We start from the raw sequence: 60948 nt of genomic DNA, 5'->3' as shown, positions 1-60948 counted from the left end.
GAGCAACTCACAGATTTTATTTCACAACACCCCGGTAGAAAAGCATTACCCCCTTCCCTTTTTTTTAACAAATGCTGAACAGAACCACAGGGCAGATTAAGTGATTTACCCAGGGAATCGATGGCTGAAGTAGGACCTAAACCCAGGTTTACTGAATCTTAGTCCAATGCCCTATCCATTAGATGATTTGTCTTACTCTAAAATACACACAAGTGAGTACTCTCTCCCATTCCCCCCACTTTCATTTGTGTTTCGCATTGTGTTGAGGGTGCTTACCTTCCAAACACAGGGATAAGCATTTTATGAGGTTAAATCTGAGGGTGTAAGCCTCTCCAAATGCAGGTGAGCTGGCAAATAATTTTTTCTGTTTCAGTGCAGCATAGATTCATGAGATGTCTCCCAAGCCATAAACATCCCGAGAAGCAGCAGTCCTGCAGTCTTACTCCAGTGCATGAGGGGCAACTGGAGGCAGGGCACTACCCAGCAGACAATGATGAGCAGAACAAGAGTCTTGTCCGTTGCGGGCACAACCTGTCTCTCCCCTATTTGACAGAGATTCCTCACAATGTCTCCCCTTGATCGAAAACTCAACAGGCTGGTTCCCATCAGACTTATTCTGTACAGATGGGGGAATGTGTGCACATGGCATTGATAGTGCCCAGTCCCCTGGGGCCACGGTTTACATTAGGGAGTTATGGATATAGTGTTTGATTTTTATAAGGCAAAATTTAGCAACCTACCTCACAATATTTCCCCCCCCCATGTTTACACAGAGCAGCTGGAGAACTTTTCTTCCCAACAAACACCCCATGCCAGCATGGTCCAGAGGTCAGAAAAAAAAGATCAGTCTCTTCAGCCACTCTGGTGAGGCATGAAAGCCCAACGACAGCACCAGTCAGTGCCACAGGCAGCAGCAGCTGGTGCAGTGAGGGCGCCGGGCGGGCCTCTTGGGGACTGCATAGCAACATCTCCCTCCCCCTTCCCGCTCTCCCCATCTCCCTTCCTTCCCCTCACCCCTAGTCCCGCTCTTCCCTCCACCCCTCCTTCATTTCTTCCCACTTTTCCCCCTTCTCAACTTTCCCGCTATTTTCTGCTACTACGCATGCGCCCCAAACCAGCTCTCCCAGGAGCGTTCTCTGTTACGCATGCGTCATGTGGTCGCGCCAAGATCGGGCGTTCTCTCTCTGCCATATGGGTATCGCCGTGTGTAAGCCTCTGCGATGGCGCATGCGCATTGGTGACACAGCGCAGGGGATGGCGCGTATTTTTCCTCAACGCATGCGCAGTTATTGTCCAGCGGCGGAGGGTACGGGTGGAAGGAGAGAGGTGGGCAAGCGGTCCGTGGCGCTTGCGCAACCTAGGGTAGGCGGAGTGAGTCGGTTGCAGCGTTCCTGCTTTCGGCGCTTGCGCACTGAACGGCCACAGGGGCCCAGGCGACGGAGCGAAGATGGCGGCGGTGGTACAGAATGTGGTGAAGCTGTGAGTGGTTCCCCCTCTCCCCCATTTTCCTGCCCCCCCCCCCTCCCGAGCGCTCAGCGGAGCAGTCCGGGCCCCGGCTGGGCTCCCTCCCCTCGGGAGAATCTAAGTGACCGGACCGGCGGTGGCGCGGAGGACTCCTGCAATGGGGCTTTCATTGTTAGGCGCAAAGTTTCTCAGCCGGCTCCTCAGGCGGAGTGGGGATCCTGGCGCGCGAGGGGAGCGGGGCGGAGTATGGGCCCCTTGCGGCCCCTGGGGGTGGGAACGGGGGGAGGAGACCACCCTCACAGGTTGGCCTCCGTAGGGTCCCTGCGGGGTGTGAAGGGGGGGAGCAAAGCCCCCACTTCTAGTATGGGGGGGGAGGGAGGATTATCCTCCTCAGAACACCACCACCGAGAACAGCAGGGAGACATTTCCTGTCCAGTCCCCCCTCCCCCGCCCAGTTCCACTGGGGGATGGGGAAGAAGACATCCATTTATGTAGCTGCCATGAGGAACAGGGTCCTCCACAAGGCTCAGGCTAGACTAGGGGTTGAAGCTTCTCTTTCCAGGGGATCCATATGGGAGCACAAGCTACTGCTCGCTACGGGTGCAGAGCGCTGGAAAGGCTACAGTTCCGTTGACCTTCTAAACCAGCAGTCCTGCCCCCCATCTTTCCTAAATGTTAAAGAATAAGAGAAGGTACGAGAGGGGTGTCTGCAAGACTGCCCTAAGGGTAAGGGCTACAGCTTCCTAACCTCACCAAGGTGTGAAAAGGGCCAGCTCACCTCATAGTCTTGATAAAAGTGGTGTGAAGGAGCAAAAGTGCTGTTTTAAAAACTGGACTTGAAAAATCATGGTGATTCAGCCAGCCAGAATGCAGGGTTTAAATTGAGGAGGGTTTTGTGGTAGGTAGGATAAGGATGGTAGGCCTTGACAGAAGTGGTGGTTGTGTGTAATTGTGATGACATTGCTTATAACTTCTTGAGGTTATAAGCTTACAGTCTGCTTTGATTCTTCAGTAATTCATAATAATGGCTGTCATGTGGCAGACTGTGGTCAGGAAGCAGTATTTGGGGTTAAGTCCAGGTGTGTGATATGATTTCCATGTTTCTGATTAAGTTCCTCTTTCCTTTCCTCTCTGGACATTGTCAAACCTTTGCTGTCTCTAAAGAAACTTGAGAAGAGCAAAAAAAAAGTTCTCTGGAACACACTAAGCAGCAGGTATTCTTAAAAATTCTTTGGGGAAAGGACAGTCTTAACAACTAGAACATCACTTTCTCTTTCTGCAAATCACGCTATTTGAGCCTCGGGCAGAGAGAGAGAAGGGTGGTCTTGGAGTCAAGGCACTGCAATGGACCTCAGGTACCTGAGGGTAAATTCCTGCCTTAGCCATTTGTTTCTCACATATCCCTGGGTAGGTTATTTAATATGCCCTGTGCTTCAGTTCCCCATCTGTAAAAAGCAGATTGTATTTCCCTGTCTCTTATGGGGGTTGTGAGGATAAAATCCATTAATAATTGTGAGGTGCACAGGTACACAGTAATTAGGGGCCGTATAGGTACCTAGATCTCTCTAAAGGTACACTACCAGGTGTGCAGGTATTGTAGAGTAGTAGCCCAAAATATAGACTCTCTTTTTTTATATAGTGTTTTTCATCACTAGACTCAAAGCACTTTACAAAGGAGGTTAGTATCAGTATCCCCAGCACCAAATGCTACACTGCACCAAAATGTTACTACAGTGTAACTGGATTATTACTGTAGAGTATTGTAGTAACATGCTTTTAAATAAGGGATGACTGAGCCAAACATCCTCCTAACCCTCCCCATTCTTTTGATCTGTGTGTGACTTTTTTGTATGTTTTCTGGTCTTAGTTCAGTCTAAAAGGAAGCAAAATATAAGTATCAAGTTATCCACTTGTCACATGAGCATGGAATTTAATTATTTTTAGTGAAAAGGGCAGTTGGGGTTTTTAATTTTTTTTAAACATAAAATGTAAATCGGGGTTGGCAGCCTTTCAGGAGTGGTGTGCTGAGTTTTCCTTTATTTACTCTAATTTAAGGTTTCGCATGCCAGTAACACATTTTAATGTTTTTAGAAGGTCTCTTTCTATAAGTCTATAATATATAACTAAACTATTGTTGTTTGTAAAGTAAATAAAGTTTTTAAAATGTTTAAGAAGCTTCATTTAAAATTAAATTAAAATGCAGAGCCCCCCGGACCGGTGGCCAGGACCTGGGCAGTGTGAGTGCCACTGCAAATCAGCTCATGTGCTGCCTTTCGCACAAGTGCCATAGGTTGCCTACCCCTGATGTAAATGAACAGCTGTTTTTAAAAACTAATGATGGATGTTTAATTACCACTGTGTATGTGAGCTAAAACTGTTTTTAAAGTAGATTTTTTTAATCATGGTTGGTATAGATTAGGTAAAATCTGAGAATGCGGACCCAGTGTGCTAGGCAGTGTATGTATGCTCTGCCCTGAACGCTTTATGATCCAAATAGATGAGACAAAGGATGGGACAGGAAACAGAAGGGGGAACTAGGTTGCTCAAGGTCACGGAGCTAGGAAAAGAACTTGGGTCTCCTGGGTCCCAGCCCAGTTCCTTATTCACTGGACCATACTGCATCTCCAGTAGCATTTTAATACCATTTTAGAAAACAGGTTTATAGACTTAAGTTCAGATCCCATTGTCAGTCATGCCAGAGTAAATCTTGAGTAACTCTATCAAAGTCTGCAGTGTTGTATTTACTTGTGTATAACTGAAAGCAGAATATGTTCCTATGTCCTTTAGAAAAATGGTCTTTCTCAGTGGTTCCTTTTCTTTTTGTGGATACAGACTAACACGGCTGCTACTCTGAAACCTCTCGTTACAGTGTGTTTGGTAACACCCATTGTTTCATGTTCTCTGTGTATATAAATCTCCCCACTGTATTTTCTACTGAATGCATCCGATGAAGTGAGCTGTAGCTCACGAAAGCTTATGCTCGAATAAATTTGTTAGTCTCTAAAGTGCCACAAGTACTCCTTTTCTTTTTTCAGTGGTTTCTGAATTCTTTCATGCCGTGATCACCTTTTGGCTCACATCTGTTAACATGGCCCGCAGGGGCAATGGTGCCAATTCAGATATTACTTTTTGGGGCTAGAGCAGATTTTTCAGCCCTGCTTCCCCTTCTTACATCCAGCCCTGGTCCACCCCTAGGTCTCAGGGGGGGAGTTACCATCGCAGACCAAAGTGCATGGATTGGGCACACCCGCCCCAGCGAGGATGGCAGCTCAGGCTCCTCCCCATCCCTCCTCTGCACCACAGCTCCCTGTCAGCCTGCGGGTGGTGATGTCTCATTTCAGTGCTGCCAGCCCTTGGATTTTGCTGCCAGTGGCAGGGACCAACCTCTACATAGCCAGCTCTGTGCACCTATGCTCTCTACCTTGCAATGGGACCATGAACAGTCTCCCTGTCTCCCCCTGCCCTACTTAAATGGCAGCCCTGTCTACCCCTCCTTGTTAACTTGAGGCTTCCAATGGCACTAGGAGGAGCTGCCATGAGGTCCAGCAGGAGGGCCCAGCAGGCAGTGCAGGACCCAGGACCAGCCAAGCTCCCTTCAGATCCCCACTGCCTTCCCTCACCCTGCTATTTACCCTTCTCTTCACTGGCTTGATGTTTCAAGACACCTCTTCCCCTCCCTCCCTCGGGGGTCATAACTCACAGTTTGGAAAAGGAGTCTATACTGAGCAAGGAAATCATGTTGAACCTGTGTCAGCTCATTGTTAAAAGTGGATGCAGCCAATAGGCTTTTATTTTTCTCTAGTATGGGCTGAACCACTGGGAAGGGTTTAGGTTGGATATAGGCTGCTGAGCAAATTTCTGGTCTGCTTTTTTAGTATAGAAGCAAAGACACAGAGTCTGTTCTTTTTTCCCTCCTTGGATCAAGATATTTTTGCATATGCAGGACGTATCCAGAAATGCATGAAATTTTTAAAAATATTTTGCTTTATTTGACATTTTCAGTCTATTTAAGCTGTGTTTGAATGCACAGCAATGGCGTATCAATACAATCAGCTTGTGCATTAAGCTCAGACATTAGTTTTTAATTGTATCTTAGAAATGTGCATTATTAGATTGAACTGTATAAAAGTATTTATGACTTTAATAAAAAGCTAGGTTATGTATTTTAAAAAGAGAATATCCAGTCCAGCCATTTGTTTGTGGAAAAGTTTTGACTCTTCCATTAAGATCTCTTTCCTGATGATGTCACTTTTTTTTTTTACCCCCTGCTTTTGATTTCTCCACTTCCTGATTTTTGGGCCACTCTACAGTACAAACCATGTTAGCTGCTAAGGGGAATCCTATTCTGTTTCCGAACACCTTTAGGAAAATTTTCCATCCTGAGAACTGCTATAATATTTAATGCTTACGTAGTGCCTTTAATCCAAGAGACTAAGGGCATGTCTACATTTGCCATTTAAAGTGGAAAAAGTCCCTTTTCTGCTCAAAAATTGTGGGAGCGTCTACACTTGCCAATGACTTTTTTGCGGCAAAACTCAAAAGTTTCACCGCAAAAAGTAAACCACCTCCATGAGAGGCGTACAGCTCTTACCGGTGATGCTTTTGCGGTGATGTGCAGGTGAAGACATGTTCTTCCTGTTTACAGAACTTTTAGTCTCCGGAGCATATCCCACAGTGCCTAGGTGACCACTCTGGCCAGCAGCTCTGCTGCTCTGATGCCAGGTAAACAGACATCCACCCCTCCCCCTGTAAAGCCCCGGGAACTTTGAAACTTCCCTTCCTGTTTTCTTGGCAAGTGCACACTTATCATCTGGCCAAGTGATAATGGCTGCTCTAGGGGCCAAAGATCCCCAGCTTGGAGCAATGCTGAGCTACTGGCGCTGATCAGTGTTTGGGGAGAGGAGGCTGTGCAGAGGCCCAGGATGTCCCGTGATCACCCCCCACCCTCCTTTTCCCACAAGACCTAGCTGTCAAAACGGAGAGAGCTGCACTGTGGATTAGCTGTCCTCAGTGCACTGTTCTTATGGGGGAAGTGCTGCAGATGTAAACACTCTCTGACGCCTGTGGAAGTAAGTGAGTACACAAACTAGTGCTTTTCTTTTACCGGTTCACTATCACTAGTGAAACTGACAGCATAAAACCTCTGCAAGTGTAGACATAGCCTAAAAGCCTACAAGGGAGGGTAGTTGGTAGAATTATCCCTGTTTTGAAAATGAAGCACAGAGCTATTAAGAGCACTCTGTATGAGTAGCTGAACTGGGAATAGAGTCCAGGTCTTTTAACTCAGGGTCCAGGAGGGCTCTCTCCGGAGGTCTGGACAGCTTCTATAGACTGAAGTGGAGAAGAGACTTGTTTTGTCAATAGCATCATTTACTGATCAGTTATCAGAGCAAAAGATAGTTTCATGCACTGATCGGGGAACTGTCTTAGCAAGCAGTTGAGAGTTTCATCTGTAGTATGGATATAGCTTATGCTCCTGTCTACCCTACAAATTTAGCTGTATAGGGAGATATGTCCAAATCTGTATCGTAGTTGGGGACATGGCTAAAGCATAATGATATGCAGTCTGCTGCAACACAGAACTATGCTTTAACTGTGTTGGTTGACAACAGTACTGTAAGCACGACCTCCCTACTTCAATGAATTTTAAAAAAAGTGTGACTTGTGCCACATACTACTTTGTGGCGTTGAACTTGCTAAGATTAGTGCTAACCTGACAGTCAGAAACCCATAGGGACACTGGCTCTCTTAGTTAGTTCTGAGGACCATTTTATCCCTCACATAATCTTGTTTGGCTGTCAAATCTTTCTGTCCTGTGCATAAGCAGAAAGGACCGTGGATGAAACAGAATTTTTGATGTGCAGGTGCATCTGAAATGGATATTATCTTATTTTTGGGAAGTTTTTCCCCCTAGTTAAAGGGGTTGTTCTCCTTTAGCTTACATCAGTTTTCCTCCTTATAACTCCACTGACTTCAATGGACTTAATCTTGTTCTTCACTGGTGTTGGATCAAAACCAGGATTGATATATTTAAATCTCAGCTTCCCCATCCCAAGTGTATGCCTTTGTTCTGCATTATGTCCAGCAAGATATTTTGCATGCAATGTTATGTGCAAATTCTCATGTGTTGCCTGAAAGACAAAAGCTCCCATGTGTCATGTCTTGTTGTTCATCCCGTTAAACTAGTAGCTTCCTTGCCATGTGTGTAATTACTGAGTTATGTTATGGAGCCAGCCTGGGTGCCTTTCCTCTCTGATTCATGTTCTCTGCTTTGATGAGGTCATTTCAGCCAGTGTAGAAGTGTCAGAATCTATCTATATGTGTGTGTAAACAAAGGGCTGTTGTGCTTATGTATTTATCAATTTTTTTCTTTCCTTTCCTTTCCTCTCCTGGCATCGGAGACATAAAATTCTCTCTTCTTTAGCAAGCTGAAGTCACCAGATTCTCTGCTTTCCCTCTCCCTGCTACTTTGTGGCAAGATTTTAACATTGAAATTACTATAATTATGGCTCATTCAATTAAGTGAGTCTTTAGTGCTGCTGTAGCAAAAAAAAAAAAAAAGAAAAAGAAAAGAAAGGAAAAAAAAAAAAAGCCAAAACCTTGAAGGGGGGAAAAAGTAGATTTAATCAGTCTTGTATTCTTCCTGTCGGTTCGTGACTTCCCCCTGTTTTTGCTAACTTGATTACCAAGCAGAATTGGATTTTTTTTTCCTCTATTGGATCTATATATTGAAAATGTGCTTCAGTATAGCGTAACAATATAAAAAGACTCTAAGTAGAGGGACCATCAAATCAGTGATTTACTCAGAGGGTAAGGACATGAGCATAGCATGTAGGTAGGTCACCTGAATTTTGAGTGTGGGGATGGAAATATAGCTCTTGGCATCACTCCAAAATGTTACTCCATAATTTTGTGACAAATCTATGTCCATGATACCTTTATTGTTGTCTGTGTGTGGCAAACTTGAGATCATCCTGTCTTCACAGGAGCAGGAAGGGAGAACTCAAAGCCTCCTTCCAAGATGCATGCCTCCAGCACTTGATCTAAATGAGAATCTCTGTTAGCACTGCAGGGTCTGTCACATATTTAAGGACTTCTGAATCTGTTCAGTGGTTCACATGCATTACAAATTTTTTATTAGTTTATGCAGTGCTTCCAGAGTATCCCAAAAATGCAAGGATCACTCCACTCATCAGTTAAAATCCAGCTACTTCTTGGTTGTGTAATGGCAGCCCCACTGCACAACAACTTAGGGCAGAAAGTGAAGGAGTCGTATATCCAATTTAAACTGCACAGTATACCAGAGTTATAATTTGCTTAAGTGCTGATTGTTTCCTTTACTCAGTTCCAGTTAGGATACCCACCTTTTTAACACTTAGAAGCCAGAAATTTGGTACAAAATTTAATTGAAAACCCAAATATAAATCAAGGTGATGGTCTCGTATGAAACAGTGAATTATTTATGGAGAATTGTAGCTTGGAACCCATCTGTTTTAAGACCTTTGTACATAGTGCATCATTCTGTGATATTTCATGAAATGATATTTAGGGTAAAAGATTGGTTGCTCAGGGAGTTGGCAGTTGGGTAATAGAGCCTTTCAACTCTTCCATTTGACGGCAGCCAGGGTTAACAATGCCTTAAAAAAAAATAAAGCCTGTAGATTCCCTAGCCAGTTCTCAGCAGGACAGATGTCACTGATTCGCTCCCTTGCTAGTACTCTTGGCAGAAATGCCAAGGATTGAAAGAGCCATGGAGACTTATCTCCGTCCCCAGAGTTGAGCAGCGGTGATTGGCTTTGAGCAGCTTCCATTGCTCATACTCCTGGTGAACAGGGCTTCAGATTCAAGGGGTGTCAACCTGGTCCCTTGTTCTCTGCTCTGTGTCCCTATCTGGTTCCCTCATTATGTACCTTTTGACCTTTATCTCCATTCCTGCTTTTTTTTACTTGTCCCCTGTATTCAGTCAATTTCTAGGTCCCATGGTACTTCCCTCGTCTAGAGGATGGGTCTTTTGTTCTTGGTGGGTTCTGTCCACTGTTCCTGAGGATTCAAATAGGCTGGTCTGGTGTTCTCTTCTCAGCATCCCTCTAGATCCCTCGTTTTGACCCTGTGACCTGCCTTTCATACTTTGTACCCTGTAATCAAGTAAGTGCTGGGCTCTGCAGCATGTCCCTCATCTGAGGGGGTGGGCCTCTTAATTAATCATGTTTGTTTATGGTAGTGTCTAAGGAGCAACCAAGAATGGAACCCTGTTGTGCTAGGCACTGCACAAACATAGAATACTATTTGCAGGTACTGGGACAAATGAGTCTAGACCTGCCCAAAATTAAAAGCCCCTCCCCCCCCATCTAAGGGGGAGGAATCACTAGGCCGAGGCCACAGGTGAGTGCATGGGACTGCGAAGGAGACAACAGGAATGGAAGTGAGGTCAAATGTTAAAAATCAGGGAACCAGAGGGGGACAGCAAGCAGAGAAGCCCAAACAGTGCCTGCTGCTCCTCAAAGGTGTCTAAGGAGGTAGTATACAGTCCCCAGGGGAACTGCACCCAGAGTCAATACAGAGTAGCAGACAGTTCCTGACCTGAAGAGCTTACAATCTAAATAGATCAGATAGGCGGGGAAGGGATGTCAGCAAACAGCATGTTCCACAATTTTTGTTAGGTGAGTTTAATTTTGGGGAGGTCATCTAAATGAAAAGTGAAGGGAGAAGGGACTGAGGGGAACAGGGCAGGTGTGGAGTGAAGCTGAGACAAAGAGAGTGGGCAGGGAAGGAGAGGGTTGGAGCCAACAGTTGACTCTGGCCACCATCCTGGGATTTAAATAGTCTGGTAACTTTCACCAGCATTAAATCCAAACTACTGGGATTTAGAATGCTATGCAACTTGACAACTAATAACAATAATATTAAATAAAATAAAAAAACCATTACAAATTGCTCTGATACAAATTACTGGGAAGCCTCTGTGGTTCCTGCAGAACATTATTCAGTGTAAACAGCTTGAGAAAAATATGCCAAAAGCTTTCGGAGAACAGTCTGAAATCCTTACTTTGGAAGGATTGTTGTGTATCACACTTGGAGTAATTCCAGATACCTCCGAGGAAGCTGGGTTCTTGTAGGGATCTGATCTGTATGGGTCATTGGTCCGCTCCCTAATGTTAATTCTAGTAAAAGTCTGATTGGGCTTGTCTACATAGTGGTGATAGAATGTCTGATGGTGCAAAGTCCCGAGGTAGGTGTTCCTAAATAGTTATCTGGGAAGTCCTGCAGTAGGGATATAAATCGCCAAGAGCAAAATATATCACAATGGTTTATGTCAGTGGTCCCGAGTGCTTGGCTCCAGCCGTTCTATTGTCTTCAGACTTGGCTACAGATCTTTTACAAAGGTCTAGCTCCAGTGTTTATGTTGGTACATCCTATCCTGCCAGAGCATCAGGAGAGTTTTAAAAACAGGTGTGTAGAAAGTGCCAGGAAAGGCAAGCAGCAACGGCAGCTAGTAAGAGAATCCTAATAACTAATACACGGTGTCTGTTTCCTCATCCCACAGCCTTGGAGAGCAATATTACAAAGATGCAATGGAGCAGTGCCACAACTACAACGCCAGGCTGTGCGCTGAGAGGAGCGTCCGGCTGCCTTTCCTAGACTCACAGACCGGAGTGGCACAGAGCAACTGCTACATATGGATGGAGAAGCGTCACAGAGGCCCAGGTAGGGCCTTTTCTGCTGTTATGGTACAATAGCGTATCCCCAAAGCCAGCACCAGACTTCCCCTCTGCCTCAGCTTACCCACTCTTGTGTAAACTAGCAGGCCAGCTCACCAGCCAGTGTGTCAGTGAAGCTCTCCCCAAAGTCTCAGTATTTAACTTCCTTTTCCCAGGGATGCATTAATTTTTCAAACAGATTTCAACATCAGTCAAGACAGGCCTGGCCCCTCCTAGGGCATCTGCTGCTGCCTGCACAGCAGGTATCTCTAGCCAAGTCTTTCCTCTACCTTGTGTGGCAAACATGCCTTCCAGGTCCTTTCCCTGACCCGTGGTCTCTTTCAGTTCTCCTAATTAAGAGAACTGCTTGTTTCTTTTTTCAGAGTGGTAGCCATGTTAGTTTGCATCAGCAAAAACAATGAGGAGTCCTTGTGACACCTTAGAGACTAACAAATTTATTTGGGCATAAGCTTTCATGGGCTAAAACACACTTTATCAGATGCATGGAGTGGAAAATACAGTAGAGAGGTATAAATACACAGCCCATGAAAAAAATGGGAGTTGCCTTACCAAGTTGGGGGTCAGTGCTAACGAGCCAATTCAGTTAAGGTGGAAGTGGAGTATTCTCAACAGTTGAGAAGAAGGGGTGAATATCAAGGGAGGAAAAATCACTTTTATAGTGCTAATGAGGCCAGCGTAATCAAGGTGGCCCATTTCAAACAGTTGACAAGAAGGTTTGAGTATCAGCAGAGGGAAATTAGTTTTTGTTGTCACCCATCCAATCCCAGTCTTTATTCAGGCCTAATTTGATGGTGTCCAGTTTGCAAATTAATTCCAGGTCTGCAGTTCCTCTTTGGAGTCTGTTTTTGAAGTTTTTTTTTGTTGAAGAATTGCCACTTTTAAGTCTGTTGTTGAGTGTCCAGGGAGACTGAAGTGTTCTCCTACTGGTTTTTGAATGTTATAATTCTTGATGTCTGATTTGTGTCCATTTATTCTTTTGTGTAGAGACTGTCTGGTTTGGCCAATGTGCATGGCAGAGGGGCATTGCTGGCACATGATGGCATATATCACATTGGTAGATGTGCAGGTGAACGAGCCCGATGGTGTGGCTGATGGTGGTTAGGGCCTAAGATGGTGTCCTATCTGAAAAGTCACAGGTGGGGGCTAAGACGAAATCCCTTAAAGGGCCAATTCACCCTGTGGTACATGGGCATAACGCTTGCTGTACTTTATAAGTGTTCAGGTGAGGAAGGAGTGGGGAGGCTCTTTGGTTTTAGTTAATGATGGAGAAGCTGTTTGCCTCAAAGTAACAGGAGTACATTTCTTTTACAGTTCACTTATCTTTCCTCAGCTGCTTTTGCACCTATCTTCCATCATGCACAGTGCTGAAGACCTACCTGTTTATTGTCTTGCATGAATAAGTTCAGCGACCTTTTGTATTCAATGGAGTGTAGTGGTTAGAGCCAGGAAACTGGTAGTCAGGACTCCTGGATTCTAGTCACAACTCTGGAAGCCAGTTGGGTCTAGTTATTATAGCAAGGTGAGTGGGAATTAGGACATCTGGGTTCCCTTCCTGTCTCTGAGTAGAGAGTGTGACTTAATAAACCGTGGCAACTGAAAACTGGGGCTGCTGGTTTCTGTGCCTGACTCTGGTACTAACCTGCTATGAACTTGAGAAAATATTCAGGTTCTCGGTGTCCTGGGATCAGAACTGTAACTTGTGATCTCATCAATACATGTGGGATCAGTGTGACCTAGTGGCTAGAATATTGGATTGGAACTCGGGAGACGTGGGTTCTGTTCCTGGCTCAGCCGCTGGCTTGTTGGGTGATCTTGGGTAAGTCATGTCCATTCTGTTCCCATCTCTAAAATGGGTATAGTGATACTGACCTCCTTTGTAAATTGTGGTGTTATTTTATACAGCTCTTTGACAATACAAACTTTGTTTAAGTCATGAGGAATATTATGTTGGAACATTTAGTCTTAGAACCTAACTCTGTATTAGGAAACGCAGAGAAAGCCCTGACATCCCCTAACCTGCAAAAAGAAATGTGTGTGATGGCGTTTATATGATGCTACTACCTGTGGACCACAATCAAGAATCAGAGCCGCACTGTGCTAGTACCTGTGTGGACAAGCTGCAAAGATAGCTCCTGCTCCAGAGAGCATACAGTCTCGGTATCACAGGACAAAACCGACAAAATGGGGTGAAAAAATAATACTTCGATTGGAAGCTTTTTGTGGCAGGAACCAGTGTTTTGTTCTACCCTGTACAGCACCTAGCACCATGGGGTCCTGGTCCATGACTGGGGCTCCTAGATGCTACTGCAATTCCAGTAATAATGTGAACAGAGGTAGCAGATATCTTAGCTGGCCTAAGCAATGCTGGACAGCAGTGTTTTGTAGGCATCTCACAGCCTTCTTCAATGTGTGTGGGACGAATGTGTGGGATTGCAGCTTTGAAGGTTCCCTTGACCATGGCTTTAAGAAACAGAAATTTGGTTGCAAACATGCAGCTGCTGGTAGAAGCTTCCCCTCAGCCCTTTCATTCAGGAGTTCATCTTACCATACTCTGTATGTCATTATGCATTGATATAGACTGAATCTCTCCTACAATGGGGAATGGAATGCTGCCTCTTGGCAGCAAACTTTTGCTCCCAACATTTATCCCATTTTACAGAGAGGCAGTGTGATCCAGAGGGTAGGGCATGAGAATGGGAGTCTGGAAACATGAGATCTATTCCTGGCTTTGCCAGTGACCTACAGGGTGACCATGAGCCAAGTCACTTTGCCTCTCTGTACCTCAATTTCCTCTTTCCACCCTGTATCTGTTTAGATTGTAAACTCTGTGGTGGTAAAAAAAAAAAAATAAAGAAAGAAAAGAAAAGAAAAGAAAAAATAAAAGGAGTACTTGTGGCACTTCAGAGACTAACAAATTTATTTGAGCATAAGCTTTCGTGAGTTACAGCTCACTTCATCGGATGCATTCAGTGGAAAATACAGTGGGAAGATTTATATACACAGAGAACATGAAACAATGGGTGTTACCATATACACTGTAATAAGAGGGATCAGGTAAGGTGAGCTATTACCAGTGGGGGGGGGGAACCTTTTGTAGTGATAATCAAGGTGGGCCATTTCCAGCAGTTGACAAGAATGTGTGAGGAACAGGGGAGGGGAATAAACATGGGGAAATAGTTTTACTTTGTGTAATGACCCATCCGATCCCAGTCTTTATTTAAGCCTAAGTTAATTGTATCCAGTTTGCAAATTAATTCCAATTCAGCAGTCTCTCGTTGGAGTCTGTTTTTGAAGGTTTTTTTTGTTGAAGAATTGCCACTTTTAGGTCTTTAATCGAGTGACCAAAGAGATTGAAGTGTTCTCTGACTGGTTTTTGAATGTTATAATTCTTGACGTCTGATTTGTGTCCATTTATTCTTTTACGTAGAGACTGTCCAGTTTGGCCAACATACATGGCAGAGGGGCGTTGCTGGCACATGATGGCATATATCACATTGGAAGATGTGTAGGTGAGCCTCTAATAGTGTGGCTGATGTGATTAGGCTCTATGATGGTGTCCCCTGAATAGATATGGGGACACAGTTGGCAACGAGCTTTGTTGCAAGGATAGGATCCTGGGTTAGCGGTTCTGTTGTGTGGTGTGTGGTTGCTGGTGAGTATTTGCTTCAGGTTGGGGGCCTGTCTCCCAAGATCTGTGAGAGTGATGGGTCGTCCTTCAGGATAGGTTGTAGGTCCTTGATGATGCATTGGAGAGGTTTTAGTTGGGGGCTGAAGGTGATGGCTAGTGGCGTTCTGTTATTTTCTTTGTTGGGCCTGTCCTGTAGTAGGTGACTTCTGGGTACTCTTCTGGCTCTGTCAGTCTGTTTCTTCACTTCGGCAGGTGGATATTGTAGTTGTAAGAATGCTTGATATAGATCTTGTAGGTGTTTGTCTCTGTCTGAGGGGTTGGAGCAAATGCGGTTGTATCGTAGAGCTTGGCTGTAGACAATGGATCATGTGGTGTGGTCTGGATGAAAGCTGGAGGCATGTAGGTAGGCACAGCGGTCAGTAGGTTTCCGGTATAGGGTGGTGTTTATGTGACCATCGCTTATTAGCACCGTAGTGTCCAGGAAGTGGATCTCGTGTGTGGACTGGTCCAGGCTGAGGTTGATGGTGGGATGGAAATTGTTGAAATCATGGTGGAATTCCTCAAAGGCTCCTTTTCCATGGGTCCAGATGATGAAGATGTCATCAATGTAGCTCAAGTAGAGTACGGGCATTAGGGGACGAGATCTCTCTCTCACAGATCTGGGGAGACAGGCCGGTCCTTGCTTACAGACAACCCCCCAAACCTGAAGCAAATACTCACCAGCAACCACACACCACACAGCAGAACCGCTAACCCAGGAACCTATCCTTGCAACAAAGCTCGTTGCCAACTGTGTCCACATATCTATTCAGGGGACACCATCATAGGGCCTAATCACATCAGCCACACTATCAGAGGCTCATTCACCTACACATCTACCAATGTGATATATGCCATCATGTGCCAGCAATGCCCTTCTGCCATGTACGTTGGCCAAACTGGACAGTCTCTATGTAAAAGAATAAATGGACACAAATCAGATGTCAAGAATTATAACATTCAAAAACCAGTCGGAGAACACTTCAATCTCTTTGGTCACTCGATTACAGACCTAAAAGTGGCAATTCTTCAACAAAAAAACTTCAGAAACAGACTCCAACAAGAGACTGCTGAATTGGAATTAATTTGCAAACTGGATACAATTAACTTAGGCTTTAATAAAGATTGGGAGCGGATGGGTCATTACACAAAGTAAAACTATTTCCCCATGTTTATTCCCCTCCTCTCCCGCCCGTCCCCCCACTGTTCCTCACACGTTCTTGTCAACTGCTGGAAATGGCCCATCTTGATTATCACTACAAAAGGCATCTCCTGCTGGTAATAGCTCACCTTACCTGATCACTCTTGTTACAGTGTGTATGGTAATACCCATTGTTTCATGTTCTCTGTGTATATAAATCTTCTCACTGTATTTTCCACTGAATGCATCCGATGAAGTGACCTGTAGCTCACAAAAGCTTATGCTCAAATAAATTTGTTAGTCTCTAAGGTGCCACAAGTACTCCTTTTCTTTTTGCGGATACAGACTAACACAGCTGCTACTCTGAAATCTGTGTGGTAGGAACTCTCTTGCTATATGATTGTGCCAAACACAGTGGGTCCTTGATCTTGGTTGGGGCCTCTTGGTGCTACTGTAATACTAATAATAACTTAGGGTCTTATCCTGAGGGGTGCTGGGGTTAGCCACAGTCACCATTGATTTCCAAAGGCAGTGCCTGTATTCATCGCTTTGTGGCATCAATTTGTCAGAGAATATCAGATTTCAGGCTTTCTTTTGTGTTTTAAAGGTTTAGCCTCTGGTCAGCTCTACTCCTACCCAGCTCGCCGTTGGCGGAAAAAACGCCGTGCTCACCCGCCGGAGGATCCAAGGCTTTCCTTCCCTTCCATCAAACCAGGTGACCCTTCCCCTCCCTCTGATCTCTGTTCGCAATGCAGTTATTAGGCTCTTCTCGTGAGCTATTTCACCTCAGGTTATTGCCTGTGATATTAGGGGAGTGGTCTCGATGACCCAGGAGGTCCCTTCCAGTTCTGAGTTTATATATTCTTCTCTCGGGTTGACGATGCAGCCTCACCCATGTCACGTCCATACTGTGCATAGAGCATGGTCAGAAATAACCTCTTGGCACTACTGAGCTCCATAAATGCCACAGTTACACCAGCTGGGGTAGAAATCCTCCATTGTTGGCATTGTATGGGTTGTGGCATTCGTGGCTGAGCTCAACGTAGCGAGAACTTGAGCAGTCAACTGCTAGCTCTACTCATCTGAGCTGCTCCTGTGGGCTGCTGATTTGGGACCAGTGCAGGAGCAGGGAGGGAATGTATGTTTGAAGAAGCTGCCTGTTGCTTTACCCCACATGGACACCTTTTCAGTGGGGAATTGGAGTAGATCAGTGTTCTGCAGCTTTCCCCAGTTTTTTACCCCATGGGTCTCTAGACCAGTGTGGGAAGCACCAAGGTAGGATAAACATAGGAGAGATCCACTGTCCTTTGGGATCTAAGCCAACTACTAAGCATCTGGTCTTGGGGAAAATACCCCTCCCTCATAAATGTTGTTGCATAATTGTGTATTTTGGAAGGAGTACATCTTCCTTAAAAGGAGTACTTGTGGCACCTTCGAGACTAACAAATTTATTTGAGCATCCAATGAAGTGAGCGGTAGCTCACGAAAGCTTATGCTCAAATAAATTTGTTAGTCTCTAAGGTGCCACAAGTACTCCTCTTCTTTTTGTGGATACAGACTACATGGCTGCTACTCTGAAACCTGTACATCTTCCTTAGGAACACCTGTTGATGGCCAGTATTGGAGAGATGATACTAGTCTAGATGGGCTCATTGGTCTTATCTAGCATTGTGGGATAGGGGGTGGGGTACCAGGCTAGATGGGTCCATTGGTTTGATTCAGCATTACAGGGAGTGGAAGGGTAGCAGGCTAGACTGACCCATTGTTCTGATCCAGTGCAGTTGGATGGTGGAGATCCTAGAGTAAGTGGTTCTGGGCATGGCAGGTAGATCGTGGTACTGGACTAGAAGAACTGTAATGATATTTTCAGAGTGCCAGTGCAGTTCAGGGTCCCATCTGTGCTACAGAATCAAGTGTATTGCAGAACTCATTTGCAACATTCCTGATACCTGACATTATAACTCTGTCCCACAGTGTAGACAGGTCCTAATTACATCTCCAAATTGTGCTAATGCCTTGGATGTGTTTTCTCCCTTGCACACAATTAGTTGATTTGGTGGTATAATTGTGACCTAGTAGCATGGAGAACCTACTTCTGTTTTTTTTAGCTTTTGGGTATAATTTTCTTTCCCCTTTCTACAGATACTGATCAGACCTTAAAGAAAGAGGGGCTGATCTCCCAGGATGGCAGCAGTCTGGAGGCTCTCCTGAGGACTGACCCCCTGGAGAAACGCAGCCTGCCAGACCCGCGCAATGATGACGACAGCCTCAGCGAGTTCCCTGTCACCAACAGCCGTGCGCGGAAGGTACGGCAGAGAGAGGGCATTCTCCCCTATGTTGCAAGAGGGAGCTTCATGGTAAAACACAAATGTCTCACTGTTAAAGACAAACACAGCACACTTTTTTTCTTTCTCTTTCTTCTGTCTTGTTAGGCCCCTCTCTGACTGCTGTTTTGTGGTTAGGGTGTATGTCTGTCTGTCTTTCAGTGGGGGATGAAGACCTGGATCTACGGAGGGACCACTGAGCACTCAAAATTTTGAACCCCTGGTGGGAGCCTGCCATTGGGTGTGGGGAGCAGGAGGTAGCAGTGGCAGAGCAGGAAGCCAGGAGTGCAGTGAACTATTGGATTTGTTTTCTGGTGGTAGAAAAAGAAAAACTGTTTCATTTTATCCAGGCCCCATTTTGGCTTAATAGAGAGGATGCATGTGTAGCGCACTGGACGGGGACTTGGGAGACCTGGGTTCTGTTCCTTGGTCTGCCACTGACTCTGCTATATTAGAGCTAGCTACTAGTATTACTATGAATTTATTGCTGCTGTTTCCCTGACTACCAGTGGAGGAGGGAAGTATTATAAGAGCATTGTGAACTAGTGAGTAGAGCACTGATCTGGGGTTCGGGAGGACTGGGTTCTGTTCCTGACTCTGAAACTGGCCTGCTGGGCAGCCTTGGGATCTGCTGATAAGCACTAAAGAAGCACGAGGTGGTGGTGTAATAATTTAGCTGTGTTATTTTGCATTGGCCCAAAGTTTTAGCTTGCAGGTTCTCAGCCACTAGCAGCTGAAAAGAAAAGTGGGATAAGGAAGGAGCTGACATCAATTAAGCACACGATCATGATCAATATCGTGGACCGTACTATGCTCTGACTTTCACCCTGGCCCCACTGCCTTTTGCCTCCTAAACAACAAAGGTTCAGTACAGGGAACCCTGCAGTGATTTTTGCTATGCTTTGGGATGTCTGCAGAGAAATAAATGTTCCCAGGAAATGGGAACAAGCAAGGAAATAACAAAGCACCCTCTAAAAAAAATACCTGTTTCAAAAATTTCCATTGTTTCCAATCAGGGCATTTGTGTAATCTGCAGCAAGAGTGGAGCTGTAATTTTAAGAGATCTGCAAAAGGAGAATAAGGACTGTGCTCATGTGGTTTGGTTTTTTGTTTTTCCCTGTGTTATGATGGAAAGGGATCCCTGAAAGTGATTATTTTTTTACATTACAGATTTGGGTGTTTGTATGTATTTACAGGGCCTTCATTATCATAGTATCGGTTTGCCCCAAAGAGCTTCATACTTAGGTAAACAGCAGCTCTGCTCTTCCTTGTTGGATACAAATACTCCAGCTGACGGTTTAAATTCCTTCTAAGATGTGCGGCTGCGCAGCTGCCTATTAAGCCCTGTGCAGGGGCTCAGGGCTGTGGTGGGGAGAGGCGACCCCAGCTGGGAGCTGCCGCAGCGGGGAGGGGGCTGGGGGAGTACTCTCTCCCCACCGTAGCCCCTGGGCAGCCTGCACCCAAAACCTCTCATCCTGGGCCCCACCCCAGAGCCTGCACCCCAATCCTCTGCCCCAGTTCTGAGCCCCCTTCCATAACCTGAACCCTCATCCCTGGCCCCACCACATGAATTTTTTTTATGTGCACCAGTATGAAGGTGATGTGTCACACATCACCTCCATATTGGTGCACCTAACTATTCATTCTGCACATGGATATAAAAAATTAGAGGAGACACTGCTAATAGGGCTGCTGTCTACTTCATGATGTTACCATTTTTTATCACTGATAAAGAGCATGTTAAAAAGTAATTAGGGCTTTTAGTGATGTGTTGCCCAGGATGAAGTAGTTGGAAACCACTTTCCATTCCACCCCTGTTTTCCCTTTTATTCCTTTTGGAGCCCAGGTTGGTGATTTTTGTTGTTTTGTGTTTGTTGTCTCAAGCAGAAGCCCTGTGACTGTGGTCGCTACTTTACTTCACACCTATGGGCACAAGTTCAATCTGCAACTGATTGCCGCAATCCTGACTAATGTGGCTGTGGTGCAACAGTAATTAATCCCACCTTTGTGGTAGCATGAGGATGTTCATTTGGTGCTTAAGTTGTTTCATCCTTGCAGCCTTATTTTATGGGGAGCCATGTGTACTTGGTTTTATATTTGTAGATACTTGTGCAGCCAGACTTGTTCGTTTCTTTTTAAGTGAGTTTTTTGGCTTGGAACTGGTGCACCTTGTGTGAATTCTTCAGCGGATAATACTTTGCCTTGATCCAAGTTTATGGAAGCCCTTTACGAGAACAAGCCCTCACTATACCCATATAAGTATAGGTAAGAGGTGGCTATGTTATAATAATAATAATATCTAGCTCTTGCAAAGCACCATGTTCACTCCTGGGCTCATGACAACTCACTGCTGTACCCTCAGTCGGGTGCAGAAGACAAAAGGGTTTTATTTAACAATCGCCCCCTTCAGGCAGGGCATTATTTGCACTAGTCTTACTCGGTACCCAGAAGCAAGACAGGTAGCAAATCAAAACTGTAGTCCTGTGTCAAGCCTACCTTTCTTCAGGGAGGTTCTGGCAGGCAGCCATCTCTAGTCAGCTCCTCGCCAGACTTCTCTTACAGAGTGAGAGTTTGGAGGTCTTTTCTCCATCCTATCCAGCTCACAACAGAGCTGGGCTTTTCCCATTTTCCATTAACCCCTCCGTCTGAGCCTGACACCTGTTGCAGATATAGCAGAGGGGGCTGACTGAGCCTGCAGCAGCACATTAACCTTTTCCTGGCAATGTGGGATTTATGTGCCTCATTGCAAGCACCTGCCATCAGTAGATCACAAAATGGGGTACTTTCATCCACCCCTCACATGCAGCCATCTCTGTTATGGAATGCAGTGGCTGTTTACAAAAGTTTAGAGCAGGAGCAAAGAGCACTGTATCCAAATGAAACAGCAAGGGGATTAAGGGAGACAGAATGGAATTACCCTAGTTGGGATTTAGCCAGGATATAACCATTATTGTTATAAAAGTTCCATGGGACCTGTAATGCCTCATAAGCAATGGGAATTTTATTTTCCTTGTCACCTGAAAAATGGTAGCTCTGTGCCTCCTAGTATTCTGGAGGGCTTGGGATCAGTAGCTCTAATGTGGAGGAATGCCGTCTGCTGAGTTGCCCACACAGTTCCTTTCATACAGCACTGCCCTGGTATCTTACTGAGGCACTGGGGTCAGCACTGACTTGAAGGAGGGCCCTCTACTGAGTTGCCCTCACTACTCATTGTAGCACTTTGTGCTCACTGATGTGTCCCTCCCTGTTGTATCAAATATAGTGTTTCTCTGCTTTGGAGCTCTACTATTCAGATATTGCCCTTGCTGATGTGATCTGATGTGCGTTCCTTCACAGCGTAAGATGGCCAGCATACAAGAACCTTGGGGTTGGTCCTTCTGTTTGCCTCCGCAAAAAGGAAGTATTGGGTTCAAACCTTCCATTGTAGTCTGGGTTGATTGATTCCACAGCTGTGGCGTGATGGTGGGGTGTATGAGCTGGTGCCATGCTTTGAATTACATTACACCAAAGTTCCTTTCTTCCCAATCTCTGCATCATCCCTCACCTCTTCAGGAGATGAGGCTACTAAGCCCTGTGTACTAGCCCATGCTCTCACTCACTGTATAACATGTTAAAAATAACAAAAGTAATACCTAGTTCTTCGTAGCATGTTTCATCAGTAGTATTTTACGGAGGAAGCAAGTGCTATTATCCCCATTTTACAGGTAGGGAAACTGGGGCACAGAGTTGAGGGGACTTGCCCAAGATCACCCAGCAGGTCGGGGCAGAGCTGAGAATAGAACCCTAAGTCCTTGTCCAGTGCTCTATCCATTAGGTGGCTCTGACCAGAGTCCAGGGCTGCTTGTGAGCTGTAGCAGCATGTGTAAGGCTCCTCTGTTTAGCTTGTGCAATCACTGCAATGCTGTGTTTAATTCTGCTGTTGTGGAAAGTTAATATCCTGGGAATCCTAGAGTCTCCCTCTGTAAAACATCAAATATTATCTTTTGTTAAAGATTTCTCCCCTTCCCCACCCCAACTGAAAATTAACTTTGGATTCTAGGAACTTTTTTCCCATAAGGAGGGTGGAATTTGCTGTGAAATGTAAATGAGGCCCTCAAAGCCACAGGGGGCTCTGCTCTTCGTCATCTCCTATTGAACTGCTGAATCTATATTAAATGCATTGGCCAACCTCCAGGAACGCCTCACATACCAGGGCCCTACAAGCCTAGTAAGGATTGGAGCTGAATGGAGAAAATGTCTTCAGCGTGCATTTTGTTTTTATCCTTTACCCCATTGTCAGACTAATTTTTGTGGAAGGAGGGTTGGGGGTGGGAATTTTCCAGCTGAAAATTTTGCAAATTTACATGTGTAAAAACTGCTTTCACCTCTGCCTGGGTATTTTCTTTTGCATCATTGTCTTGGTCATTCCTTTGTGATCCAGTGAGAGAGGGGATGGTTTAGTGCATTGAATATCAGGTTGGCAATAACTTACTTGGTTCCGTAAGGATGCAATGCATTGCCATAAATGTTCCAGTTTCATGGGTCTCGGTTACCAGGGCAAATTGTAATGGTTACTACTAGTTATTATTTCGGTTGCTGTTGGCCAACTAAAAGCTTGGCCCCACTGCTATGCACTGAACAAACATACAGAAAGAGACAGTTCTTGCACTGAAGAGCTTAAACAGAGGCATCAAAAGGGGATGGGGCTTGGCCAAAGTCACACAGTAGGTCAGTGAAATAAGACCACAGATCTCCTGATTCCAGTGCTCTATCTGCTACGCTGCACTGCAGAGCAACTATGTTAAACAGCCTTAGAGGAAGACTTGCTTGAAGTACATGTTAAAATCCCAGGAGGGTTGGCTCTGTTCTTTGTCCTTCTTGGGCAGATAAATTGAGTTGTATACAGTTCATTGTGTGGCTCTTTCCATAAGAGTTGAGGTCTTTGGCCAAATTCCAGTTCTCCCTCCTGGATTCCCAAATGCACTTTCAGGCAGATGCATTCTTACTTTTGTCCTAAACTGTTGGGGTTGGTTAGTGTAAATTAGGAGTAACTCCAGATGAAATTGGTAGGCTGGTGTGAAACTGATGTCACAGTAAACCAAGGCAACTGCATTCCAGACTCCTTTGTGGTCTGGCTTAGGGCATCTCCATTCAGGTCTTGGAGCAGGAACCTTTCTTGGAGTAGGAACCTGCATTCCTCTCCCTTCTTTCTGGAGATTTAAGCTACAATTTCCTCCTCAAACTCACTGTGATCACCATAGCAAGATGGAGTTTAGTTCAGCTCTTGCTGTCCTGCTCATTCCCAGGGACAATGACAGAGTTTAGTGACCAGCCATCCTTCATAAAGGAAGGTATTTATTCAGAACCAAAAACACTACAGAGAAAACATATCTTGAAAACCATAAATATCTTGCACCCATGCTGTTTTACCAGGTGGTGTTCATCTTCCACCTGAGACCCTGTAAGGTTTCAAGGTCCCTCAAACCTTTTGTCTGGGTTTGTTCCTCTTGGGTCCAGGAGCTGACATGAAACTATAATCAAAGTGACACCCCCCCCAAAAAAAGAAAAAAGCATGCTGTCCGTCCATTCTGTACATTTCTCAGTTCTCTGCTGGTTCTCAGGAACCTGTCAAAAACAGTCTCCGCAGTTTCCCCCCATGCTATGGGGATCTTTAGAGAGTTGCAGTAATTATCCCTTAATGTTGTTAGTTTCTGATAGTTCATTTATGCTAAGTGACTTCCCCTGAGTCACTGTACTGCTTGTCTTGTTTCAGGAGAAAAGTTTAACCCCTTCAAACTTAGTAGGCAATTATATAACGTGAGAAGGGAAATTGAGTCATACATTCTTTGATAAAAATAAATCAGAAGTTTCCCGGTTCTCCACAATCAGAATCTGCGTTCCATCGCAGAGACAGCTGCAACTTAGCGTTGTGTGAAGCAATCCCCCTCCATGCTCCATATAGGGACAAAAGGTGCTAAAGAAATGTATTATCACGGGAACTTCAGTGTAAACAATGTTTTTCTTTCTAGGCTTTTATACAGCACTCTTTACGATGGTGTCTGTGTTATATATCCTTTGCATGGGACTGATTTTTTTTTTTCTTGTATCACAGCAGCATCTGGAGGCCTCATCAGGGCCCTATTCTCCCAGGTGTTGTGCACATATTGTGTTAGGTAATGGGACAATCTCTATTTGAAAAGTTCTGTATAGACAAGACAGGCAAAGTGTTGGGTTGAAAGTGAGAAAGCATTATCCCCATTTTACTGGTAGGGAACTGAGGCACCAAAAGATTAAAGCTCCAATCTAATCAGTGCCTAACTTTAAAACCGTGAGTAGTCTCATTTAATTTGTCATGTAAATAGTGCCTAGGAGCCCGTTGTGCCTGGGCCCTGTACAAACATAGAGCAAAGAAATGTCCCCTGCCCCAATGAACTTAACGTCTGAGTGTAAGACCAGAGAACACGGGTGGACACAACAAACGGAGTAGGGAGCACAAGCAAACAATGAGACCATGATGGGCAGTGGTCACAGTAATCCATAATTAGCCACCATTACTTATACTCTGTTTGTTACAATTAAGTACTTTGGGGATAGCAAAATCTGCTACACATTGTATCATCCCTACTTCCTCCATCCAAGCATGCATTAAAGGAGAAGGCAATCACTTTTGTGTCTCTTCCTCTAATGGTGAGAATAGAGAATCTGCTCCATAGTAATTAATTTTTCTCTCTTACTCCCCTAGCAGGGCATTTTTATAGGGCCTTTTCCAGTAGCTCCCAGTTTGGAATGAGCAGTGTTCCTTGGCACTGCAGTTCTCTCATCACTGAGTCTGTTCTGCAATAAGCTTCTTGGCTATGATGTTTTATGTGCCCCTGGATTAAATTCCTGCACTTTAAAAAAAAAAAAAAATCACTACTCGGTACTTAATGTGTGGCTAACTTTAAAAGTTTCATGCAGAATTGGGGACTGAGAGACTCATCCAAGGTCCATAGTGGATCCAGGAGCTGAGGGCCAGGTCTTCTGAATCACAGCCTGGTTCTGTAACCACAAGACCAGCCTTCTCTTTGGTGTGATTGGGAGTAAAATGTACCTGAAAATTCCCACCCCCTCATATATGCCACTTACTCCTCCCTGTGTGTTTGTAGCTTCTGGTGGACATCCCTCAGCCAGGTTCTAACGTCACTGTCCATTCTCCATTTCTTTCTTTCCCAAACCATGCCAAGTTTTTTTTCCCCCCTACAATAAACCCTCTCCCCTCTACAGCGGATCCTTGAACCTGATGACTTCCTGGATGATCTGGATGATGAAGACTATGAAGAGGATACACCAAAGCGACGAGGCAAGGGCAAAGCCAAGGTAATGCCAGCTGGATGAGTTATGGTGTTGTGGGTCTCGATGGGCCCAGCCTAGTGACTGTGCTGAGTCTGCCCTATGAATTTCTCCTGAAGTCTGATATACCAATGCTCGCTGTAAAGGTCACCATTAATGTTTGTGATCATGTTGTAAACCATTTTCAATACTATGTATATCCACACCCAACACGGTTACAGAACACGTTGCCACAATGTTAAGAAATAGGGCTGGGATTTCCAAAGAAGCCTAGGGGAACTCAGCTGAATTTCAGTGGGATTTGGGTACCTGGCTCCCTGTTTGAAAACCCTAGGCTGGTTGCCCAGCCCTTCCCAAACCTCCCACTGTCTCACTACGACTGGTGCTAGCAATGCCAAGAGCCTGGATTAGACAACATCATGTGCATTTTTGCCATCATGTCATCAGATAGGGTCTAGATCAATGGTTCTCAAACTTTTGTATTGGTGACCCCTTTCACATAGCAAGCCTCTGAGTGTGACCCCTTTATAAATTAAAAACACTTTTTAATATATTTAACACCATTATAAATGCTGGAGACAAAGCAGGGTTTGGGGTGGAGGCTGACAGCTTGTGACCCCCTGGGGGGTCCCGACCTCCAGTTTGAGAACCCCTGATCTAGATGATGCAGCAGTTGAAATGTCCATTGGAGTTGCACTGATGAAGGTGGGACATACATACTACAGTCTCACAGTAGACCAGTCAGGAGAGCGCTGAAACAATTGCTCAAATGCTGTTGCAATGTTGTCTGGAAAGAATTTTAATGAGAACTCACCTGTGGGTTATATGTTCTGGGTGATTACTACTGCTGGTTCACTTCTTTTTCAGTTCCATAGACTTTATGGCTAGAAGCAACCATTAGATCATCTAGTCTGACCTCCTATATAGTACAGGCTATTTAATTTCAGCCAGCCAATCACTCCTGCAGTGGCCACATTGACTTCAGTTAAGCCAAAGCATTTTAGTCCTCAGGAAACTAAACTGTTGTGTGCTTCAGGAGAGAGGGAGGTGCCACCAATGCTTAATGGTAGGGAATTAATTAGGTGAGACATGTCCAGATGATCCTGGTAGATGATCCATACCTCATGCTGCAGAGGAAGATGAAAACCTCCTGAAGTCCCTTCCAGTCTGTCCTGGGGGAATATGCCTTCCCAACCCCAAATCTGGTGATCAGTTAGACCCTGAACATTTGGAAAAGGCACATCAGCCAGGTGTGAAAGACACAGGATCCTCTGAACCATCTCAGAGTGCCAGTCCACCCCAATGGGTGTCCTCCAGTGGCTGATCTCAGAGAAAGATGGAAGAAAACCAAAATAGATAATAATTGAGTATCGGAGGGAAAAAAAATTCCTTCCTAACCCATGCAGGGCTGAAGCCCTGAAGCATGAGTTTAGAGAATAGTCATTATTATATTATCACAGTCTCTGTCTCATGTTCAGAAAATGGGAAAATCTCTCAAGGGATAGTCAGACTCTGGTAGCTGGGCTGGATCAACTGGGTAAATAACCACGTCTTAGTTCACTTTAATGTGGTTCTTTGAATTTCCTGAGAAAATCTGATTGTTTTAATCTGTGACCCACTTTGTGTTGGTCTCCAAGTCCAGTTCTTGCCTGGCATGTGATCTACTTGAATGTATAAATAGGGAGTAGTGAGTAGGAGGGAGGTGATTGATAGCTGGTGAACATGCATGGAGAGACTTAGGGTATGTCTATGCTACAATTAAACACCTGTGGCTGGCCCAAGTCAGCTGACTCAGACTTGTGGGGCTCAGGTGGTGGGGCTGTAAAATTCCAGTGTAGACATTAAAGCTTGGGCTGGAGCTCTGGCTCTGGGACATACTCTTAGGAGGGTAGGCATACTGAGTGTAGACATTCCCTAAAAGGTCTGTGTAGCTTATCAAAAAGGAGATTTGAAAAGTGAATTGATTTAGGGTGTATATGTCCTTTACAGGGAGAAAATCCCAGTTTACTAAAGGGGTCTTTAACCTAGTGGAGAAAGGCAGAACAAGAACCAATGGCTAGATGTTAAAGCCAGACAAATTCATATTAGAAATAAGGCACACGTTTTTCACAGTGAGAGTGGTTAGCCGTTGAACAAACTCTCAGGGGAAGTGGGGAATTCTCCATCTCTTGGTGTCTGCAAATCCAGACTGGATACTTTTTTGGAAGAAGCTTTAGTGAAACCCATGAATTGAGCCCAGTAACTTGTGTAATTGGCCAGAATTCTCCAGTCTGAGTTACACAGGTCAAATTAGATGATCTAATGGTCCATTCTGGCCTTAAAATCTATAAATTATCTTAGGCAAAGACCACTAAGGGGCGCTATTTGATTGCTTATTTTGTTAGCTTAACTACAGGCATGCAGGAGCCCCTTTGACTAGTCCCTTATGGACTGTCAGCTAGTTTGGTGGCATAAGAATGACTAAATTCTAGAAGCAAATGTCTTGGCGATGGCACTTTACTGATATGTTTTCTGGTTCCCAGGGTAAAGGTGTCAGTGGTGCTCGGAAGAAGCTGGATGCAGCCATATTAGAAGATAGAGATAAACCTTATGCCTGCGACAGTGAGTATGAAAAGCGCTTGTCTCCCTGTAGTCTGTACTCTGGGACCAACCTGTCTCCAATGTATTTGCTTTTGGAGTGAGCTTTTGAAGGGAGTAGTGTTCCAGGATCCATTGTGGGCAGGATGTGATTTTTGCAGGGGTGTGATAGTCATTCAAAATGAAGGTGGATCTGAGAATATTTAGAGGACTTGTAAGTTCCCCCTTCTTTGTTTTTACTGGAGCCATAGTCCTAATCCAGATCTGTCATTTCTGCTGGGTGCGGAGAATCCACAGTTTGTTTGTTTTTTTTCCTGGAAGGACATATGCAATATCTGGCATTGGGGGTAGGTTCTCCTACTCCAGCAGAATGTTCACTAAGCAAGGAGGCCATTGCAGATGTCTGGACTGCATGAAACGGCTGGTCACTCCGCTTGCATTCTTGCAACACTTTAGCCTGCACCACAGGTGTGAGCGGCATTTCTGGCAGCAGTGCCAACATGTTACTTTTTTGTTCGGCTGCAAGGAGCTGTCAGAGCTCCATATTAATGTCCAGCCAGGGTCTCTGAATCTAATGGTGAGAATTGCCTCTTGATTGTATGGGTATGGGTAGTGGGGAGAATGAACACGGAGGTCTCATTCCCACTAACCAGGGTTCCTGTCTTTGATTTCTAGGTTCAGTCTGTTTTATGGGCCTGGAAAAGCCCTACCCACCCTTCCCTATGCTATTCAATACATGACTCAGCTATCTGTTTGCTGCAGGGTTTGTGGAATCCAATTACTTTGTCCTCTCCCTCTTCTCAGACCTCATAGTTCAGCTGGAGGGCAGGGATCAATTCTGTCCTACTGGAGATATAGTCGCTGCTCTGCTGATTGTTGTCCTAAAGACCTTTTGGTCCATGCTCTGGCCACGAAACATGGTTTTCATGCCACATTTGTGGTGTGGGAGAGCTAATTTTAGCTCTAATGGGATTCAATTTCAGTAATTAATTTTATTGGCAACAGAAAGGCATACTAGCCCTGCCGGGAATGAATACATCAAGCGCGTGTCTAGGGCAAGTAAATGGGATTTCTATGACGTCCCTGTTGTGTGTGACTCCGTTTCTGATTTGGTAGCAGCCACTACGTCCCCCAAGAACTCGTCCCATGCTGCCCCTTGCAGAGTTCTATGCTGTTATTTCCTTCCTAGCTGTCAGTGGGAATGCCACTGGAAAAGCTTAAGCAACCCAAGGGAGCGGCTATTCCTGCAGTTCTGAACTTTAAATTGGCAAAAGAATGTACAAAATCCTGAGTTTTTGCAGTTACTTCTCTCTCTCCTTCCTACTGTCCTGGTAGAATTGTCACCAGTTTTTTAAGAAAATTAAGCAGTATTTTTTCCTATTTTCTCCTTTTAAAATCACTCTGCTCTCTGTTGCTTGCCATGTGTGTGACCTATGGTGTGTTCACCTTTTTTCTCATTATTCTCTTTCTGTATTTCAGATAGTTACAAACAAAAGCATACCTTGAAACCTCCCGACCGAGGTAGTCCATTCTCTCTGTCTGCTTTTTTTATTTCCTCCTGACTTTGTTCTCCTGGAATGTTAGTTTTAAAACTCTTTGGAGTGGGGTCTCAATCCAGAGCACCAAGAAAAATCAAACCAAACCGCCACCACAGTTGGCACAGATTGGCTCTCCTGTTGCCTTAGAGGCCATGGATTAATGGGCCATGGAGACTGAGCTTCCCCTTTCACTTTGGCCAGGGTTTTCAAACGTGACTGGTAATCTTGGGTTGCCCAACCTGAGCGTCCTTATTAAAGGGACCTGATTTTCAGAACATTACACTAAGGAGGACCTCCTGGTTCATTGAGTCCAGTCCCTGCTATCTCAGGCAGCTCTGTCATGTTAGCCTGATCATAAACTTATCAAGTTCCCTTGTCAGACTAGTTGTTTTTCAGAGGTTGGGCCCACGCACTTGCTTAAAATCAGGCCCCTCAAAGATGTCTCAAACAGGGTATTCAAAATTGCTAGTTGCTTTTGAAAATCTTCCTTCTTGCCCACAGTGCGGGGAGAAATTTGCCCAGCTGTTCCTGGTGCTGTGGATGCAAAGAGGCCTCACTGTCTTGGGATGTCAATCTGGCCCTTTTCGCCAGCAGTAAATTCATGTGATAAATCAAACCCACTCTGGAATGGCTGAGGCATGACTCTTTTTCTTCAAGGAATGCCAAAGTATATTGCTACTGGAATAGGCACTGTGCTTTTACTCTGTCAGAACCCGGCCATGTCAGACTCTGGATGAGGGTCAAAGGTTATCAACTGCCATTGAGATTTTGTCTCAAATATATGTACTTAAAAAAAAGCATGATTTCTCTCCCTCTGTGATGGTGCTGGCTAGGCCTCCTCTGAAACATAAGGACCATCTTTATACTAGGGGTTCTGGGTTATCACAGGCGATGCCTTTTGAGAAATGGAGATGTTATGGGTCCCTTAAAACTGCAAGATGTTTGAATGAATGACATCATGTGGGGTGTTGACCATTGTCCTCAAAATTCTGAAGGGGGTGGGATGGCTTGAACTGGTCCCTGTTGGCTGCTGTAGCAATGCCTCCTGGCCTGGCAAGGACACCAGTGACACATGCCCAGCTGGTAAATGATGGTGTAATGAGAGTCAAATTGGTTTTTACTTATGCTGCCATTCCGCCTCTTAGCTTAGACTTATGGTGGCTTTTTTGACTCACTGGGCTCCTGTGCCTCCTAGCTAATATGCTACCCCGTCTCGCTTAAGCTGCACCTGCATGGCTCTGCCAAATGCTTCCCTTTTCTTCCACAGCCGGGATTAGATATTAATGCAACACCAGGTCCAAAAGGCTCCTGGGCAAGCCAGTGCGTTGGCTGGGGCTCTGGAATTTGCAGTCTCTGTTAAATATTTGATGAGCAAAGTTATGGGTCTGCAATTTTCTGTAACAGTGCATACTTCAGTGACCTCATTAAACTCCTCACATGGGGCCTGATCACCCATCATTTGTTACGTGGCATCTGTAGTGAAGAGAAATTCAGCGTATGGGCTCTCCTACCCTCCCCCAGCCACTCTGCTGCCTCTGTTCTCTGTGGTGCAACAGTATTGTCTGGTTACAGCCAGGGCTTGAGAGTCAGAACCCTCAGGGCTCTAGTCCTACCTCCAGGAGGGGTGAGTGGTGGTCTAATGGGTTGGAGTGGGGAGGGGAGGAGAGGAGGAGTCAGGCTTCCTAGCTCCAGGAGGGGAGTGGGATATAGTGGTTAGAACAAAGTGGGGGTGGAAGTAAGAACTCCTGAGTTCTGCTTCAGACTCTGACGTCGGAGACTCTGCATGATCTTTGCAAGGGTCTTAATTTCTGTTATCTATAAAGTGGTGGATAAATATCCCCCTTTGTCAAGTGCATTGGGGTCTTTGAATGAAATATGCAGAATAAAGAATAGACATTTTAATTCTCATTGACATGACTATTAAATACTTATAATGTGGTATTGCCTAGACTAGAGGCCAGCCATCAAGAAGCTAACCATAACCCTGGCTTTCCCAATGACTGCTCAGAGTCCAATTTCATTCCATCTAAGCCAGTGTGTGCAAGATCCCTGCCACGGCAGAAGTATCCAGAGAACAGTGCTGCTGGAGGAGCTAGCCAGGCCTGGTTTGTACTTGTGTTTACACAGAGCTAAGAGAGCAATAATTCCCTTTGGCAAATGGGCATTTCAATCGCTATGTAAATTGACGGTGGCTTAAAGTGGTTTTAGAGGGATTTGCCTTTTTTCCCCTTTCTTTGCTAGATCCAGGTCTTTAGTTAAATAACGAAGAGGCTTGGTCTTTCTCTTGTCCCCAGCTTTGCTTTTCCGGGCAAATCTTGGCAAGCTCCAATTAATCCATCCTTCTCCAAGACCCAGTTTAAGCTTCATCGCTTTCCCTTAGTGCTCCCTGCCTCTCTCCTCCTTGTTATCCAGCCAGGACTCCATTCCCACCCACTAGTAAGCGTGGGTAATAGGGATTTTAAGTAAAGTTATCCAAAGCAACTAAGTGACTTAGGAGCCTAAGGCATGGCCCACACTGAAAAGTATTTCTGGCCTACCTATGTCAATTAGAAGTGACCCGTAACCAACAAGCTGTGCCGGTAAAATCTTTAGTGTAGACATACTATACCAGCAAAAAAAATCCTAGCTTATTTCGTTCGAGGACTTAGTATAAGTTATACTGTCAAAAGAACTCTTTTTTTTTTTTTTTGATGGTATAGGTTGCATCTCCACTAAAGCCCATGTCCACGCTGGGGGTGCTTTATTGTTCCCCCCTCCCCAGTTTTGTTTCAAGCAGAATGTAATAGATATAATGGACACATGCTGTCTCAGAGTGGGGCTAGAATACCAAACCCCTTACCACTAGTTCGAATCCAGTCTGGGTCATTGTGACTGAAAGCAGTCCTCATCTGACTGTGGTTGGGAGGCCGGCATATGAAACGAGTTGGGTGGGTTTCAGTCTATATACTACACTGACAAATCACTCCTAGCATGGACAGCGCTATCCCAGCACAGTAAAACCAACACGCACACCCAGATTCCCCCTGAACAAAACAAGCTGTATCAGTAAAAGTACGGCTTTGCTGGTTTGATGATACTAGGGACTTCTGCCAGCATGGCTTTATCGGTCAGCGATCTCCCCTCTTTGTATCGCTGACTGACATAGCTATTATGCAGGTCAAAATCCCTAGTGTAGACATGGCCTAGGGAGGGGTTACTGATGAAGCTCTATTGATAGAGCTGCTCTGACAAACCCTTTATAGTGGGAACAGTGCCTGGTTCAAATAAGCCCTGGTTCAAAAGTGACTTAGGGAAGCCAAGTCTCATTGAAGCTCAGTGGGATTTAGGCTCTTCTAAGAACTCTTCTGAACATTTTGCTTACTGCCCTTCTGCCTCAGCTGCTTGGTGGCATCGATAAGTGGGATTTGGGGGTTTTGTCTCACTGGGTTAAGTGGGATAAAACAAGACGGCCAAGTTAGGGATCTTTGCATGCAAGGGTAGATCCTCTACGGTGGCCCAGCTTCCACCGCCAAAGCAAATGAGAGCAAGCTAGGGGGAATGCTTGGCATGATCACTGAGGAACCATGTGCCAGCTGGGGATGGCAGCAGCACATTGTGCTCCAGCCACTCCTGAGAGGGAGACACGCACACCACCCCTATGCTGGGAACTGCAAAGAGGGAGGCATAAGAGCCAGCTCTGGCTACTGAGGGTTTCCCAAGCTGTAGTCTTGTAGGAGGTTCCCACTCCAGTGGCACAAAGGGAGTGGATTGCAACAGAAAAACTGCCGTGTCTGTCCCAGCCCCCATCCCCAGTTCTGTTTTAAGCAAGATGTAATTGCTATAACGGGTACCAGGTGGCTCAGGATGTGGGGTAGAATACAAGCCCCTCACTTCCAGCTCACCAGTTCGAATACAGCCTAGGCTGTTGGTGATGACCAAAAGCAGCTACCATCTGACTGCTGATTGTTCGCTAGTACATGAAATGAGTCAGGTTGGCCTCAGGCCAGTTCCCAGTGGCGCCAGCTCTCAGAAGCCTTCTGTTGACGCTGAGAGGCCAGTGGATATGCCATGAAGACTTGACATCTCAGTCTGCCACCCCACAGTGGTCCCTTCACAGTAGGACTTGTCCTGGCTGTCTTGTGGCCAGAGGGTGTGGGAGAAACTTGTGCTGATGCTGCCTGCGCTGTACCTGTTCCGTGGGCTTTGGTCTCTGAGGCTGCCATTCTGGTACCAAACAATATCAGGGGTAAATGGTAAGAAAGGAATGTAGACTGGGGAAGTGGCTCCCAATTCCAGGGGCATTATGCTCTCTACTTCCAGCCCTGCAAGGGAGGTTGGTTTATTGCATAGAAAACAGGCCTTTTCTCTACGCCCTGTGGCTGTAAAGCAGCTGCCTTTTAGGGACAGCAAAGCAGGCAGAGGCAACAGAAGTGTGTGTGGGGATAATGTGGTGGTTGCTTTCCGAGAGTCTGTGTGGGATGCCTTCAGCTTGGTTCCAGTGTCTCTTGATCCGAGAAACGATGCATCCAAGGAGACACCACCTTTAGGAGGCTCAGGCCTGAATTTCAGAGTTAGGCAGGTTTAAACCCAAGAGAAGATGGGGAATTTCCTTCTGTGTTTCATGGCTTGGCTTGTTCTGGACAAAGCTTTCTCATCCCCATGAAGATTTACTGGGCAAGGAGGAGAGGTAGGGGGAAAGTAGAAGGATTTATGGCTTACAGTCAGCAAAGGTAGAAATGCCCATGGCTTCTCGGGGTCTGGCCAAACTATGAGTCTGCTGGCTCATGAAGCAGCCTCCTGAAGCCATGCTGGCTGTTCTACACTGTTAACTGCTGTGTCTTCAGGAGAAGGGTGGGTTGGGAAGGGCTGTCTCAGAGATCTGGGGGGTTGCACATGAGCAGGGATGTTTGTGGCTCGGGTGCCTGCCAGGAGCACAGACCCATCCCCATTTTCTTTTGCAGTCTGTGGGAAGCGTTACAAGAACCGCCCTGGGCTCAGTTACCACTATGCTCACTCCCATCTGGCCGAGGAGGAGGGGGAGGATAAGGAAGATTCGCAGCCCCCGACGCCCGTCTCTCAGAGATCTGAGGAGCAGAAGTGTAAGACCATTAGCCCCTGACTTGACCCCATCTCCTGTGTTTCCTGGCTCTTCTGTAGCCTTAGGGCCAGAAGGTAGTGGTGAGGGAACCAAGACTATGACTGGGACTCCTGTGGTCTATCTCCACCTCTAGGAGGGAAGCGGGGGGTCTAGAAGGCTAGAACAAGAGGGGCTCAGTCAGGACTCCTTGGTTCTGTCCCTGGCTCTAGGAGCATAGTGTGTTAGAGAAGGGAGCTGAGACACGTGGGATCCGTGGGAACCAATGTAATCTAGGTTGGAGGAATTAGCAGAGTGGTTAGATTAGCCAAACCACAACTCAAGATTCCTGGATTCTTTTTCTACCTCTGCCCCAACTAGCTGTGTGTTAGGTGAAACGCTTCCCCTCTCTGTGTCTGTCTACCTTTGCATAACACAGGTAAAAGAACAGTTACCTTTGTTACATGCAGATTTGTGAGGCTTTGTGTTTGTAAAGTGCTTTGAGATCCGCAAATGAAAGGTACTGCAGAGACAAAATTTATATTCGCTTTTTACCTGTGGATATCTGCGGAGTTGTAGGCTCTAGCAACAACGAGCGAAACCAGCGGCGAAAGCTAATATGTGAAAGTGGCTTGCACGCTCTTGGACAAGAGATGCACACTGCTGCATGGAAGGGACTCCTGTCCAGGAGTGTGCGAGCTGTTTGCGCACAGTAGCATGACCAGGGACAGCTGTTGGTGATCCTTGTGCCTGCCCCAGTGGGTAGGGCTGGGGGCAGTACAGCCACACCAGAGGAGCTGCCAGGCTGGGTGCTGGCTCCTGTGAGTGGCGGCCCATCATGCTGCTGCTTTTGCTGTTGCTGTTCCTGGCCTGGTCGCTAGCCATGGCCCAGCTGGTCTCACTCATTGTCACTAGAGCCCTTCATCTCCATGGGTATCTGCTTTATATCCATAGATATACAATTTGTATCCATGCAGGGATCTAGAAGTGGGTACATCTGCTACGCTGTGACCTCCTCTCTGCTGCATCTGAAAGCTTATGTGGGCCAAAGTCCCTACAGGAATCTCGTTGAATGTTCGCCTTCTAGGTGTCATTGCTCACTCTAAATAACCTTTTCTCTGGTGGGGTGGGGTTGGCTCTTCTCCATACAGCCAAGAAAGGTCCTGATGGCTTGGCTTTGCCCAACAATTACTGTGACTTCTGCCTGGGAGACTCAAAAATCAATAAGAAGACTGGGCACCCGGAGGAGCTGGTGTCATGTTCGGACTGCGGACGATCAGGTACTTTGATTTGCAATACCTGCATTCAAGAGGCTGGATGCCCATGGTCCAGCATGAGGTGTTGCTGCTGCTTCACTTCACTGAGTTGGGGTTGTTCTTTATGCTGGATGCCCCCTTATTTGTCCCATGGGGTGGCTGCAGTGATGCATGATGGGAAGCTGATGTCTCTCTTCCCAGAGCCAGGAGCATTTCTGCTCTTTTATTTAGGGCCAGTGCAATCTTTTAGCTACCTGGTTTCTTTTGTCCCACCTAAGACAGCTGAAGGAGGAGCCGGGGGACTATGAGTCAGTGCTCCTAGGTTATGTTCCCAGCTTTGGAGGGGGAGAGGGTTAGAGCAAGAAGAGGCCTGGGATTCAGGACCTCTAGATTCCATATCCAGCTGTAGAATGAGAATGGTCTTTAGTGGTTAGAGCAGTGGGAGACTGGAAGTCAGGACTCCTGGGTTAAACTATTGGCTCTGCCACTGACTGTCTGTGTGACCATGAGCATGTCACTTCTCCGCTCCGTGCTTCAGCATCCCCATCTGTCTGTTTCTTTACCCTGCTCTCCTGTTAGCTGGAGAGCCTTCTCCTCTGTTGCTGTCTGGAGCAGCGTCTCTCTTGTTTCTACTTCATTCCTTGTCTAGCACTGCTCCTTCTCTGTTTCCCCCTCTCTGGGGGCAAGAGCTGTCACCATTGCAGTTGCTGCTATTTGGAAATAACCTGTATATATCTTCCTGCCTCCTTATGTTTCATGCTTCATTTCCATTTCTTTTGCTTCTCTGAACTCTTGCCACTTGTCCAGGCCTGACATGTCTAACATCCATGTGTGGCTTTATTTCATCCCCCTTGGCAGGGCACCCTTCTTGCCTCCAGTTCACTCCGGTTATGATGGCTGCAGTGAAGACGTACCGTTGGCAGTGCATCGAGTGTAAATGCTGCAACATCTGTGGCACCTCGGAGAACGATGTGAGTACCCTTCGGTGCTGGCGAGATCGATCCTGGCAGAGCAAGCTTGACACTTTGGGCATCCACAGCTGCAAACAGGGGCTTAAAGAGGGGACCAGCAAGCCCTGAGGGGTACATGCCATTTGTGTCCAGAAATTATCTCCCCAAGTATTGTCTGCCTACATCTCGCCATGCTGCACAGCGAGAGCAGCAGCTTGCACAGTTTTGGCAGAGACAGGAGAATAATCTTTGGAATGAAGTTTACTGTGGGAGTTTAAATTCTGAATGGAGACTACCTGGGAGGTGGGATTATGGATAATGTCCAAGGTAGGCTCTCGGGGAGTGTGTGTTCCAGGTTGGAGTAATGCAGCTTGAGACCGCAGGTGTACCATCACATCGCCCTCTCCCCCAGGTCAGGGGACCTGTTCTACTCCAATTGGGCAATGTGGCTTCCTCACTAGTTTTGGTGGTTGCTTCTCCCATTACCTAAGGATCTCTGCAGATACAGGCAGGCTGTATTGGTTACACATGAGGCAGCTCTGCTCTCAGAGCCATTAATCGGCTCCCCACAGACTCAGGCAGGCATCGCTACGTTAGTCACCTGTGGAGAAGCTCCATCCTTTCAGAGCTAATGTCTCAGGCTCTCTGCAGACTCAGGCAGACGTCTCTGCATCACATTCAGGTCACGCTATCAGAATTTGTTTTGCAGTCCCAAAGGGTAGAAAATCAAAACCTAAAATCCTGACCTTTTAACATGAATCTAAGAGCCAGGACCCTAGGCATGTGAGCATAGGCGCCGACTTCCCCTCTTTCCCCTGGGTGCTTGACCCGCTCCCTGCCCCCACTCCACCCCTTCCATGAAGCCCCGCCCCTGCCATGCCTCTGCCAACCCTTCCCCAAAGTCCCCGCTGCAACTCTGCCCCCTCCCTGCCCCTATTCCAACTCCTTCCCCAAATCCCTGCCCCGCCTCTTCCCTGCCTCCTCCCCTGAGTGCACCACGTTCTTGCTCCTCCCTCTCCCTCCCGGAGCATGCTAATGCCGCCAAACAGCTGTTTGGAAGCGTCTGGGTGGGAAATGCTGGGAGGTAGGTGGAGGAGTGGGGACGCGGCACTCTCAGGGGTGGGGGGGGGAGGAGGAGGAGGAGGGGCGGAGGGAAGGGAGCTTAGCTCTGCACCCACTAATTTTTCCCATGGGTGCTCCAGCCCCGGTGCATCTGCGGAGTCAGCACCTATGCTTTGATCCAGCCCTGCAGGTGTTACACGGACCTCTTCAGTGGCTGTTTCACATAGGAATCTGCTACTGCTATCAGCTAATGGAGTTACTTCTGTGGCTCAGGTGGTACAGGCTTATGCTTTTAGTGTCAAATGTGGCAGGTCTAATCTTTGGTGAAGACCCTGAGGGATTGGTTAGACTTGCATGTCACTAAAGCGCCCTCTGTTGTTCTTTGTGGGATGGCAGAATCATGCTGTGATTTGTAAATAGAGCCCTTTTGTGAAGCTGTGTTGAATCATCCGAATTTTCCTTTATTTTCCTCCCCCCTCTGCTTAGGACCAGCTGCTCTTCTGTGACGATTGTGATCGTGGGTATCACATGTACTGTCTAACTCCGCCCATGTCAGAGCCACCCGAAGGTAAATGTAGTGCTCCTTGGCCCACTCTTGTTTCTCTTTAGAATTCTGATTTTGGTTCTAAGCACTAGTGATCGATAGCATTGGGCATGATGCGAGCAGGAAGTGTGCAACTTTCTCCCACATATTTCTGAATCCCGTATAACATCCCCTACTATTCTGGGCCTGGCTAGCTCTGCCAAGGTCCCTCAGACTTGCTGCGCAGCCTCGCTTGCTATTTCAGCTCTGAGCTCCCTGACGCAGGTAGCTCTGCTGATCCCCTATGATCCTAACCCACGGATCCCTCTGCTGACTAAGTTATTCCTTCCCCCGCCTAGTGCCCCACAGTTCTAATTTGCAGCAGCACCCCCTCTTACTTATTCCAGTCCTGGGTGCCTCTTAAACTGACAAATGTGCTAAGTGGTTTGTGTAGGATCTTGTGCTGAAGGGAACACTGCGCTAAGTGTAGGGTTCGGTTGGGACTCTACTTATTCGTATTGTGGGTATCCCCTAGGAGGCCCAGTCATGGGACAGAACCCCATTATGCTAGGTGCTGCACAAATACTCCAAGTTCCCCATAACTTTCCTTGGCTTTCTTAGAGTCAGATTCCAAGACCAGAAGGGACCACTGTGATCCAACTAGTCTGACCTTGTGTATGTCACTGGCCGTGGGACTATCCTGAATTAGTTGATGTTTGAGTTGGAGCAGATCTGCTAGAAAAACATCCAATATTGAGTTTTAAAAGGGGGGATTTGTATACAAGGGCCAACAAATTCAGCCTTGGAGGAAACAGGTGCAACTCCCATTGAAACTGATCAGAGATGTTTCTGCTTACATCAGAATCTGTGAAATTTTTTGGTCTGTCGCATGCACGAGGTCAGATTAGATGAGGTCTGTGGACCTCCCTCCCTCAGCCTGCTGTCAAAATAGTCAGATACACCTTCTCCGGGCAGTGCCCGCTCCAGTAGATTCTCCTGGTACTAAATCATCACTGTCTCTATGCCAACTGGGATGTGGTAGGAATGTCATTAGGCATCCTGAGGAAGGAAGTATGGGGACAGCATCCTGCCAAGTGTGGAAACATTTCTGCATTGGTAGCAAAATCAAGAGTACAGTGGCAGAGTCCAGATTTTCCACCAGCCCCACCTTTCCTTGCACAGTGCACTGATTCATGGTTTCAAAGCAAACTGGTTACAGTTGAGCAGCCAGAAGCAATCTCCGGTCTAGATTCACCCATGTTAATTTTAAATTGCCTTTTAATTCTCTCACTTAATGTTATCTAGATGGAGGAATATCTGAAGACCTTGGGGGCTTTGTTTCCTAGCATACTGGGAGCACATAGTCTTGGATTAACACCTGCTAGGATATGTTTAGGGCCCTCCCAAATTCATGACTATGAAAAATGCATCACATACTGTGAAATCTGGTCTTTTGTGTGCTTTCCCCCTATACAATACTTATTTTACGAGGGAGACCAGCATTTCTCAAATTGGGGGTCCTGACCCAAGAGGAAGTTGCAGGAGGGTCACAAGGTTATTTTAGGGGGGTCGTGGTATTGCCACCCTCATTTCTGTGCTGCCTTCAGAGCTGGGTGGCCAGAGAGTGGCGGCTGTTAGTCGGGAGCCCAGCTCTGAAGGCAGTGCCCTGCCAGCAGTAGCACAGAAGTAAGAGTGGCAACACCATACCATGCCACCCTCATTTCTGCATTGCCTTCAGAGCTGGACAGCCGGAGAGTGGTGGCTGCTGACTAAGGGCCTAGTTCTGCAGGCAGCAGCGCAAAAGTAAGGTGGCAATACCATACCATACATCCCTACTTCTGCGCTGTTGCTGGTGGTGGCTCTGCCTACAGAGTTACGCTCTCAGCCAGCAGCCACCACTCTCCAGCTGCCCAGTTCTGAAGGCAGCACCGCCAGCAGCAGAACAGAAGTAAGGGTAGCAATATCATAACCCCTCCCACCCTCCACCCACCCCCAGTAGTCCCTAGGATGCCCCAACCAAGATCTGGGCCTTGTTACTGTATGTGCACTATTGGTAATATTATGGTAGCACCTTGGGGGCTCAGCCAAGATTGTTGTTAGTATGGTGGTAGAGGTTGAGGGCTCGAGAGATTGGGACCTGTTATCGCATATGCATTATTATTAGTAGTTTGTTAATATCTAGAGGCCCCAACCAAGATCCTGGAATAAACTACTGGCGTGAGGCACCGGTAGAACTGTTCCCATACTAGGGGGTTGTGCGGCTTTAGCTATAATATTTTCAGACTGGTATAGTTTAAAGCAGTATGAACACTGTGTGGACAAACCCATAGTGAGGCAGCTCCTGACCCAAAGCACTTGCATTCTAAATAAACAATGGCTGGGAGAGGAAATAGTTGTACAGAGAGGGGAAGTGACTTGCCCAAGGTCACACAGTAGGTCAGTGGCAGAGCTGGAAATAGACCCCAGTTTGGCACCCTAGATAGCATTGCCTGTTAGAGCAATGTTAGAACAACAGATTATTGTCCTGTTAAACAGCTGCTGTGTTCCACCCTGGAGCTGGCCACATTTCAGCAGCAGGCAAATTGCCCCCTCAGACATATGCAGTTCACTAAGCATTCTGGGAAAGCCTAGTTACTGAGTTTTCACCTCTTCTTGCAGGGAGCTGGAGCTGTCACTTGTGTCTGGATTTGCTGAAGGAGAAAGCGTCAATCTATCAGAACCAGAACTCCTCTTGATTCGGTTTTGGGTTGGAGGGCAAAGCGTGGCTCAGTAGAGTAACCTCCAGTCACTCATTACATACAGGGCTCTGTTACTTTTTCTGTCCCCTCCCCCGCCCCCTTTTTTTTTTTAATGGTTTAACCTTTCCCGTGTTTTTTTGGGTTCCTTTTTGTTGAATTTCTCTCCTTCCCAAAGCAGATTGGACTCTGCCTGTTACCAGAAGATCCATCCTGGCCTGGGGTTAGAAGTGGATCCACTTCCCCCACCATATCAGGTGAAGTCTTGTACGCAAGGCTGTCCCTTGGTGGTGGTTGCGTTTCTGCCTCTGTCTAAGCACTGCTTCAAACATACATAGCATGAACCAATGCTTGACCCTCACTGAAGGCAAAACCAATCCTAGCACGCAGATGAGACACAACAAACAGGAATCTCCTCTCTGTATAGGAGGGAGAATCGCCTTATTCATCCTGGTGAAAGGTGTCTCTTGGACTCTCCAGTGCAGGAACTGCAGAAAGAAGCGCCATAGGAGAAAAGGGGTCTTACATCCTCATTTAAATGACACCTATTCCTGAGTCTGCTTTGCCATTCAGCACTACCGAGTTAGCAGCCATCTCCAGGGCTCCCGTCATCCACGCTCTTATGCTACAAATCTGTCTGAGAAAAATCAGCCTGTCAGGTAAAGGGAAATGGCTCCAGACATTCTTCGTGTCCCAAATCCTCCTTCTCCTCCTCCGCTTACTCTAATTAGTGGGTTTAAGTCCACACACTTCTCCTAGTATAGACAGGAAGCAGTGGTTGTCCCTGGTTGATAGTAGGGTATCGATCACTGATCGCCTCCTCCTTCCACGAGTTGAAAGTGGTTTGACTGGTATAGGTGACTGGACCACACTGTTTTCAACACTGCCTGCTAGAGAATTGATTCCAGCACTGGTAGAAAGGGATCCAATGTGTGGGTGAGGGTGTGGTATCCCTTGTTTGTCAGATAATATCAACTATGGATCAATATCCCAGTGTAGAGAAGGCCTTTGATTTCCACCTGAGTCAAACCAGTTTAAATATGAAGTGACTCCATTGTCTCTTGGTTTATGCTTGTCTGACTGAGATCAGAGTCAAACCCATAGACCCTACAGTACCTCAGCTTGATGGTGTTTTTATACCTGTCCTGTAAAACTACACTCAGCATCCCATAGTTCCAGGTTCTAATGGTCACACAGGGTTTAAACTTTCACCAGGTTATTTTGGAAAAGGTCTGCTTCGGCCTCTTTTACAGACTCAATCCTTGAGAGGAGAAAGGGATGGTCCTTAGGATTCTTCACTGCTGCCTTAACATAGTCCAAATGCGTAAGTTGGCCCTTCCCATGTACATCCTCTGCACTCAAGCATTTTAATGGAGTTTTGCCTATTATGTTTTTAACCTACAAAGCCTGCCGTCCTGGCTTTTGGTGATGGTTTAGCTTTTCATATCATTAGGATAATGAAACTACAGTTGGAGCTTTTGTCCCGGACTCCTGAGTCCCATCCCGAAGCTGTATGGTCGCCATCCCTGCAAGAGGCTTGAGTCCTCCCGTGTTGTAGCAATGGCAGCACCATGCCTCCTGATAGGAGGAGGATGGTTTGGGACTGTGGGTTCAGAACAAGCAGAGACCACTGGTGTTTCCATGGAACAAAGTGCAGATGGACTAGTCTTTTGATTTGCAGATCCCTTTGTCGCTCCAGTTAATGTGCCTATGCAAGGGAGCTGCATGCCCAAGACTTGGGAGTGCCTGTTCCAGCCGGTCAATGGGTATGAATGCATGCCAGCAGGGACTCATCGCCCCATGCCATGGTGTGTTGTTAAAGGCTGAGCTGGCTCATTTCAGGACCTTGCTCTGCTCGACGATGGAGGAAAAGAAGCCAGTTTCTTCTCCCAGCTTGCTGCTGGGCTCTCCCTCTCTTGGAAAATAAGGATCCCTCTCCCTCCCTCCTTGCTATTTTTGTTTCCGCGCTGCAGGAATCTCATTGTATCATGTGACTTGGAACCCACTGGTGACCTTTTGAAGCCCTCCAGGCATCGCTGTTTTCAGTAGCAGGGGTCAAGGTGCATGGGATGATTTTTGTTGTACAGCCCTAGTATAGGATGAAGCATCTTTGGAAGGGTGACACAAAAGGGTTGTGTTGAATAATGTGCCTGTTTTTTCTAAATCGACTTCAAACCTACCTCCAAAATCCCTTTTTACGTTCTTCCTTGCTCACTAGAAATGCATTTAAAAAAAAACACTTCACCTGTACAAAAGGGGCTGGATGGCTCAGGGGATGGTGAATGGGAGGACTTTTGTTCACCACTAGGTCACTGGTTCAAATCTAGCCCAAGCTGGTAGCAATCAGAAGCCATTACCAGCCACTGGTGATTTGGTGGCCTGTATGAAATGAGTTTTGTGGGTCTCAATCCAGTGTAACACACACATGCCAGGATCAAGGAGGCCATGTAGACTGGACATTGTGGCACAATGAGGATGTTTGCCATGCTGTCCCTTACGTGGCTAAAAGTAGATGGTCAGTCCAGACCCGTTCTGAGCACTACTTCAGATGGAAATATTAAATAAAAGACCCCACTCCCTCCATACTTGCACAACAGTGACATGTCTGCATTTGTTTGAAATCCTGTATCCACTCAGCAGTGGCTGTGGTTGGAAGCCACCTGAAAAGGGAAGCATAGCTTTGCCCACTTCATTACCTTATCCACTCTTATGAACGACTGAAGCTGAAGTGGGTGGGGATTCAATGCAGGCAGAGGCAGAAATCCTTTTTGCCTCTGATTCCATCCAGAGCCTCCTAATAAATGGGGCTCAGTCACTGAGCAAATCTTCCTTGCTTGGCTAACTGGGGAGCTGTTGCCCAAACTGAAATTGGCCGTCCCCAGCAGCTCTCGCCAGCACTGCAGGGTCCTGAGTGTCTTGTCTTGGACAGACCACAATCCCCTGCAAAGTATCACATGTGTGTCTTATCCTGCCCACCCCAAAAAAACACCAAAATGGCTTGTTAAACCCCTCTCTCTTGTCACTTTGGGGTGGGTTACTTTTCTTAAATTTGTGTGTAGCTCTCCTTGCAATGGGAATTCAGCGCTCAGGTCAGATGTGTTCCAGATACATTGGTTTCCCATAAGGAGGCTCTTTAGGTTTGGGATGGGGAATATTATATAGCTCATTTCTGTGCTTTCACCTTGTAGTGTTTTTCAGGGTGTGTGATGCGGGGGGGGGGGGAGGTGTCAGCTTGATTTCCTCTATTCTTTATGATGCTGCTTCCCCTGCCCCCTCTTGGAGGAGAAATGTCAAACAGTTCTGAGTAGGGAAAGCCACCTGCTGCTGAGTTAGTTTTCTTCTTTGACTGACTTTCACAGCTTTTCCCTCTGAGTTAGCAAGCTGCCTCCCTCACTCCCACATACATGCACGCACATTCACACATGCATTAACAGCCAATTATGTATTGAGAATAGTGGACTTTTGTGTTTTTCCATTTCAGTAACCTAATTAAATCGCAAAGTCTCAGAAGCATATTTTGGGTTTGGGTTTTTTTAATTTACAGAGTAAAAAACAAATGGGAATTTTTTGCTGCTGTTAAGATTCCCTTTTTTCCCCCTTTCCTCCCCACTTTAATTGGAGCCAAGGTGTGTAATTTTTTTAAGGTACTGTATTAAAAAAACATTAGTAAATAAACATTTTTACACGGATCTCTCATTTTAAGCTGCCTTATTTGTTACTGATACAGATGCTGTGAGATTAGATGCTGGGGGTGCTTCTGAGTTTACTGTGCAGTTCTCCAGGGAAAGCTGTTCAGGTAAAAGTGTTGTGTATTCCATCTTTCTGTTTTCCACATCCCTTTGTTAGGTCCTGATTCAGCAAGGTTCTTAAACTGGTCTAACGTCTAGGCAGGAGAATGGTCAAAGGAGATCACTTTCATAGATTTTAAGGCCAGAAGGTCCTATTACATCATCTACTTTAACCTGCATAGCACAAGCTAGAGAACTTCACTCAGTGACTCTTGTGGTGATTCCAGTGACTTGTGCTTGGCTAAAACATCTTCCAGAAAGGCCTCCAGTCTTGGTTTAAAGATGTCGAGACGGAGAATCCACAACTTCCTTTGCGAGTTTGTTCCAGTGGATAATCATCCTTAATAGTGCTTTATTTCTAAGTTCAATTTAACATAAGGACAAAAGGGAGCATTGTGATTATCTAGTCTGACCTCCTGTATAACACAGGGCAAAGGACTGCCCTGCATTAACTCCTCCCTTAACTAGAACCTGGCTTTAACTTCTAATGTTTAATGTTGTGCCTTGCTCTGCTAGTTTAAGGAGCCATTTAGTACCTGGTATTTTCTCCACATGAAAATACTTAGACACCATAATCAAGTCACCTCTGTCTCCTTTTTTTAGAAGCTAACCAGAATGAGCACTTTAACTCTCCCAGCATAAGACATTTTTTCCATCCCTCGAATTGTTTTGGGGCTCTTCTCTGCAACCTCTCCAATTTGCCATCATGCTTAGATATCTACCTTGCTGAATCTGGGCCATCCAGCGTATTAGAAAAAGCTTTCTTCCCCTTTAAAAGTAATGAATGCTCTAGATTGGAGTCTGAAGCTATTATTTGTATTGCAGTATCACACAGAAGCCCTAGTTATAGACTAGGGGCAGCTTGTGCTAGGTGCAGGGCAGGTGCAAGGAGGTTTCACACCCTAGGCAAAAATTCCACCTTGTGCCACCCCCTCTCCCCCACACCCGAGGCGCCTCCCCTGCAGCAGCTCCCTGCTGCAGCCCCCCCTGCGGCAGCTCCCCGCCACCCCCTCCCTCCCTCCCTCCCCTCGACCCAGGCAGATCCCCGCCCCAGTTCACCTCTGCTCCACCTCCTCCCTGAGCACACCGCCGCTTCTCCCGCCTCCCAGGCTTGCGGCGCCAATCAGCTGTTTGGCACGCAACCCTGGGAGGGAGAGAAGCAGAACGGGGCGGTGCTCAGGGGAGGCGGTGGTGCAGAGGTGAGCTGGGGCGGGGAGCCGTTCCCCTGTGTGTGCCCCCCCAACATTACTTGCTGCAGGCGGCCCTCCCCGCGCCTTCCTGCCCCAACTTACCTCCGCTCCACCGCCGCCCCCGACCACTTGGTGCCTTAGGTGACTACCTAGTTAGCCTAGTGGTTGCACCGGCCCTGGCTAGGTGCTATACAAGTGCAGAACAAAGAGATGGTATCTGCCCCCAAAGAGTTTGCATTCTAAATAAGCAAAGGAAGGATGATGGTTTCCCATTTTACGCATTGGAAACTCAAGCCCAGAGAGAAGTATTTTCCCAGGGTGTCACAAGGAGTCAGTGGCAGAACTAGGACTTGAATCCAAATGTTCTGAGTGCCAGGCCAGTATCTCAATTCAACTCCAGTGCTGGAGCAGAATTGATGCAGAAGGGAGAGGCATGTACAGGCTGTGCAAGCTTTCTACTTTCAGCTATCCAGTGCTATTTTATAATTCATTGGTCCCACATGAGATATGGGGACATCAACGCATCCATCAAACACACCCTGAAGACACTGATAGCACTAAATCGGATGCATCATTGGGATGAATTGTCATTAGGCTGCCAGATCCTTAAACATGTGCCTATTGTACTTCATGAAGCTCTGGTTACAGCACAATATCATATGGACACAAAGGGACAGTGAAAGACTTTAAGGTGGCTCCAAACCACTAGATACAATATGCTGCAATTCTGCCTGTGTTGTGCCTCAGATACCCAGGAAGGTGTTATCAGGGGAAAGAAGTTTTTATCATAGGGTGCTTGTGCAACCTTATTGATGGAAATCCTTTGGGTGTTTACTGCAGAGATAGCGCACGTGCACCCCATACCCCATGCCTAACCACTAGACCCCACTCCTCTCCCAGAGCTAAACGTAGAACCTCAGAGTCCTGGCTCCCAGCCCTCCTGCTCTAACCACTAGACCCCATTCCCAGAACCAGGAATAGAACCCAGGTGTCCTGTCTCCCCAAGTGTGTGTTACGGCTCTAAGAACATTGAACTTCCTAGCACTGACTGTTCTCCATCCTGCTCTCATTGGTAAACATTCAAATTCCTAGAACTGTTAGAGGATGCTTGTCTATGTATATAATTCTTTTTTCTATTTGTTAAAAGTAGGATCATGTCACTGTTGGGGAAGGGTGTGTGTTAATACAGGATGACTTCCCTGCAATGCTAGCTGTCTCCAAAGATTTGCATCCTTGTATCTTAATGGCAAAAAACAGCAGCTGCAGGTAAGACAGGGTCAAGTATTCAGTCTAAGGGGGATAGAAGAAGCTGCGACTTCAGTGTGGCTCAGTGCAGGGTGGGGGAAGTGGATTTTATTAACTCATTCTCCCCCTTCACCTCCTTTGTTCTTTCCTTCTGCTGTAATGCTTTTAGGACCAGATTCAATTGAAACCAAATCATGCACTGCATAGTCCCAACACCTTCCACTAAAAATATTTTGTCTGGCCATTGCAGTCTGTATGGCAGCATGGCCCAGTGGCACTGTACTGGGACTCAGGATACATGAGTTCTGTACTCGGCTCTGCTGCGTGTGGCCTTGAGCAACTCCCTTCCCCTCTGTGCTCCTGTTTCCCTTCCCACCCTTTGACTATATCAGTGGTCTCCAACCTTTTTACATAAACAGATCACTTTTAGAATTTAAGTGCACCCCAGGATCTACCCTGCTTCGCTCACTCCATGCCCCCCCTCCTTCGCTCGCTCCCCACCACCCTTGCTTACTCTCACCAGGCTGGGACAGAGGGTTGGGGTTTGGGAGAGGGCTCTGGGCTGGGGCCAAGAGGTTTAGAGTGTGGGACGGGACTCTGGGCTGAGCCTGGGGCAGGAGGGGGTGCAAGCTCTGGGGGGGAGTTTGGGTGAAGGAGGGGGCTCCGGGCTGGGGCAGAGTGTTGGGGTGCAGGAGGGGGTGCGGGCTCTGGGAGGGAATTTAGATGCAGGAGGGGGATCCGGCTAGGGCAGAGTGTTGGGGTGCAGGAGGGGGCATGGGGTGCTGGCTCTGGGAGAGGGGTCAGGGCTGGGGCTGGGCAATGGGGGGCAGGAGCAGGATTGGGGGGGCAGGAGGTGGTGTGGGGTGCTAGCTCCAGGAGCAGTCTCCTGCCAGGCAATGCTTACCTTGGGCGGGGCTAATGCAGGATCACTGCCTCCCCTGGACCCACGCCGCTCCCAGAAGGGGCCAACATGCCCCTGCGGGCACGTGGCTCCGTGCGCTGCCCCTCTCTCCCGGCACTGCTCCCGCAGCTCCCATTGGCCACAGTTCCCCATTCCCGACCAATGGGAGCTGCGGGCGTGGTGCTTGCAGGCAGGAGCAGCATGCAGAGACCCCTGCTGTCCCCCTCCCCTAGAACTGCGAGGGCATGCTGCCTGCTTCTGGGAGTGGTGTAGGGCTGAAGCATACAGGGGGCCTGCCTTAGTGGCAGCCCTGCTCCAGCCAAAGATTGCAATCGGCTGGGAGAGTCTCCAGGATCAACCATTCGATCGCGATTGATCGGTTGGTGCTCACTTCCCTATATAGACTGTAAACTCTTGTGGGTAGGGACTGTCTCTTCCTTTGTCTATACAGTGCCTAACACAATGGGTGCTGATCTAGTTTGGGGACCTGTAGGCTCTACTCTAGTAATGTTAACCTTCTATCACCTAGAGGACCCAACTTAGCTTGGGGGTACCATTGAGCAGGGTGCCATAGACAACATGGTGAGAGACAATCCCTGCCTTAAAGATTTTACAATCCAGGGCCTGATCCAGGCAAGACTGTTGCAGATGCTTAACTTTATGCACCGTCAGCATTCCAAATCCGTGGGATTTATTCGCAGTGTGTAAAGTTAATGTGCATATGTCTTTGCAAGGTTGGGGCCTAAATAGAAAAGATAGATACGAAGTGGGAGAAGGTGGGAAATAATCCTCTCATTTTACACGTGCAGAGAGATTAGTCACACATGGAGTCTGTAGCAGAGCTAGGAATTAAACCCAGGTTTCTTGTGATGAGAGCTAGTTGGATATTTTGCATTAAAACAGCTTTTTGCCAGAAAATGCTAAACAGCCAAAACAGAAACTTTTGCGGGAATGTATCTGCTTCAGTTAAACTTTCATTGAAAGAGGTTTCTCCAGTCCAGGGTGGAAATGTGAGACAGAGCTCAGAATAATCGATAGCCCTGTCTAAGTGAGGCAGAGCAGGGACCTGAAACTGGGTCCCCCATCCCTGCTCACTAGTGGGCTGTTGACTGTTCTGGAATGGGGGATCTGTGCTCTTGCTCTCTTGGGCTGGTTTTTACAAACATGCCTTGGTTTTGTCCCAGTACGGAATGGAAAACGTTTTTTAAATGTTCATGAACCAGGAAAACAGTTTCCTTCCCCACTTTATTTCAGACCTAATGTAGTGCCACAAGCCCGTTCTTTCTTGACAGGGAAACATGCTGCCTCTTTTTTTTAACGATGTTTTCCCTATAATAACATTATACACAACTGGCTGGAGTCAGATGATCAGATCCTTATTCTACGTATGCAGGTGTAAATCTGGAGCGAGGTTTCATTTAACACAAGGGAGTTAGCCTACTTTTACCCAGTTCCAAGTGAGATCAGAATATAGCCCTGATGATTTTAAATAACAATTCACTACTTTAAATTAGGACACAAATCAAATGATGGCAGCATGCTGTATTGGGATGAGTTCCAGTCATCTACCAGAGCTGTGGAGATGTTACAGGGAATTCCAAGAAAAGCAAGAAAAAATTATTAAAGACCTAAGATTTTCTTAGTGCCATAATAGTGTAGAGCAGGAGAGGGTTGTAGGAGAAGATGCCATGCTGAAAGAATCATGGGATTTTTATTGTCCTTGGTACATAAGCTATTGCAAATATTATTGCACATAAAATCATTATAGAGATTCAGAAACTTCTCTGCCAAACTTTTTTTTTTTTATTACTTCAGAGGTGCCTATTCCATCAGTTTAGTATCTGATTCCATTCTGTCTCAGGTGAGATTATATCCTGGTTTTGGCTCATAGGAGTTGGCAGACTGCATCACTTGACCAGCTAGTCCAGCATCCTGTTTGAGGTGGGCTCATACATGGACTCAGTTATTTTTTATTACAGTCTTGCTCTGAGACATCCAATCAAGATCTGGTCTCTATTGTGCTAAGTGCTGTACAAACATGAAATGAAATACAGTCCCAATTCTAAAGGGTTTTTTCCAGCTCTGAGTCCTTGCCGTTTTTGCCTCGGTGCTGTTTGAAATGAGATTACTGCCTGGGACTAGAATCAGTCAATATAGGTTCAATTCTGAACTCTGCCACAGACTTGAATAAGTCACTTAATCTCTCAGTGCCTCACTTCCCTCAGATGCAAAATGGAGATGATGATCCTTCCTTTGTTTGTTCAGACTGTAAACTCTTCACTGCAGGCACTGTTATTGTGTGTATTTGCAGCACCCAGCATGACTGGGGTGGGCCCGAATATCAGAGGGGGTCTGTATAGTGCCTGGCGTGATGGGGCCCTGCTCTAGCACAATGGGACCTTGATTACAGTCAGGGCCTCTTGATGCAACCATATCTTAAAACAAAACAAAACCCACTATTATAAAGCAATTTTGTTTTCCTTTTTATTTTTTCAAACAAATAAATATGAAGAACATTGACATAAACACCAGCCTCACTGGACCCTGCATGAGGAAAGTCAGTATGTACAGTCCTGTATGATCAGGGTTTTGCTGCTTTGCCAATTCTCATGCTAAATGGAGTTTTCTTTCAGCTCACAGCCCCTGAAGTTATGATTACGTGAGACTCTGTTTACATATATTTTAAAAAAAAGTTTCTAGTGAAAAGCTTGAAAATGTGACCTCTAAAGGCTCAGAAACCAGAAGGAAAATATGAATCTTTCCCTCCTCGCTCTCCCACTAGTTTACTATTTGGCTTAAAATCATGAGTTTTTTTATCTTGTGATTTTGGAGTCTGACTCGTGATTTTTGCATGCTTGGGGATGGTAATGCTGGGTTTGTAACTCTCATAAACATGTTTTGGTCAATGATTTATTCATATTAAACATTCAAGAGTCACCAGGCTAAAGATAGGTTGGAATCATGGCACAAAGACGAAGTGAATTGGAGGACTGCCCCTGACTTCCTGCTGGGTCATCTTTTCTCTGCTGCTGGGACATCTTCAGGAAATAGCGCTTAGATTGATATATCTTTTCTCCACTGCCTGCCTGCCTGTTGCTCCCAGGAGTGTTAATGCAAGTTCGGAATGTGGAGAGCGCTTATGAGCATGGTACAGAATAATTCATTCTTCCTACCTGGGGAGCATCTGAGTCCTCCCCCAGGGGAGAACGGATCAGAGGATCTCTCGGGGGGGGACAGGCCTGGGTAGCTCAAATATATCTATTCATGTGAGGCATAAAACTGTTGGAGCTGTGCTGCTGCTTGAAGGCTTTGTGGCAAAAGCTATGTGTGTACAGGATGGAGCAAGGAGTAATGGCCTCTGCAGCAGATGGCTAGCTCAGGACTTTGCATGGTGGCCTGGGACTTGGGAGACCCAAGTTCAATTCCCCACTTTGTTGCATGACTGGGAGCAAGTCACTCTGGCCCAGATCCTCAAAAGTATTTAGGTGCTTAGCTTGCACTGATTTCAGTGGCTAAATATCTTTGAGACTGTCTTTAGTCTCCCACTGCCTCAATTCCCCCTTTGTAAAATGGAATAATGCTTCCCTACTGCACAGGATGAAGGGAAATATATTAAAATTAGGGCTGTTGATTAATTGCAGTTAACTCATGTGATTAACTCAAAAATTAATTACAATTAAAAAAATTAATCGTGGTTAATTGGAGCTTAATCACATTGTTAAATGATAGAAAACCAACTGAAATTTATTAAATATTTTTGGACTTTTTTCTACATTTTCAAATATATTGATTTCAAATAGAACACAAAATACAAAGTGTACAGTGCCCACTTTATTATTTTTGATTACAAATATTTGCACTGTAAAAATGATAAACATAAGAAATAGTATTTTTCAATTCATTTCATACAAGTACTGTAGTGCAATCTCTTTATCGTGAAAGTGCAACTTACAAATGTAGATTTTATTTTTTTTGTTACATAACTGCACTCAAAAACAAAACTTTGGAGCCTACAAGTCCACTCAGTCCTACTTCTCGTTCAGCCAATTGCTAAGACAAACAAGTTTGTTTACATTTATGGGAGATGATGCTGCCCACTTCTTATTTACAATGTCACCTGAAAGTGAGAACAGCCGTTCATATGGGACTTTTGTAGCCTGCATTGTAAGGTATTTACGTGCCAGATATGCTAAACATTTGTATGCCCCTTCATGTTTTGACCACCATTCCAGAGGACATGCTTCTATTTTGATGAAGCTTGTTTAAAAAAAAAAATACGTTAATTAAATTTGTGACTGAACTCCTTGGGGGAGAATTGTATGTTTCCGGCTCTGTTTTACCTGCATTCTGCCATATATTTCATGTTATAGTAGTCTTGGGTGATGACTCAGCACATGTTCATTTTAAGAACACTTTCGCTGCAGATTTCACGAAGTGCAAAGAAAGTACCAACGTGAGATTTTTAAGATAGCGACAGCACTCAACCTAAGGTTTAAGAATCTGAAGTGCCTTCCAAAATCTGAGAGGAACGAGGTGTGGAGCATGCTTTCAGAACTCTTAAAATAACAACACTCTGCTGCGAAAACTATCGAACCCAAACCATCAAAAAAGAAAATCAACCTTCTGCTGGTGGCATCTGACTCAGATGATAAAAATGAACATGCATCAGTCCTCTCTGCTTTGGATTGTTATCTAGCAGAACCTGTCATCAGCATGGACTCGTGTCATCTGGAATGGTGGTTGAAATGTGAAGGGACATATGAATTTTTAGCGCATCTGGCATGTAAATATCTTGTGATGCCAACTGCAACAGTGCCATGATGACACCTGTTCTGACTTTCAGGTGACATTTTGAACAAGATGCGGGCAGCATTATCTCCTGCAAACGTAAACAAGCTTGTTTGAGCGATTGGCTGAACAAGAAATAGGACTGAGTGGAGTTGTAGGCTCTACAGTTTTATATTTTATTTTTGAATGCAGTTTTTTTATATAATTCTACATTTGTAAGTTCAACTTTCATGATAAAGAGATTGCACTATAGTACTTGTATTAGGTGAACAAAATACTATTTCTTGTGTTTTTTATAGTGCAAATATTTAATAAAAATAAATATAAAGTGAGCACTGTACACTTTGTATTCTGTGTTGTAAGTGAAATCAATATATTTGAAAATGTAGGAAACATCCAAAAATATTTAAATAAATAGTGTTCTATCATTTAACCGTATGATTAATCACAATTAATTTTTTAAATCACTTGACAACCCTAATTAAAATATTGTGAGGTGCCCAGGTATTATGATAATGGGGCCTATATAACCCCCTTAGAGAGATGCTTGAGCAGGGACTAGGGAAGAATTTCTCTACACTAATCCTCTTGAGCAGGACAGTAACAGAGTGGGTTATTAATAATATCCTGTGTCCATGTGATTGAATGGGACACTTTAAGACCCTGATGGGAAGGATGGAGGTGCAACTGTCCTTACTGTCTTTCCCTACTCCAGATGTCATCTTTCCCCATGTCACCTTCAGTTTTCATCTTTCTCAGTGCAATGCAGTGATACTCGGCACCTCACTAGCACCAGATTACAAAGTGTTTTCTAAAACTCAACCAATGAAGCTTCACCACCCATGATTGCCCAAGGTCACAAGCTCTGAGAATGGAACTCCAGAGCCCAGACACCCCCACCTTTAGTCACTAGAATCATAGAATATTAGGGTTGGAAGAGACCTCAGGAGGTCATTTAGTCTAATCCCCTGCTCAAAGCAGGACTAACCCCAACTAAATCATACCAGCCAGGGCTTTGTCAAGCCGGGCCTTAAAAACCTCTAAAGATGGAGATTCTACCACTTCCCTAGGTAACCCATTTCTAGTGCTTCACCACCCTCCTAGTGAAATAGTGTTTTCTAATATCCAACCTAGACCTCCCCCACTGCAACTTGAGACCATTGCTTCTTGTTCTGTCATCTGCCACCACCAAGAACAGCCAAGCTCCATCCTCTTTGGAACCCCCCTTAAGGTAGTTGAAGGCTCCTATCAAATCCCCCCTCAGTCTTATCTTCTGCAGACTAAATAACCCCAGTTCCCTCAGCGTCTCCTTGTAAGTCATGTGCCCTAGCCCTCTAATCATTTTCGTTGCCCTCCACTGGACTCTCTCTAATTTGTCCACATCCCTTCTGTAGTGTGGGGACCCAAACTGGACACAATACTTCATGTGTGGCCTCACCAGTCCTGAATAGAGGGGAATAATCACTTCCCTCAATCTGTTGGCAGTGCTCCTACTAATACATCCTAATATGCTGTTTGCCTTCTTGGCAACAAGGGCACACTGCTCATATCCAGCTTCTCATCCGCTGTAATCCCCAGATCCTTTTCTGCAGAACTAGACACCGTGCCCCTCCCAGAGCTGGAAATAGAATCCAGGAGTCCTGGCTCCCACTGCCACCCTGCTCTAACCCATTAGACCTCCCCGCCCTACAGATCAGATTCCCAGTTTCTGACTCTGAGCCTGGAAACAGAAGAACTCAGGAGTCTTGTCTACCATTCTCCTCTGCCCTAATCACTAAACGCCACTGACCTCCCAGAACTGGGGCTGGAATGCAGGAGTCTTCCCCCGTCCTTGCTCTAAGCGCTAGACACCCTCTCTCCTCCCAGCCCAGTCTCTGACTCTAACCACTAGACATACTCATGAAGAGTCAGGAGTTCTGACACCCATTTTCCTGGTCTAAGCAGTAGGATGGCTAGACTGTGCTTGTCTCTGTGGCTGAATGGATGGAAGGTCAAGTGTCCTCTTAGTCAAAGCATCAAGACTGGAAAGAGCTGAAAATCCCAAGAGGTCATGTCACAACCATGAATTGCTGGTTTCAGTGGCCCTGTGGCTTAGATTTTAAACCAGGTTTTAAATCAGTTTCTCTCAAGCACAGAGCATTAAATGCACCAGCTTTGTCCATTTGTTTTCCTTTTGATACATCCACATTCATCAAGGTTTTAAGGAAGGCCACTATCTGACAATGAGTTCAAGATTACAATAATAAACGGTGGCATGGTGTTCCGGAACCTGCCAGCTGTATCCTCACCCAGACCCCAAAGGCTGGGTTCATGACTGTCTCGGAGGAATTCTCCCTCTGGCATCACAGCCAGGTCCCATTCTTCTGCTGCAGTGCAGTTTGCCTGACAGTCTTCATCCCAGCCCAGGGATTTAATCTAGGGGAAAAAGGCAAGGAACCGCAAATTGAGACACTTGTAATACATTTGCTTGTTATATCTTGATAAGAGCTGCTGGCACCTTGGCTTCCAGCGGCAATACAGCCCTCCCTGAGCTGGGAATAGAATTCAAGAGTCCTGGCCCTAGTATTAACTGTTGTAACCACTAGATCCCAGCTCTGGGAAGAGTTATTATTCCAGAGCTGGGAATAAAACCCACAAGTCTTTGACTCCCAATTTCCTCCTGTTCTAACCACCAGCTCCCACTCCTAGAGCTGGCATAGAGTCCTCTTAGGAAAAGCTTTGGTCTAGTGTATTAATTATTTTCACATGATGAGTTCCCAGGGCCAAATTGCACTCAGCGGTGCCCAGGATCTGCATTGTCCCACCCACCATGCATGCTACTTCCACCAAGTCCATTCATCCTTCAGCAGGAGGCAGTGGAGTCCCCACTCTTATATTCATAGATTATGAGGTCAAAAGGGACCACTGTGATCATCTAATCTGACGGGCTGTATAATACAGGCCATAGGACATCCCTGGATAATAATGCCTCTTTGGACTAGAACAGATGTTTTAGAAAACTGTCCAGTCTTGATTTAAAAATTGCCAGCAATGGAAAACCCACCACAGCCTTTGGTATCTGATGAAGTGAGCTGTAGCTCACGAAAGCTCATGCTAAAATAAATTGGTTAGTCTCTAAGGTGCCACAAGTACTCCTTTTCTTTTAGCCTTTGGTAAGTTGTTCCAATGGTTAATTCCCCTCACTGTTAAAAACAGGCACTTTATTTCTTGTCTGAATTTATCTAGCTTTAGCTTGCAGTCATTGGTTCTTGTTAGACCTTGGCTAGTTTGATGAGCCCTCCATTATCAAATTTCTCTTCCCCATGTAGAGAGACAAGTTGGGGGAGGTAATATCTTTTATTGGACCAACTTCTGGAGGTGAGAGAGATAAGCTTTCAAGCTTACACAGAGCTCTTCTTCCCCAGGCAGATACTTATAGACCCCTTAACCTTCTCTTAGATAAACTAAATAGACTGAGTTCTCTGAATCTTCCACTATGAGGCATGATTTTTACTAGGATCCTAATTGTCTGCTAGACTGAAGAGCCCTCTATTATCAAATTTCTGTTTTCCATTTAGGCACTTAGACTGATGAAGTTTACTGCAAGGTGCATGCATGGTTGCAAGAGCAGAATTGTCTCCCTCCATGTTCTTTAATAGGGCTGACCTTAGCTGCAACTGATGACACAGGGATACCCTACAGCAGTGATCCCCAAACTTTTCAGGATCACGTTCCCCCCCACCCTTACTCCTGTCCTTATCCTCCCTCCTGGGGTTGGGAGTGGGGCTGCAGCTGTGTGTGTGTGGGGGAGGGAACACAGACCACAGTGAGGGAGCTAAGGCTGGGGCTGCAGCTGGGCACGGGGATGGGAGTGGGCCTGGGAATGGAGCCGTGTCCAGGCCAGTCAGGGGCGACTAGGGGTGGCTTGGGGCCGGGAGCCAGGGCTCCGGCTGGGGACAGGGCCAGAGCAGAGCGAGGCTGGGTGGCGCTTCCTCCCCACCCCCTGTGGGGGCTGCCCCCCCAATCATTTCTCCGTATCCCCCTGGAGAGCACGCCCCACAGTTTGAGAACCTCTGCCATACAGTCTCAACAATTCATGGTCTGATTCACTCTCCACTTCCCACCTTAGAAGCTAATTCCCACCCCTCCCCCGCTGCCGCATTTGGCTCCCTCCACTGGCTGTGCCTGGCTCACCATTCTGGAATTCACCCCACGCCTGCTCAGTGTGCTGGAGCCCTGTGGAAGGCCACCACGTGCTTGGGCATCTTCTTCCACCTCCTCTTGTCCCAGCGGCACAGCAGCAGCATCTTAAATGTATTGCGAAAAGACTTATTGCACAGGGCATAGCACATGGGATTGACAGTGCTGTTAACATAGCAAAGCCAGTAGCCCAGTTTCCAGAGGCTCTTAGGAACACAGTCCTGGCAGAAGGTGGACACCAGCACCATGATGTTATAGGGTGTCCATGTGAGGATGAAGGCCAGCAGGATGGCACTCAGTGTTCGGGCTGCTTTCTTCTCTTTGATCAGGGAGAGGGTCTTCTGCTGGGAGAGCTGTTTGCTCCTCTTCCGCAGATGGCTTTTGGCAGTCAACACCCCCTTCTCCTTAATTGGTGATATCTTTTTGTTTGACGGCTTCTTGGCCATGTTGGGGGACTCAGTGGCAGCAGGAGACTGGGCTAGGATCCTGCACAAGCCATTCCCTCCTGCCCATGGCCCTCCAGCCAGCTTCTCCCGGCCCCGGGTTGGCTTCTCTGTTGGCAGCGGGGGCTGCGTTACACTGCCAATCATAGGCAGCCGGATCACCACCGAGCAGACACTCTGAACCTCAAAGGGCTGCTCCTCTCCCTCAGACGATGTCAAGGAATCAGGGGAGCCGTCCTCCTCTTCCTCCTCCTCTGTATTGATCCAGCTCCCGTTGCTGCTCTGCTCCACATATAGCCTGGCCTTCCTCCAACTGGGAAAGCAGTAGGCCTTTGTGTGGGTTTTTGCCACAGCAGAAGAAACCTTGATGGGTTCCAACCGCTCTGAGTTGCTGTTGCTGCCTTCACCACCTCCTTTAGGCCTGTTGTTGGGGATTGGCCTGACAATGCTTTTGCTCTCTGAGCCTTGCAGGCAAGCCAGTTCCCTGGCCCTGTTCTCAGTCTCCCGGTAGATCCTCCAGTAGAGAATGATCATGATGGTGACCGGCAGGTAGAAGGCTGCAATGGCCGTGCCAAAAGTAATGATAGGCTGAGAGAGGAACTGGAGATGGCAGTTTCCTGAGGGCACTGTCCGCTCCCCAACAAAGTACTGCCAGAACAAGATGGCAGGTGCCCAAAGGATGAAGGAGATGGCCCAAGCTAAGCCGATCATGATGGCTGCCCTCTTTGGCGTCCTCTTGGCCCGGTAGGTCAAGGGCCGTGTGATGGAGAAGTAGCGGTCAAAGCTGATGATCAGGAGGTTCATGACTGAAGCATTGCTGGCTACATAGTCAAGGGCCAGCCAGAGGTCGCAGGCCACGTTGCCAAGGGCCCAGTGCCCCATGATGATGTAGGTGGTATAGAGGTTCATAGACACTGCTCCAATGATGAGGTCAGCACAGGCCAGGCTGAGTAGGAAGTAGTTGTTGACTGTCTTCAATTCGCTGTTGACTTTGAAGGAGACCATCACAAGCAGGTTGCCCACCAGTGTGACCAGCGAGAGGATCCCAGTCATCAGCACAATCAACACCACCTGCCACAAAGAATGGCCCCCATACAGGGTAGGCGAGGGGCCACCCTGGGAGCCATTGAGGGCTGGTGGGACATTAGAAAGGTTCATGGTGCTGGGGTGGGGTCTCACCTCTCCCAGAATAGCGTATTGGGATGACATTGGGTTCCCACCGCTCCAATTTAAAGCCCCTTTGGCCAGGAGAGGAAAGATGAGCAGGGGTCTTCAGTCTGAGGACGCCTCCTGGAATGAGGAAAGAGACTTGGCTGAGCTGGGAGAAGGGTCAGATTTAGAGCTGGGTGAAATTTTTCAGATAACATTTCTTTCCTTGAAAAATGCAGATTTGGCAACACTGAGATGTTTTGCAAATTCATATTGGTTTTGATGAATTATTCATTTAATAAAACCCTCAGCCCCCACCTCCCCCAATCATAATGTTTCATTTTGAGATTTTGTAAATGAAACATTTCAATTTTTTGGTTTGAAACAATTTTAATTCAGAAATTTCCTTCAATTATTTAAAAAAATTCAAAAATGTTAAATGATTCAAATTGAAACAAAACATTGACCCAAAACATTTATTTTTTAAGTTTTTTGGTTTGCCAGAAATGTTGAAAAGATTTCAGTTTTAGTTCAACTTGACATGAAATTTCCCACCCAGTGCTGGGTAATGAGAGCACTGAGGTAGGAGATCTGGGTTCATTCCTGGCTTGGTTGTTCTGTGACCTTGGGTAAATCACATCCTGTGCAGAAAAGCAGTTTTGTTTAATGGATAGGACACTGGGCTGGGGCTCGGGACACCTGGGTTCAATTCCCGACTCTGCCATTAATCTTGGTCTAGTCATTTCCCCTTCCTGTGCCTGTTTCAGTTCTCACCTTTATCTATTTAGAATTTTAGATAGTGAGCTCTTTGGTGTGGAGACCATCTCTTACTTTGTGTGTGTGCAGTGCTTGGCATGATGGGGGCCCTGATCTCGGTCGGGGTTAGGTAGTGCCCTACACGCTACCATACAAATGATAAGAAGAGGAAGCCAATGGGAAGGTTGGATCTTGGGGACCCTGGAGCCCATTGCCTGGAGTGGCAAAGGAGATCACAGGATACTCACCTTGCTATCAAGATTGTTTCTTTGAAACTTCATGTCCCTTCTCCAGTCCAATGATGTTACAACGGTAGTGGGGCACTGACACATCTAAGACGTCACATTTTGGAGGCCACCTGTATCAATGAAAAGTAGTTACCTTTTCACAGCTCTCCGACACTGCTAGGTTAACCCTCAAATAGTTACATTTAGACCATGACCTTGTTTTCACTCAAGACACTATCACAATTCCTGTTTATTTCAATGTTGCAGGTTTGGGTCCTTAACCCTATAGGTTAAGGACCCAAGTGTACAGCTGTTCTCTCTCTAGTAAAAGGTACAGGTTCAATTTTTGCTCCAAGTAAACGTTTACAGGGGCTTAGTGTAGTGGAGCTCCACAGAGGGTAGGGGGAGGAATCTACCCTAATCTACCAGTGCTGCAACCTCATGCAACTACCTCTGTCCTTGTTGCATCCAACCTTTGTCTTTTGTGGTCCAGTCCATGTGGTTGCAGCTCCACATCCTCTGAGCTAGGTGATCTGTTGGCTTGTTGCACACGATTCCAAGCTGCCTCCACCTAATTAGGTTATTATGAGGTACTTTTGCCTTATTGCAGTTGACAAGGATGTAGCTAGGTGCTCTCCCAGGGGCACAGAAGGAGCCCCCAGAAAGCTGGGCAGCAGTGGAATTTGAACAATAGCAAATCAAGCTCTCCTGCTACACTGGTAGGAGAAAATGCCTGTTGCCCTGATCACTAGTGTCTAGAACTGTCAAGAGCCCAGGACAAACACAGTCCAAAAGTTTTGAAAGTGACTAATGATTTTGAATGCACTGTTTTTTCAATGTGTGTAATGGGAGGGGGGGTCTACCCTTTTATAGGCCAGGGGGATTGGGATCATCCATCTTTGTTCTAAGGCAGAGTGCCTTTAAGAACAGGTGTTTGGGTTGATCAGACCCGGCTGGAAAGGGGT

At 46.3% G+C, this 60948-nt stretch overlaps 2 protein-coding genes across 7 annotated transcripts; one reads left to right on the top strand and one right to left on the bottom strand.

The window, feature by feature from the left end:
* The first annotated feature begins 1320 nt into the window (after positions 1-1320).
* DPF2 (double PHD fingers 2) lies at positions 1321-45006 on the top strand. 6 transcript variants are annotated; one of them, XM_077821097.1, is made up of 12 exons: positions 1321-1479; positions 11009-11169; positions 16599-16706; positions 18134-18348; positions 25558-25650; positions 28146-28224; positions 29680-29721; positions 34679-34816; positions 35943-36071; positions 36906-37018; positions 38552-38627; positions 41241-45006. In XM_077821097.1, exons 1-12 carry the CDS (start codon positions 1448-1450, stop codon positions 41315-41317), a joined length of 1263 nt encoding a protein of 420 aa, XP_077677223.1. In that variant the 5' UTR covers positions 1321-1447; the 3' UTR covers positions 41318-45006. The 6 variants fall into 6 exon arrangements, with proteins under 6 accessions (XP_077677223.1, XP_077677221.1, XP_077677225.1 ...); XM_077821095.1 differs by having other exon boundaries at positions 1325-1479; positions 38546-38627; XM_077821099.1 differs by having other exon boundaries at positions 1329-1479; positions 18134-18297; positions 38546-38627.
* A 12422-nt stretch (positions 45007-57428) lies between these two features.
* CHRM1 (cholinergic receptor muscarinic 1) lies at positions 57429-59060 on the bottom strand. Its single transcript, XM_077822103.1, has one exon. The coding sequence runs from the start codon at positions 59058-59060 to the stop codon at positions 57429-57431; it is 1632 nt and encodes a 543-aa protein (XP_077678229.1).
* Positions 59061-60948: the final 1888 nt, after the last annotated feature.

Source organism: Eretmochelys imbricata, chromosome 7 (genome assembly GCF_965152235.1).
Source record: "Eretmochelys imbricata isolate rEreImb1 chromosome 7, rEreImb1.hap1, whole genome shotgun sequence".
Taxonomy (NCBI): domain Eukaryota; kingdom Metazoa; phylum Chordata; order Testudines; family Cheloniidae; genus Eretmochelys; species Eretmochelys imbricata.
The sequence above is the reverse complement of the archived record's forward strand: the minus strand, read 5'-3'. Positions and strand labels throughout refer to the sequence as shown.

What these genes read in the sequence shown, in the direction of transcription:
- DPF2 (XM_077821095.1), top strand. Translation starts at nt 1,448, where the DNA reads ATGGCGGCGGTGGTACAGAATGTGGTGAAGCT. An exon ending in GTACAGAATGTGGTGAAGCT is followed by an intron (nt 1,480 to 11,008) that starts GTGAGTGGTTCC and finishes CTCATCCCACAG; the next exon opens with CCTTGGAGAGCAATATTACA. An exon ending in CATGTCAGAGCCACCCGAAG is followed by an intron (nt 38,628 to 41,240) that starts GTAAATGTAGTG and finishes CTCTTCTTGCAG; the next exon opens with GGAGCTGGAGCTGTCACTTG.
- CHRM1 (XM_077822103.1), bottom strand. Translation starts at nt 59,060, where the DNA reads ATGTCATCCCAATACGCTATTCTGGGAGAGGTGAGACCCCACCCCAGC.